Source organism: Nicotiana tomentosiformis, chromosome 2 (assembly GCF_000390325.3).
Source record: "Nicotiana tomentosiformis chromosome 2, ASM39032v3, whole genome shotgun sequence".
Lineage (NCBI taxonomy): Eukaryota > Viridiplantae > Streptophyta > Magnoliopsida > Solanales > Solanaceae > Nicotiana > Nicotiana tomentosiformis.
In genome coordinates, this window is record NC_090813.1 from 132,936,303 (window position 1) to 133,008,391 (window position 72,089).

The window sequence follows — 72,089 nt, forward strand, 5'->3', positions numbered from 1 at the left end:
TGAATCGGGTGTTTTTTTTTTTTTTTTTTATTATTATCTTTTTAGGAGTAGGATAGGGAGAAACTGAAGTGCTTTGAGGTACCTGTTGATATGTTTGCTGTGGGCACGTTAAGTTATGACATGCACTCTGTCTTCCTGAATATTTGATTTGAGTTGTAATGCCCAAGTAAATTAAGTAGCCTACTCTTTGATGCCTTTTTCTTAGTTGGTTGACTTGTATGCCACCTGGTGCATTAGTGCTTAAAAATTCTCAACTCGTTGTGCTTGCTTGACTTGAGAGTTGAACAGAACCGTCTTGATTGAGTCAAGTGCAATGTGTGTGTAAGGATTGGCGATATTCTGTTCTATCTTGTGCAGTCTAGAACTTGCCTCGTGTGTTAATCGAAGCAAAATTGTTAAGTTGTGCTAGTCTAAGATATGACGTAGGCGTTTCTTGCTTGACCATAGAAGTGCTTGTCACTCACAAATAAAGGTTTTCCGTTGCTAGCCCCTTTGAGCCTATAGACCTTTTCTTTGGCACCCGCACTACAAGTCGTATCCCTATTTTGTTCTTAATTTGAGCTTGTTGAACCTTTACCTCCTAAGGCACTTAGTCGCTGAGGTGAGAGATTGGGGAGTGGGTTTCGAGTGGAACCATGAAAGGGCCCTTAAGGTGCATTAAAATTGTGAAAGAAAAAAAGGTCACTAGCCGATGAACCTTAATGTATGGAGTGTGTGGAGAAAAGAAAAGAAAAAAAAGAAAAAAAAGGTAGTTCAACTAATGTAGAAAGACACACGCCTCCTAATCCTATGAATTCGCGCTAGTGGGAATATAGAGGTGCTTAATTGAAAATAGGGCTATGTTATATATGATGTATGATAAGTGAATTGGTTGAAAAGAAGATGTGCTCGATTTGCGAGTGTAGTGTATTAAAGTGCTTAGGAGGGTTAGTCACTAGTCCTAAATGTATCATACCCATCCCTTAGCCTGCATTACAACCTTAAAGTCCTAACTGATCCTAGATTTGGCTAGCTTAGATTAGTAGAGATATACACTACGGACAAGCTTATGGTATGACCACAGGATGCACATGAATTATTTGTGAGAGTGAGTGGATTTTGTTTAATTGTGTGATATCCTCAATTTATGTTCAATGGCATATTTGAACGTTTGGGATAGTTTTGTATTCACTCTTTTGCTTGTGGTAAGGGCACTTGGTCTCAAGATGGATTGGTGGTGTTGTACACTTCTTTTGTTGGGTGAGTGCATGATTTGAGGATGCTTAGTGGTAGCGAGTCGTATCTTGAGGTAGGGTGGTTGTGGAGAGGTTGCTTGAGTTGGTTGAATAGCATTGTATATACTTGGGCTAGTTTAAAAATGGGAAGAATGTGAAATTCATGTGTTCATGCTTAATTGCCGGTATCGACCATAGTCAAAAGATAGAGTGTTTGATTGAATTAATAGTGAATTGCTCTTTCATAGTGATAGGTACGTTTTGGGGTTTTAATGTAGTTCCATTGCTCGAGGACGAGCAAGAGTCTAAGTGTGAGGTGTTGATATTCGGCTTAATGTATGCATATTTTGATGTATATTGCCTCACATTATGCTCATGTCTCGTAGATTTCGGATGTATAATATGATGATTTGTGCTAATATATGGTACTTCTATATGTAGAAATCATTCAGTTGCGATTTGGGACGAAAATGTGCGAATTGGAGCGAAAATGGGAAGAAAAGGCAAAACTGCACATTTGAGGGCCACATGCAGCGTGGGGCGCTGCCTGTGGCGCACAAAATAGAAAGTTGGAAAGTTGAGCGCCAGGGTCAGCGCCCCACATTGCCCTGGACGTCCAAAATGGGAACGTGTCCTATTTCGACTAGGACTCGGTTATTTCGACCCCAAGACGCCTTCAACTCATATAAAAGCCAACCTAAACCTATTTTGAGGGGGAGGACGGGACTTGGAGAGAAGAACAAAAAAAGTACGAAACACTTGGGAGCACAGATTTGACCAATTCTTCCATTCTTCTTCTAGTATTCATTGATTTTATATTTGAGAACATTATTTTTGATGATTGTATGAATATGAGTGGCTAAGAACCCAATTATTCTAGGGTCATGGGTGCTATATGAATGTTGACGTTTGAAGTTTAAATTGACGAGTTTGATTTTATCATATTGGGTTGTTTATTTAATTCTGTCCTAAATTATTTTGCTGAGTAGCTAACAATGAAATACTATTTATGAATCTAGAGTTGAACTCGAAAGTGAGAATTCTAGATTGCACATAGAATTAAATAGAGCAAGTTCTTGAACCCGGGCATCGGGAAATGGATTCACAATTAGGATAGAGATATACCTAATTGCCTTGCTTTGTTGAAATATAGGAAGTGTAAATGCATTCTTGTTAATCTTAATTTCATAAACATATAGGCATTAAGTTAGCTTGAATAGGCGAGTAAGAACTCGACAGATTCTTATGAGTAATATCAACCTTGTCAATCAACAATCCAGATAAATCAATTAGTCATTTTAAGCCAAGAACGCAACATGATTGTTAGCTAGCCTATGTGTCACGACTCAGAATTCCTACCGTCGGGACCGTGATGGAGCCTAACATTTCACTTGCTAGGCAAGCCAACGTTAGAATAATTTTTTCTTTTTAACAATTTAAATTTAATTAATAAAGAAGAACTGATTTAACTGCAATAATCCAAATATAAATGCGGAAGTTAAAACCATAAAAACATCTGCTATAAATTCCTGAACCCGGTGTCACAAGTGAACGAGCTTCTAGAGTAATACATATAAGGGTCTGAAATAAATACAAAGTTGTCTGGATGAAAATACACAGCTAAATAAAAATAAAGACGGGGACTTCAGGAGCTGCGGGTGCTGAGCAACTGTACCTCAAGTCTCCGCAGGCTGTCCAATCCGAGCTCTCTAATAGCCGCCGCTGGAATCGACTCCAAAATCTACACAGTGTGCAGAGTGTAGTATCAGTACAACCGACCCCATATACTGGTAAGTGTCGAGCCTAACCTCGACGAAGTAGTGACGAGGCTAAGGCGGGTCACCTACACTACAACCTGAACGCAGTATATAATAATGACAAAAAATGGGAATACTAAACAGAATTAAACAGCCAACTAAAAATAATAACCACAGCCTCCAGAATAAACCAGTGTCGTCCAGAATTAACAATCTTTAATAATTCAGATACAAATACCGGAAAACCAACACAGCTCATGAAATGAAAATATATAAGTTATTGCGGCGCGCAACCCGATCACACCAGACAACACAAAATCCTCCCTTATTTCACCGTAACGATATCAACAATAGTAAATAATATATATATGTTGCGGCGCGCAATCCGATCCCACTATATCTCAATATCAGTATCATAATTCACCCTTATTTCACCATGTCAATCCACCCTTATTCCACCTATTACGGTATGCAATCTGATCCCACCGTATAGTACAAATTCACCCTTATTCCACCACATCAATCCACCCTTATTACACCTGTTGCGGCGTACAACCCGATCCCACCATATCAGTACCATGTACTCAATGCACGGTCAAATCAACAGTTCAGACCACAATAACCTTTACCATCAACAAATACCAAACTGAACCAACTGGAAACCTCGTACAATATAGAAAATCTACACGAGTAGTACTACACAGCGAGACCAATCCGGAAATTGACAATTAGAAGGTGCAAGTAAGTCAATTTAAGAAAATAGCAGGGAATCATGAAATTATGGAAGAACTAACATTGTGAACAGGAAAAGATATTGAATAACAAGTAGCAATTAAGCATGGAAAGCATTTAGAGCATATAACAATTAAGACACGAAAGGAAATAATTAAGGAAAAGCAGTAAATCAGGGGAAAACGGATAATTCGGTGGCGTATAAGCACTAGTCACCTCGCATATACGCCGCTCACATGGGAATCACATAGCACATAGTTCAAGGGTTCCTAATTTCCTCAAGTCAAGGTTAGACACAATACTTAGCTCGCTCCAAAGACCACTCAAAGCTCAACCACATCTTTGCCTTTCAAACAAGCCTCCAAACCAACAATATCTAACAAATTACCAACCAAACAATTCAAAATAAGCCTTAGGAATCACCCACGATTGCAAAAGATTCAATTTAGGTCATTATTGAAAAAGTCAACAAAAGTCAATACCGGGGCCCACTTGGTCCAAACCCGAAATTCTGACCAACACCCGATTACCCATTTACCCCAGAGCCTGGTTATTTAATTTGTTTTGGAATCCGACCTCAATTTGAGGTCTAAATCCTTATTTTTCAAAAATCTCTAATTCTACCAAAACCACCCAATTTCCATCATGAAAACTCTAGATTTTAGATTGAAATCTTAGGAAAAGTAGTGAAATATTGAAAGAAACTATTTTAGAATCACTTACCAATATTTTGAGGAAGAAAAGTTTTTTGAAAAATCGCCTCTAGGGTTCTTGAGTTTGAAAATTTGAAGAATGAACCAAAAATCTCGTCTAAGTCAAGTTTTGATCAGTTGCAGGTGTCGCATTTGCGACCTGGGTTCGCAAATGCGAGCCCCGCAAATGCGAAGAACCTATCACAAATGCAAAGGTCTCCTCATTCCTGCTTTCTTCGCAAATGCGAATTGGACTGATCGCAAATGCGACCCCATGATCGCAAATGCAGAGAATTTCCCCTCCCAATCCCCATCGCAAATGCGAACTTTGTATCGCAAATGTGAACATAAGGTGGCCCAGCTACTCTTTGCGTTTGCGATGAGTAGCTCGCAAATGCGAACCCCTCAGAGGTCGCAAATGCGATGCTTGGTATCGCAAATGCGATACAAGAGGCCTGCACCAGAACTGGAAATACCACTAATGTTCTAAGTCCTATTTTCACTTTGTAGCCTATCCGAAACTTACCCGAGCCCTCGGGGCTCTAAACCAAAAGTGCACACAAGTCTAAAAATATCCTACGAACTTGCTCGCCCGATCAAATTGCCAAAATAACGCCTAGAACTATGAATTGAATACCAAATCAAATGAAATTTTCGAGAAAACTTTGAAGCTTCTATTTTCACAACCGGACGTCCGAATCACGTCAAACCAACTCCGTTTCTCACCAAATTTGACAGACAAGTCATAAATATGGTATTGGACCTATACCGGGTTCCAAAACTAAAATACGGACCCGATATCCAAAAAGTCAACTATGGGTTAAACATTTCAAATTCATTATGCCTTTAGCTTTCAAATTTCAACAAATTCCGATATCTCTGGTTAGGGACTTCCGAATTCGATTCCGGACATACGCTCAAGTCCCAAATCACCATACGGACACACCGGGACCCTCAAAATACGAATCCGGGTCTGTTTGCTCAAAACGTCGACCAAAGTCAACTCAAATGGTTTTCAAAGTAAAATTTTATATTTTTCACAGTTTTTAACATAAAAACTTTCCGGAAACACGCTCGGACTGCGCACGCAAATCAAGAAAGGGTAAAAATTAGATTTTTAAGGCTTCAAAGTACAGAATTAGATTCTAAAACATGAGATGACCTATCGGGTCATCACACTATGGCCTTGGAATATCCTCTCCTATTGATTGTTAACCGAAATTGCTTAAGTGTTGTGGTTGATTTCTAGTTATTTCATTGCTTGATAGTTTCTTAGGTAGTAAATTAGACACTTACACACTTTGTGAGAAATCTCTTGAATCGATTAGTTGTTTGAGTTTGAATGAGTCAAAAACTAATCATAAGTCTTTGTGGGAACGATACTCTTTTCACTACTCTATTACTTGACGACCACGTATACTTGCTTGAGTGTATTTGGTCGCAACAACCATCATCTCATCATTTGTATAAAACTGCATGTGCTTATACTTCCACACACTCTGAACGAAATCCCTTGTTATATCCTATTTAACCCCCGTATGTAACACTACTCGTGTCGTGTGTCTACTAGAGGCTCACATGTACACAATCTTTCCACTGCCAACTTTCTGGCCTATAACGGGAAATCTGCCAATCTTATGATTGATCGTGGCTGCTGACGATAAGTTGATAAGAAAGTTGTTTTAACATCCATTTGATGGATTTCAAGACCATACACGGCCGCTAGTGCCACTAACACCCTAATAGATGTTATCCTCGTTACTGGCGAGTAAGCGTCAAAGTAATCAAGGCCTTCCTTTTGTCTATAACCTTTGACAACAAGTCTTGCCTTATATTTGTCAATAGTGCCATCAGCTTTCACTTTCCGTTTAAAGATCCATTTCGAACCTAAAGGCTTATTTCCCAGAGGAAGATCTACCAATTCCCATGTATGGTTATCCAAAATTGATTGAATCTCACTATTGACTGCCTCTTTCCAAAACGTTGAATCAGAAGATGACATAGCTGCTTTAAAAGTTTGAGGCTCATTTTCAAGCAAGAATGTCACAAAATCTGGTCCAAAGGAAGTAGATGTTCTTTGACGTTTGCTATGCCTTGGATCTTCTATACTTGGAGTATTTTACTTTGGTTCTTCCCGAGGTTGTTTAGGTCTTTCACTTAACGACTCACATTCAGTTTTATACGGATAGATGCTTTCAAAGAATTCAGCATTATCTGATTCCATTACCGTATTAACGTGAATTTCGGGATTATCGGATTTATGAACCAAAAACCAACATGCTTTACTGTTTGTAGCATATCCAATGAAAACGCAATCAATAATTTTTGGTCTGATTTTAACCCTTTTAGGTAAAGGAACTTGTACCTTTGCTAGACACCCCCACACTTTGAAATGTTTCAAGTTGGGTTTTCTTCATTTTTATTTTTCATATGGAATAGATTGTATTTTGCTGTGGGGTACTCTGTTGAGTATTCGGTTAGCTGTAAGGATAGCTTCGCCCCCACAAACTCTGCGGTAATCCGGAACTTATTAATAAAGAATTCATCATTTCCTTTAATGTCCGATTTTTCCTTTTCGCAATTCCATTGGATTGAGATGTGTAAGGTGTAGTAGTTTGATGGATAATTCCATATTCCGAACATATTTCTGCAAATGAAAATTCATATTCTCCACCCCTATCACTTCTAATCATTTTGATCTTTTTATTCAATTGATTCTCCACTTAATTCTTGTATTGCTTAAATGTTTCAATTGCTTCATCCTTACTATTAAGCAAATAAACATAACAATATCGAGTGCAGTCGTCAATAAAAGTAATAAAATACTTTTTCCCACCTCGAGATGGTATCGACTTTATATCACAAATGTCAGTATGAATTAAGTCTAAAGGATTTGAATTCCTTTCAATAGACTTATAAGGATGTTTTACAAACTTAGACTCAACACATATTTGACATTTTGATTTATTACACTCGAATTTAGGCAACACTTCTAAATTAATTAACTTCCGCAAGGTTTTGTAATTGACATGTCCTAAACGAATATGCCATAAATCATTTGACTCCAATAAATAAGAAGAAGCTGCAATTTTATTCATACTGTCAACAACCATTACATTTAGTTTGAAGAGGCCCTCTGTGAGGTAGCCCTTTCCAACATACATTTCATTCTTGCTTACAACAACTTTATCAGAAACAAATACACATTTGAATCCATTCTTAACAAGCAAAGAAGTAGAAACTAAATTCTTCCTAATAGTAGGAACATGAAGAACGTTGTTGAGCGTTAACACCTTGCCGGAAGTCATCTTCAGGAATATCTTCCCATAACCTTCAATCTTGGCTGTTGCAGTATTTTCCATGGAAAACTCTTCTTCGGGACCAGCAGTAGAGTAAGTCGCAAATGCTTCCTTGACAGCACAAACATGTCGAGTGACTCCAGAGTCAATCCACCACTCCTTCAGATTTCCAACTAGGTTGCATTCCGAAAGCATTGCACACAGATCATCAATGTCATCATTCTTCTCCACTATGTTGGCTTGTCCCTTCTTCTTATACCTTTTTGGGAGACGGCAATCAGGGGCTTTGTGACCGTTTTTTTCACAATTGTATCAGTTGCCCTTGAATTTCTTTTTGTTCTGCTCCTTAGTCTGTCCAGAAGACCACTTTCTCTTCTTACTTTTTGGAGCAGTCTCCTCAACGATATTAGCTCCCATAATCGTTGAATTTTCACGAGACTTCTTCTCGGCTGTTTTGTTGTCTTCCTCAATCTTGAGACGAATCACAAGATCTTCCAACTTTATTTCTTTGCGCTTGTGCTTAAGATAGTTCTTGAAATCTTTCCACGAAGGAGGCAATTTTTCAATCATTGCAGCCACTTGAAATGCTTCATTCACGACCATACCTTCAGCAATAAGATCATGAAAAATAAGTTGAAGCTCCTGAACTTGGGTTCCAACAGTTTTACTGTCTATCATTTTATAGTCTAGAAACTTGGCAACTACGAACTTCTTCAAGCATGCATCTTCAGTTTTGTACTTCTTCTCAAGTGCGTCCCATAATTCTTTCGAAGTATTCACTGTACACATTGTACAAGTCATCCTCTAAAGCGCTTAAGATATAGCCTTTGCAAAGAAAATCTGCCTGCTTCCACGCCTCAACAATCATGAATTTCTCGTTGTCCGGCATATCCGCAGCAGGCACTGGAGGTTCTTTACTAGTGAATTTCTGCATACCAAGTGTGGTAAGCCAGAAGAACACCCTTTGCTGCCATCCTTTAAAGTTGGCTCCGGAAAATTTTCCCGGTTTCTCTGCCGGTGGAACATCAGTCCGGCTTGACGAGGCTATCGCCGTTGCTGCAGTAGTCGCAGAAGAATTTCCGTTATCAATTGCCATTTCTCACTGTAAACAACATAAGAGTTCAATTAATGGCAAAATCAGAACAGTAAACAATACTGTTATTAACAAAAACAGTATGTATAATAAATAAAACCGAAGTTTTTATATACTGTTTCACAGAAAAACGATGAAGTTTTTATGTTCTTCAAATCGTTTTATGAATTTCAATACTCTGATGAAGTTTTTTTTTATATCTTCAAATTAAAATAGTAAATTTCAGAAGGAGTAGAAAACCACACAGGTTTTAATCTCCACAAACAAAATACAGAATATAATAAATTAATTTCCTTAAGAATGTTATAATTCTGTATTGCTGGAATAAACAATTAAACTTTCTGGAAAAACAATACAGAAAGTTAGTAATACTTGTTTAACGAAATAAATTCTGGAAAAAATAGTATAGGAATAAATCGAGCCCACTGAATATACAGTGTGTCCTTAAGAAAATTATTCTCCTCAAGTACCCGAGGTGCTGGAACTCTATTTATAGAGTTGCTGGCATTGTTTCTGAAAAGGTATGCAACCTTTCAGAAACAACCATGGCTGTTAGAACAGGGTTCAAAAGCCCGGGTCGCGGGTCATTCCAGATTGAATTTTTCGTTAATTATTTAATAAATTAATTAAATAATTGAAAGGAATTTTGTCCAAAAAGATTAATCAATCAATCTTTGACCAAATCCGATCCGATCCGAGCGACGATGACGACGGCGCGAGACTTGTCTTCTTCTTAACTTTTTAAGAGCTAGAAGAAGAGCAACTATATATATACCCATCAAAAGCCTTTTCTTCCTCCGATATGGAACAATATCCCTTTGCCAAGAAAAACTCAAATATTTTATTTTTACTCCATTTCTCATTCATCCTCTTTAAAGCTACATAAGCTTAAAACCCGACGAATATACTTCCACGCACTCTGAACGAAATCCCTTACTTTATCCTATTTAAACCCCGTATGTAACACTACTCGTGTCGTGTGTCTACTAGAGGCTCACTCGTACACAATCTTTCCACTGCCAACTTTCTGGCCTATAGCGGGAATTCCGCCAATCTTATGATTGATCGTGGCTGCTGACGATAAAGTTGATAATATATAATGCAGTTTACGGTCCAACACTGAGGCTGTACTTATTCCCCAACTGTTGATCACTTATTCTTTTGTGGGTTGAAAGAGAATTAATTAAAGAAGCTAGCAACGGAACCAAAAGAAGCAGGGGAAAGGACATAGTACATTCTAGTTTTTGCTTTATCAAGAATTATATAATAGGCCAATATGGTGGATCTTGGTTCAGAGGAGACTGCACAACCTTCAACTACTGTTAACATGTTCACTAAGAAAAAAGAGCTTCTTTCCAATGTTATGAAAAGGACCTCCGAATGGTACGTAGTCTATCTTCAGTTATTTTTCTCTCTCTTTTGTTGTTTCTCAGCGTCCTTTTCCACGTCTTTATGCAATGAGTGACCTTTTTAATATCTGCAGGATTTTATCCCAGGAGATCCCAAGTGATATAACTGTTCATGTTGCAGGAACTTCCTTTGCTCTGCACAAAGTACAACCTTTTTCCTTGTTCTAAGAAGTTCCTAATATAATTTCAACTAGAACACTAATCAAGATTGTTCTTTAACTAGTTACACTTATTATGGCAGTTACCTATAGTCATCTTAAATTAATTTGACACTGTCAGTGAGTACAAGTTAAACTCTTAACTAAAAGGTGCAATCTTTACTTTATGTTCCATGCAGTTCCCACTAGTCTCAAAGTGCGGATATATAAGGAAGTTGGTCGCAAAATCCAATGATGCTAATCTTTCTGAAATTGAAATCCCTGACATTCCTGGTGGAGCAGAGGCATTTGAATTTGCAGCAAAATTTTGTTATGGAATAAACTTTGAGATAAGCTCAGGAAACATCGCATTGCTTAGATGTGTAGCAGAATATCTTGATATGACAGATTACTATGCAGTTGGAAATTTGGTAGGATTATCAGAAGCCTACTTAAATGAAGTAGCACTTAAGAGCATTGCAGGTGCAGTTTCCGTTCTGCACTCTTCAGAAAAACTTCTTCCCATTGCAGAAAATATAAAATTGGTGAACAGAAGCATAGATACAATTGCATACATAGTTTGCAAGGATAGCCATTTTTGTAAGTCAGGTAGAATAGAGGTCGACGCTAATAGCTTGATGAATTCCTCTACATTATCAAATCCTAGGCCTATTGTTGTTGACTGCTGGGCTGAGGATTTAACTGTCCTTAGAATTGATTTTTTCCAAAGGGTTCTAATTGCTATGATGGCTAGGGGATACAAACAGTATGCTCTTGGACCAGTATTGATGCTCTATTCACAGAAATCTCTTCAAAATTTGGTGAGTCCTCATCCCATGAGTTTGGATTATTTGGTTAGAGAAAATAATAAAAAATAGTGATCTTTTATGTTAATCAAAATTGAACACTTATGTTATGGTCGCTGTTATATTTAACACACAAAATGTGCGCAGTTTTTATGAACATGAAGGACTAAAACTGCTCAGCTGTATAGTTAAAGGATTATTTTAGACAAACGCTCAAACATAAGAAACTATTTTGGTCATGTGCTCTATTTGTCCAAATGAAATATTTATGCATATGATTTTCTTGTCATTCCAGGAAATATCAGGAAAGGAAAGGAAATTGATTGAGCAAAGACAAGTACATGAAAAGAGGGTTGTTGTTGAAACCATTGTTAGTCTTTTGCCAAGGGAGAAAAATGCATTGGCATTTAGTTTTCTCTCAATGCTTCTTCGCTCTGCAATATATCTCGAAACCACAGTTGCTTGTAGAGTTGATCTGGAGAGGAGAATGGCGTTGCAACTTGGAGAGGCTGTATTAGATGATTTGTTAATTCCTTCATATTCTTCCTTCACAAAAGACACATTATTTGATGTTGAAATCGTGCAACGTATCACGACGAATTTCATTGAGTATGAAATGGTGGAAAATCGGTTGGGCTTCAACGATGAAGAGTCTGCGCCTCCATTAGCAAGTGAAATGGAGAAAGTAGGGGAACTCATGGAAGATTACCTTGCTAAAATAGCCTCTGACAATAATCTATCTGTTTCGCAGTTTATTAGTATTGCTGAAGTGATTCCAGAGCAATGTGAAGATAGGATGTACAAGGCCATTGACACTTATTTGAAGGTATGCACGTTGAATCATTCGCCCGGTGGAGCAATTTTTCTGTGCACTAGTACACCTACAAGGGCATGATCGTATATTTAGGTCATACTATATGTTTAATTTAATATGTATTATAAGCATTCATTAACTCCATAAACAAATCTTTGATGCCAACTGCGAAATAGTAATGGCTTAATCAACTGCTTTAGTACCTTGATTGAAATATCAACTTCTTTAATGACATAATTTGATAGGTTGCACCTGAACAGTGGAAATGTTGTGGCTTGGGATGTTAAGTGGTATTTGAACCATTATGATCTCTTGCATAAATCCATTAAAGGCTTAATTTAGTTAAGTGAAAATATGTTTCAATATACAAGTGAAACTAAGGGTTGAATTTTACTTTTCTGTTAGAGAAGCCATCTTATCTTAGAATTGCCCTGCATCTTAGGTTATGATATCACGTGTTTCTGCCTATGCATTTACAGGATTTTAAACATGTTCTATGTTGATGTTCTCTCAAGTGTGTCATCTTTAGATCAAATGTACAGTTTAACAAACAGTTACATTTGATAATAAGCAGGTTTATAGCTAAGCAGCTCATCATACTGTGGCAAGAAAGACTTTTGAATCTTCAGACCATGCTTAGTTGATCTTCAACATAAATAAAGGATTTTAAGTCATAAACACTCATAGCCTAAAAATCTTTCATACTCTCATATCAGCCTAAACTATTTTTTAGGTTACTATATCAGGCTTGCTACGAATAGCTACCTACTTCTGTATGTCATTTTGACTTGAAAATGCAAAAGAATTACGTACTATCAGTGTACAGAACTTACTCTTATCAGGTTACTCTTAATAGCTGGAGCAACCTTTCCCCTGTAAATGATTAAATTCCATTTCAAGATTTTATTAGCTCTCTGTCTTTGGCTTGATTGCCAACCTTAGGCTTCTGGTTAGCTCCCTGGTCAGAACTGTATTTTTGTGTAAATGGAGCTAACCAACCTCTTTTGTAATGTTTTGCATCTTCTTGATGCCAGTTATATAGCATCTTACTTCATCAAAAAAAGAACATACTCTTAAATAAACAACTCTACCAGAGATAGTTGTCTAATCTTCTAGCTTTTGCAAAATTTGAAGGCACATCCAGCTCTAAGTGATAATGAGAGAAAAAGAGTTTGCAGTGTTATGAACTGTCAAAAGCTAACTCGAGAAGCTTGTGCTCATGCTGCTCAGAATGAGAGGCTCCCTGTTCAGACTGTTGTGCAAGTGCTTTACCATGAACAACAACGCCTTCGCCAAGTTATGGATGGTAGTCTAGCCGATGCAGATCAGTCATCCGCCGACAATAACCCTGTTACAGATGAATTCTCAAGTCTAAAAAGAGAAAATCAAGATCTAAAATTCGAGCTAGTGAAAATGAAAACGAGATTGAAAGAAATAGAAAAATGTGGTGACAAATCAGATGCTAGCACCCCTTTGGAGATCACCACTCCAATATCTTCTGATAAACCTCGTTTGCGAAGAAAATCTTTCATAAGCTCAGTTTCCGAAAAGCTTGGGAAACTGTATCCAATATCATTTGGAGCTGATCATGTAGTCATGCCATCAGCCAGCAAAGGAAGATATAAACCAATTAGTAGATATAGGCGTTATTCTATATCATGATGCAGTAAAATTTGCCATTAAACTGTTGGTTTTGGCTGAAGTAGATTGCACTATTTGAACTTTTGGGAAAGCAGTAATGGATTTAGCTATATTTCTGTATTTTGTTCTCCTTTGTTTTTATGATTTTGCGAGTCATATTGTTATATGTGTTTAACTTCTGCGTTTAAGCATAGGCAAGAATCTTGGGCGTGGAGTGGTACTTATTATTAACCAGCACCTTAACAATAACCTTGTTTAGTTCAACACTTCAACTTAACATTATGGAAACAACACGGCCTTATTTAATTACTGGCAAACGACAACAGAAAGCTGGGGTTTTCCTGAAGAACTTGCGGAATTCGATATGCAATCAGCAATTTGGCCAAATGAGTTGAGAAGCACACTGGACAGTACTATTACCGAAAGCAGTGAGAAACCGTTTGTGTTAATGATCCTTCTACACGAGATCCACTTTAAAGCCATAATTTACAACAGCGGCACAACCATTTTCCCCCTTTTCTTCTCCCTTTATTTTGGGAAGGGTAGAAGAAGAGAATCCAAGAAAATAATTGTACAGATACTAACAAATTAAGCTTTATTAACAAACAACAGTCAGTTACATGAAAGACTATAGATAGTAGTTAAAGAAGCCTACTTAACTCTTTATCTGTAATGGCTAGAATCTTACAAGTATTAACATCTTGCTACTTCACGAGGTAATAACAACTCTCAATTTAGAAATAATCAGCTCTAAGATGTAGTATATACAACCTAACCTTCATCCAAAATTTTGTGTAGCTTTAAACCACGTCGAAGCTTTACCAATGCTTGTATTAAATTGTATTAGCATCACTGTTTGATCACCTTTCAAAAGCTCATCTCATTCAGATGGACTTGACGTCACAGCCATACCCATACGAATGCGCTAATCGATCAATGATTCTTCACACGCATGCAAGGAAACTTTCTCAAGCTGTATTGGCCAGTATTCCCCTAGTATCCTGGGATTCAACTCCATTGCAGAGCAAAAATCCAGCATTGAAACAGAAAAGAAATCACTTGGTTTCTGAATGTATCTTCTCGGCCTTGTTTTATTTGAAACTGATACAGCTTGGTCATGGATGCACTTGTCTTGTGACCTTGAGCCTGCTAATTCCAAACAAGGCTTTAATAATCGCTTCATAAATGCATCAAGCCCATTATGCAACACATTTACAGAATCTGTTGATATTTGTAGGCCTTCTGCCTCCGACTTCTGTTCCAACCATTTCTTTAGGGAGTTGGAGTCAGGCAAATCACCAGTGCTATTACAAGTTTCTATGCTTTGCAAAAGAGCTGACCTGCGACATGCTACTTTCCTTGTTCCCCGATTACTCGGAGAGATGCCAAGGGGAGCAGTTAATTGACTTCTACTCCAAATGCTACCCAATGATATCAACTCAGTAGCAGTTTGATGCTCTTGGGCTTTTGGTGCAGTATCTTCACAAGAAGCAGCAGAATGTGTTTTCCCATGAGGCCCCCGATGACTTGGCCGGTCCTTGAATCTTCGATCACGAAGTGTAGGAGTTCTCCCCTTTTTCGGAGATTGAGGAAATGAGTCCCGGCACAGTGACTGGAGAGTGTCTCTTTGATATCCATTTGGGACTTTGACATGCAATGAAGCCTGCATTTTGCAATCTTTTGTCGGAGGTGTCTTAGCAGCACAAGCATTTTTTACAATTGCTCGGGTAAGTGCATTATGAAGACAGATATTCTCTCTCCCTAACAAGTCAATGCAGAACTTCTCAAACTCTGATTTGCTAAGCTTTAGATTCAAGTATCTGCTTAACACAGTAAAATACTTCTCTGCCCTCTGTTGACCAATCTTCCTTTCAATCCGAAGTTTCAACTCGTAAGTGTCAATTCGTGGGCAATGCCGATTCATGGGCATTCTCACTCTCGAGTGCACTTTGAACATTGACCAGGAACAGTTAAACAATCAGGAAAAGCACCACGAATTCCATAGGATAAAGAGAACCTCTGCTCAACCCATTAACAAAGCTGATCTCAGCAGCAAAATCCACTGTATATGCTCCCTAAATCTGCAATCAAATTCTGCAAGAAGAAGAAAAATTAAACTCAATATGTGTTTCCTGTTGCACAATGATTTATACACTTCTCAATTCCACAACTTCAATTAAAACAAAAAAAGAGTTCATTAAGTGGTAAAGAAAAAAAAAAGTTCAGTAAGACCTAAGAAGGGGCTACTACAGTCTCAATTCAATGAAGAAGCAGGCATAAGCAAGACCGGTCTCTTTCTCTTTCTATACGCAATTTGGGAAGACTCTATGTGATTGGATTCAATCTACTAAGAATTCACAAGTATAACTGTCTTTGAATTTTGAATTTAAAGAAGACACCTCCAACTACTCAGTGGAACTCTATCGTTAGAAGTTCAAGTGTATGCATGTGTCATCACCTCATTGGCCGGAGGTCCAAGACGTCTATAGGATACAAACTTGCTTCTTTTTCTTTCTATTATTTGTAGTATTAGAAATCAACAGCACTGGATCGATGATTCATTGTCCACTACTTGAGGCAAGAAAGGCGGAATCTTTTTACTTCTTTGCGCAAAAGGAGACTGAGATAAACAAGTCAGTATGGCCATTTCCCCCCTCCAACTGCTTAGTCTCACCCTTGCCCTCAAACCAGTAAGCCTTCACACTATATTACTAGCATGTGTGCTAAACATTTCGACACATTTCAGTTGACTATACATAAGAAAGCTAACTTTAAGTTCTAGTAAGGACCAGATGAACTCGGCATTCACAAGACTGCTTTGACTCTCATCATGATACATTCTAGAAGTAAGCAGGTGGATGCAAAGGAACCCGTCCAAAATCCAGCTTACAACAACAGTAACCAAACAATTCAAGCATAGGCATATTCTGAAAATTGACACTGAATTCTTCAAGAAACAGTAGAAATAAGAAATAAAAAATTCAAAGAAACAAACTTTACTACACCCCAAGTAAAATTATAAACTTCAACATCAAACCCACAAGTGTAATCGCAATCAAAAGAAGATAAACATCATAAACCTCAATAAAAGTCCAAAGCAGCAAAAATAAACAAGAAAAAGAAAAAAGAGAAACTCACCTGAGCTAATGAAGTAATGAATTCAAGAAAAGCGTAGTTGAATTTTGGCAGAGTATGAGAGTAGGATCAGCAAGTGATGGAGCTTCGGGCTTCGGGTCAAAGGGTGACAAGATTAGGGCATTCTAAGTGCTGAATTTTCGAAGCTTCTAATGGGAGTCAAAGGGAAGTCAAAGGCACGTGCGGCTTTTACAGGCGTGTTGTAGTGAGTAGTGACTGAAGTCTGAGATTGTTGTTATTTGGGTTTTAAGGATTAGTCATTTAGTGGGTAGTGTTTGGGTTCCAATGATAGTTGGAACTCGGCATATTATTCACAAGAAGAAGTTGAGTTTGATAAAGTACAAGTCAGCTGGTCGGTTCTTAAAACCAAACACTACTAAAGAGTAGTAGGATTTAGTACTTTTATCCAATGTACCAAAAAAGAAAGGCAAAATACATTAGTACCGACCTATGACTCAAATCCCCCTTATATATTTTCTGTGTACGATAATAATATTACACACATAATTTTTCTAAAGTATATCTAGTACACACTATTTTTGACTCGCGTGTTTACACATAAAAGAAGCACGTGAAATTTAATTTTTTGCTATAGATTATTTATTAAAGTGCCACATGTTCAAATTTTATTTAATTTTTATTAATTGGGTCACAACCCCTTCTTCTCCATCTTCATCCGAACTCACTCCCCCAATTTGTGGTGTAGATAAAGGACATGACATTGAAAACATCAGGAGCATATAAGCAAGGTACTCCATGTTCAACTCTGCCGCCGACGACTCTATGGAAGAACGGAAGCCAAAACGACACGTTGGACTCGACGTCGTCGGATAAATTCCTGTGGTCGCACAAGAGAACAGGTAGTTCGAGTTCCAGCTCGACAGCAGGGAGGAAAGAACTGGATGCGAGGGAAATGGATATCGAGCGGGAAAATTACGCCGGCATCAGCGTTGCGAGTGACCGGCGAGTTGAACCGATGGTGTTCTTTGAAGAAAGCGAGCCTAAAGAGTGGGTGGGTCAGGTTGAGCCAGTCGTGTTGACTTCATTGGAGAAACCTAACTAGTCACACAATTCCGTCAACTTTTTATTGAATTTCCTCCTCGATTTGGTTTTGCATTTGTAATTTTAACTCGAATGGGAGCAAAAAGTTGTCTTATAGCTTAATGACCATATTTGATGGTAAAGAATATTTTGGAAATTTTGGTAGAATATTCTTGGTTGTCTCCCGTTTTAAAACCTGCTATATAATGGTGTTGCAGGTATGAGTTGGAGAGGATGATGGCATATTTGTAATTTTATATTTTATATTTTTATTTTTAAGTTTATAAACTAAAGTCAAACGCGTGAAATACACAGATGAACTTTTTATGGGACCTGATCAAAAAAGGTGTGTACTAGATACACTTTAGAAAGATTGCGTGTGTAATATTATTATCGTCCACAGAAAGTGCGTAAGGGGGATTTGGGTCATAGGTCAGTGACAACTTATGTATTTTTCCAAAAAGAAAGGCTAATCTGTATAGTACTGTAGTGCTACTCATAGACATCTATGTATCAAGAATATGCCAATCTCTAACTATATTTTCATATTTACACCAAGCTAATTAGCAAAGATAATCGCATGATTATTGATGTAGACAATAAATTGCGTCGAGAAAGTAAAATCAAGATCGAAAATATCGCAATAATCGTAGTATTTTATTTTAAATATTTAAGTGTTACAATCTCTATGAATCTTCTGATTCTTCTTTTCAATAGTAAATAAAAGAGCCTCCGAGCTTAATCTTGAATTTTATTTTATTTTAATCCAAGTGCTTGAAGCTTGATCTTGATCTTGACGTATTTTTAATCCAATGACTTGCAGCTTGTTCTTGAATTTTCGTCTTTATCTTTTAATCCTTAGAACACTTGAATGCTTGTAGCCTTTAGAGAAATCTGTATCGTTTGATCCACGAGCTCCCTCTTGCTTCTTGTTATAACTTCTGGTGTCTTTTTGGGTTATGAAGACCCATATTTATTATTGTGGAAGGGAGGAGTTGTGATAAGAACGAACTCTTTCCGACCAATCAAATTGAAGTGTGACATGGCCGCATTTGATTGGCCAGAATATGTCACTTGCACACATAACGCGATTTCATTAGCATTTTAACGTGACTTGGCATGCCTTGCTATTTTGATACGTGGCATGTTCCTATTGGCTCTTCCATTTGACTTGGCGTGCCACGTCATTTGACACGTGGCACTGAGCCTCTAGAAAGATGACATCTTGGGCCCAATAAATATTGACTGGGCTAGCCCATTTAATTGGGCTACCCCAGTCAATATTTATTGGACTTAAATAATTAATTCAATTATATTAGCCCATAATATTTATTTGGACTAATATATTTAAAATGATCCAAATAATTTTATTGAATTTATATTCAATAAAATTTGCATGCCTAGGCTTTTAAGACTTGTCAAGGTGTAAACTTTAAAAACTAGGCTTGAAGTAACTGTAAAAAAAAAATGTACTTCTTCCGTTTACTAGAACTTTAAGGTTTACTCCCGATGATCATGAAAATATTTGTCATTGGCTTTAAAAAAAAATTATCAGGATAAGATAATAACACTTGTACTACACGTTAACGTGTAAAGGACTTCCCAGCACTTTTTTTTATTTTTTTATTAAAAGACCATCATTTTGGTGGGGGGTTAGGCAGATCCCTACTTGTAGATTAATAAACCAAAATGAGAAACATACAACAAAAGGAACCAAATGCCTATGTTTCTCTGTGAATTAGAAAGGACTGGACATGCCCAATCCAATATAAGTTAACACCAAAAAAGGTAGTACTACTATGATTGCAGGAAGTGAGTCTTCCATATACATGTGCTGCTATGAAAATACAATATATATACAATTATCATCTTACTCCATCTAGCCGCAGGTTCTTCATTTTTGATCTCCTGAAACTAAATGAAGGCATTTGCCTCCTATCCATTTGATATACCCCAACAGTCTCCCTAGGTAGATCTTGGACATTGAGGAAGATGGTAGCAATAGGTAGAATATCCAATATAGCACCATATTTTGATAGTGTGTCTGCCACTGAATTTTCTTCTCTATAGCAATGTTGGACTTCAATTTGATGACTCTGAATAATCTTTTTCATCTTTAAAATATCATCATGAATATCTCAAAAAGTTGAAGAAGATCCATTAAGCATATTAACAATCAATAAAGAGTCAATTTCTATAATTACATTGTGAATCCTATTGAAGGCAATTCACTCAATTCCAAGAAGTACAGCTTGTGTTTCAGCCGTATTGTTAGTGCAGAAGTGAAGAGCCTTGGCATATGCCATGACAAGCTTTCCACTGCTATCCCTAACAATACCTCAAATACCGGCCACTCTTTTCATAACTTTACTACTCCCATCCGTGTTAAGCTTCAGTCTACCTGAAGGAGGAAGTGACCACATCACCTTGAGAGCTTTCATTGGAGGTTTAAAACCTTTCAGGAACCTGTAAATTCCAGCCCAGTCGTCTTGCCATTTGATTCCCTTATAGTGAACTTTAAGAAGTATGATTATCAGTGATTGCACTCGATCTAGCAAGCTTTGTACAGAAGCATATGAACCTTCATATTTAGCTGCACACCTTTGTTTTCATAACTCCCAACAGATAATTGAAGGAACACATAGGAGAACAAAATTGTGCGCCTCATTCAATGGCTTAATGAACCACCATTTCATCAATGTCTGTTTTAAGTTGCTTGAGATAGTGATACCTACGCTTTGACTGAAATGTTTCCATACATATTGAGCTTTACAACTTGATAAAAAGATGTGAGCAATATAGTCTTCTTGTGCATCTCTACAACAATAGCATTTAGAAGGTCCTTGAATGCCGAACCTTCTTATCACTTCATCAGTTGGTAATCTCCCTCTCAGAAGCCTCATCATGAAGAAGGATAACTTAAAGGGGAGTTTTTTATGCCATATTCTTTGTGAGGACATGGAAGAGATTCCAGTTTGTCTCAATGCAAGAAAAACAGTTTTACAAGAGAATTTACCATCATTGGATGGGTTCCAAATAGGCCTATCTAGTTTGTTATCTCCACCAATTGGGTCTTTCTTGATCTGCTCCAAAATGTGATTTGGTAGAACTTGTCGAACCTCCTGAAAGTTATATGTCTCACCATCATAGACCTGTTTTAACTGCATTTTGCCTGGCTTGGGTCCTTGAACCACAAAATTAGCTAGTGATCCCAGTCTAGACCAATCATCCCACCAAAAAGAGCATTCTGCTTCATTGGACTTCCCAGCACTTTAAAATAGAAATTCTCCTTAGCGTTCTTACTTGATTTCCTCACCAAAGTACACGTAGAGAATTGGAGACATTTTTGTTGTTCCTTATTACATTGGATTCTTTATGTTTTGTACAGACTAGGAGACATTCCTTGTTGTATTTTGTACGGACTAGAATTGGAAAATCTTATTTGAATCCTTTTTGCAGTCTACCAGTCATCCGAGTCCATGTTGGAGACAAATCTTTGCCGCCGCCTTTTCAACTGATCCCACATCGGGACTTAGTTCTCAATAACCTACTCTAATCATCTATATAAGGATGTGTGCTCTCCAATTTACGAGCATTAATTAGCTGCACAATGCCATTTTAGGTTTGCTTTTGGCAATTGGCAAAATACTAGAAGGTAATTTCTTCTTCTCCATATTTCCCTTTGCTTTTATTTTTCCTTTTTTTTAAGTAACTTCATCAAACTATAAAGTAAAAAGTTCGAGACGAAAACCTTTAAAAGTTCGCGATGAATACCTTTAAAATTTACGGGGAAGATCCATAAAATTTGCAGCTTGAACATGGTTTACTTTAGAGACTCAACATCCTCTTCCTCCACGTCCAAGTATCTTGTAATTTCAGAGCACAAGGATAGTAAAATGGAGACCAGATTACTAGTTGATACACCACTAACCAGCTTATATGCAACTTCGTGGCCATCCTTGCAAAATCCATTTCGTTTGGTAGATTGGACCTTTGAAAACACCAAACGTAAATTCAAGACATGGACTTTTCGTTCCCATAATCACAAAGTTAAAAATGTGACAAGTTCCCTCCCATGCTTAGGACGACGAATCCTCAAATGAGAAGTATACTGGAGTGATTCCTTAACTTTTGGTGGCGAATTTCATTATATCCCCGGCTATTGGGAGTGGACCGAAGATATTCTTAGTAGGAACTATCGAGCATTGAGGGCCATCAATATTTACGATGTTGTCCATGCCTCATTGTTTACTTATGATACCTCTACAAGTATCATGCAAGACTTTTGTGAGGCTTGGTGTCCTCTTACAAATACGTTGCTTACCTCAGTTGGAGAGTTATCCATATCCCTTTGGGATTTGTGCACTATTGGGGGTCTGCCTTTAATGGGGTCTCCTTATGAGAAAGTTATTCCAAATACTCTAGAACTTACAAGTGCTTACGACAAGGATAAAATGTTCCTTCCACAAGCCTGTCAGTAATTGTTTGATGCATATCACCAACTCCGAGAGGGAAACGCTAAAAATCATAACGTCCCTATAAGAAGATGGATCGAGTTTTGGAGCAAAAAGGTTTAAAGTATGAACAACCTCCAGCAAGAAAAGAAAATAAGTCAGCTCGTCCCAAATCAACACACAATCCTACTGGAGCCATAGGTAAAACGGTCAATTGGTCGGAAGTTGAAGATGCACTATTTGTTAAACTTGGCGTTGGAAGTGACAAGAAAGACGAAGTATACTTGGCTGTTTTTTTATCATGCTGGTTATGTGTCTTTATGCTCCCTACAAAAGAAGGTGACTTTATTTGGCCCGAGACTTTCAAGATTGCAGGCCTTCTAGCGTGTGGGCAAAGAATTAACCTCGCCGTTCCAGTTTTAGCTAGCATTTACAGGGGATTAAACACAATTTCAAATGGCTCACCACTCGATTCTTCTAGAGTTTACTTCCCAATTCATTATATGTATGGTTGGTTGGACTGCTATTTCAAGACTCATTTTGCTCAAACAAATAGGCCGGCTACTCCTCTGATGGCCATATACTCAGGTGAGGGAACAATGAGATACTTTGGGAATGATGACGCGAGAAAACGTATTCATGGAGGAGAAAGTGTCGTATGGACTTCCACAGTGCCAAGCAATATCCTCAACCATATTATTATTGTGATGATGGCAACGAGGAAGAGTATGAGTCAAATTATTTTATGAGTATTCGCTCGAATTACCTTCCTTTGAGGAATGGATCGAACTTCATCATGGAGCCTTATAACCCTCATCGCTTTAGTCATTAATTCGGTTTTTATCAAGACATCCCGATTGCTTGGATTAAGATTTTCGTGATTGCTCTTTAGACAAAGGATTGGAACTTTTATGAATTTGTGTTTTGTCTAAAAGTAGGTCAAAGGCCACATTTCCCCCTATTATGCCCAAGATGAAGATGTGTCTCGTCCGATTATAAGTCTTGGTAGGAAAGAGTGCATGGACGCTTCCTTGAAAACCACTTGCAATCTTTGGTGAATACCGATGGGCCAGTTACTGCTACGCCTTCAGAGATCACGCCTCAAGAGCATAACAGGGAGGGTCAGCCTCCTACTTTAAAATCCAAAGTGGTTGTACCATGCGACGTCAAAGGACCTCCATATAAAGAAGTTCAAAAGAAGGGACCTGTTCAGGTTCATCAAGCCAATGAGGGTTCCTTTTCATTAGGTACTATTGTTCCTACCTCCAACAAACGTCCGTCCCAAAACAAGAGTGATAGTAGTCATGGAGATCAAAACTTCAAGTGGGTGAAGACATATTCAAACAAACAAGGAGATGCTAATTTGGGTGTAGTCGAGATTACTGACAGCATCGGTAGTGCTTCAAGGACTTTGACGGCCATCAAAGAGTTAACAATTAAAACTTTCATTTTATTTATAATATCCAAGTAATTTAACTAACAGTATATCTTTTTCTATGCAGGCAAATGGTGTTCACATTTCAATGGCGTCCTACCAAAGCAAGCCCCAAGGTAGTAGCGAATCTGTGGCGGAGCCAGACTCGAGGAAATTACTTCCAATCCCTAAGTCAGACCTAGAGGCGACTTCCATTCCTAGTCTTGGAGCGAAATCGGGGCCTAATTTTCACCAACGATCAGCACCAAGCATGTATATCTTTGATGGAAGAAAGGTTGTCTTGACTCTTCGCAAGGATTTCATTCTAAATGCCTGGGCTAAAATTCATGCCAAACTCAAGGACCTTACCGCAGACAATGCTTATTCTCTTCAATTTGAGAACGAAGTGATTCTCGAGGAGATGGACGGAAATGGTGTAGATATTTCCCCTCTAAAAGGCCTATTGATATCTTTCTTTGAGCTTGCTACTTCATATTACTAGGCACGATCAACTCTTTCTGACAAGGTTGTGGATGTTGAAAAATCAGAGTCATTTTTAAACGCCAAGGAACAACTTGATCTTGTCTTGATTGAGAAAGGGGAGAAGGCCGAGAGATTGTCTGCTGCCAGTCGATCTCTCAAAGAGGCTAAGGAGAAGGTGAAACAGTTAAGAGCTCTTCGAGTTATTGCCAAGAAATAGGTTGAAGAGATTGAATCTAGAAGAGGAGTACCGTAGATGTTCTGATGTTTCCTTGGCAACTGTTGATGACTTGGCCAACGTGGAGATGAAAAAACAACACCTAGATGCAACCCTTAAAGACTTGGTCAATTACAATTTGTGTTTAGATTAGTCAATATAGAGTATTTTATTCGCCTTTTTTTCCCGCATTTGATTAACTAGCGGCTATTCTTAGGAATGAAAACTCTATCCGTTTTACTTTATATCACGCATTTTCATCAATGCCCCTTCTTCCTTTGCGGTTCAATATCAAAAGTTCTTTGCTTATTATGACTTATTGATATCCCCATGATGGAACTTGGCTTTCTTTTAAATATCGTTGGCGTTCATGTCTCGAAGTTCTCTGTATTTGGAAATACATCCTCCCTTTTCTTTGAGGATAATATTGTTCATCATCTTTGCACCTTTTGTGGTAGGAGATATATATCTCAATGTGAGAACGTTAAAAATATGAGCCATTTGATTATTTTTTTTAGAAACTAAACTTTAAAATCCAAGACATATCCAAAATTCGGAATCAAACACCTTGAGAATCATCCCAAATATTATTTTGAACCTAACTTTAGATTTCGACACGTTGATAGTTTCATATTTGCGCAGTTTCACCAAACAAATTATATCTTGGTGTACAAATGCCGAAATTATGAACCGCTTGATTTTATGGAAAATAGACTTCGAGATCTAGGACATATCCAAAATTCGGAATCAAAAAATTTGAGAATCGTCCTAGATATTATTTTGAATCTAACTTTAGATTCCGACATGTTGACAGTTTCAGATTTGCGCGACTTCGCCAAAGAATATGTATCTTGATGTAGGAAGGTCGAAATCACAAATTGTTTGATTTTTATGAAAATAAGACTTAAAAATATAAAACATATCCAAAATTTAGGATTTAATACCTTAAGGATAGTTTCAGATAATATTTCAAAGTCAACATCAGATTTTGATATACCGACAGTTTTGAATTGGCGCGACTTTGCCAAAACGTTTATGTTTTGGTAAGGAAGCCTCGAAGTCACAAGACGTTTTTCTTTCTATCAATCAAAATTCAATATCTCCATTTTCACCCAACATCTTGGATTCAAGTCTCACTGAATTTGAAATATTGTGCCAAGGAATCTTTCTTCTTATATTTGTGTTCCCTTTTGACGCCTCTCTTTCTCCTCCCTCTTTGATTTTTAGGGCAGTGAGAAGATATGAAGACCAACAAACTTGAAGGTTATGCGAACATGAAGACATAGCGAATCCCCAGAATTCAATGCAAATACTTTGTAGCCTCATAATAGACTGTCACCATTTCATTAAAGACACCAATTTACCATAGCGGCTTGCCCCCTTTAAATCAAATGGGATCCAAAGTTTAACAGAAGAACGGTATCTCAGCTCGATTTTCAAGTGGTGATTGAATGGATTACATTTTATCGTACTTCATTCGAACAACGATTGGGGCACTATGTATCTTTTGAACTCATGCGACTGAACTCAGAATGAAACTCTAAGCTGCCTACGTACCTCGGTGAAGAGGATCAAGTCATACCGTAATTCAGAATGGGTGATTTTTTTTTTTTTTTTATATCCTAACTTTTTCCTAGGCCGCCTATTTCAAGGTTTTCAACCTAGCGGACGTTTTTTTTTATATGTCCTAACTTTTGCCTAGGCCGCCTCTTTCGAGGTTTTCAACCTAGCAGATTCTTTTTTTTTGGTAGGCCATACATAGTTTAGGCTCATGCGGGCCAGGAGTGTAGGAACATGCAGTTTAGGCTCATGCGTCAAGAAGCGTAGTAACTTGCAATTTAAACTCGTATTTTGAGAAGCTTTATAACTTGAAGATTTTGCTCAAATTTGAAGAGCTTCATGACATGCAGTTTAGGCTCGTGTGTCCAGGAGCGTAGTAATTTGAAGATTTAGCTCAAATTTTAGGATTTTCATGACATGTAGTTTAGGCTCGTGAGTCCAAGAGTGTAGTGATTTGAAGATTTAGCTTATGTTTCCAAATGCTTCACAACTTGAAGACTTGCTCAATTTGAAAATCTTTGCAACTTGAAGTTCGGCTCAAATTTGAAGAGCTTCGTGACTTGAAGATTTAGCTCAAATTTGAAGAGTTTTGCAATTTAAAATTTGTCTCTAATTTGAAAAGCTTTACGACTTGAAGTCTTTGCTTGAATTTGAAGATCTTTTTACTTGAGTCTTTGCTCGAATTTAAAGAGTTTTGCGACTTGAACACTTTGCTCGAATTTGAAGAGCTTTACAATTTGAAAACTTTGTTCGATTTTGAAGAGCTTTACGTCTTAAATATTTAGTTCAAATTTAGGTAGATTCATGACATACAGTGTAGGCTCATGTGCCAAGAAGTATTATAACTTGCAGTTTAGGCTCGTGCGTTGATGAGCGTTATAACTTGCAGTTTAGGCTCGTGCATTGAGGAGCATTACGGCGTGCAATTTAGGCTCATGCATTAAGGAGCATTTTAACATGCATGGAATTTTCAGTTTCATCTTCGGATGAAAACTTACCCCCATAATTGCCTTCTTCTTCTTCTTCGTCGTCGTAAGGCTCAAAGACAGGTAGCCCTTGTTCGGCACTTATGGCTATATTTAGTTCAATATCATGAGCACGAGTTACAAGTTCTTCAAATGTTTTGGGCTTTATGCCTTGTAAGATATAGCGAACACCCCAGTACATGCCTTGAATGCACATTTCGATGCCAGAAGTTTTGCTAAGGCGATCTTTGTAGTTGAGGCTTAAGCTCCTCCAACGGTTGATGGAGTCAATAACTGGCTCATCCTTTCCTTGATGAGTGTTTGTAAGTCCGATCATGCTTACGATGCATCTTGTGCTATAGAAACGGTTGAGAAACTCTTGCTCCAACTGCTCCCAACTATCGATAGAATCAGGTTCTAGACCTGTGTACCAATCGAATGCAATACCTTTGAGAGAAAGAACAAACTGTTTGATAAGATAATCACTGTACGTTCCAGCATTGTTGCAAGTTTCAACAAAGTGCGCTACATGTGATTTTGGATTTCCCTTACCATTGAATTATTGTAATTTTGGAGGTTGATAACCAACATGCATCTTCAAGTTATCAATTCTTTGCGTATATGGCTTTGCATATGTGACATATAATTTGGACGACGACTCAGTCTTATCTTTGATAGCCTCTATGATGAAGTCGTTTATTTTCTCAACGGGAATCAGACCTTCGACGGAGACTTGAATCTCCTTGGCTGTCGTTGCTTGCTTTTTTGAAAAGTCTCATTTTTCTTGTGACCTTTGAAAATTTAAAGGTGTTTGCGTGAATTCTCCTTCTACCATGCTATCCAATTTGTTTGTTGACTTGGAAACTTTAGCATTTTGATCATGCATGCGCTTTGATAAGCCTTCAACTGCTTTCGTCAAATTTGCAAATTGTTCTTCTATGGTAGAAGCTTCAATAACCATTGCTTGCATGATTGACGTAGAGGATGAAGAATGATATAGGTCATTATTGGGATAGAGTTTAGAGGTCACATTAATGAAGGCTATAGTAGATCCAGTGCTCAAGTCATCATCATCGGCTTGCATGAAGGGTTTCTTGGACTTAGATAAACTAAGTTGGGCAAGAACCTTTTCAATCACTTCGGCGCCGTCATTCCCTTTTTGGTTCGTGCTTACAGAAGATCTTACTCCTTTTGAGGATGAAGATCCCAAAATAGGGGTTGATACAGATGGTACTTAGAGTGCTTGTTGTCCTGAAGAGCTTGCTTTGCTCCTTGTAACTGTCTTAAAGCTTTCAAAGGTAACATCGAGTATACTTTTCACATTAGCATAGAACTTGAAATTAGCAGCCTTAATGGAAGTTGATCTGGAGTTGATTTTCTGTGAAGCCATTTCGATGTTCTTGAACTTTGGTGATTGAAAAGTTGAGATGAGAGGCAGAGATTGTCCCACTTGGCGTGCCAGAATTTTAGACAATAAATTGCGTAGAAAAAATAAAATCAAGACCGAAAATATCGCAACAATCGTAGTATTTTATTTTAAATATTTGAGTGTTACAATCTCTATGAATCCTCTGATTTTTCTTTTCAATAGTAAATAAAAGAGCCTCCGAGCTTAATCTTGAATTTTATTTTATTTTAATCCAAGTGCTTGAAGCTTGATCTTGAACTTGACGTATTTTTAATCCAAGGGCTTGCAGCTTGTTCTTGAATCTTCGTCTTGATCTTTTAATCCTTAGAATACTTGAATGCTTGTAACTTTTAGAGAAATTCGCAGCGTTTGATCCACGAACTCCCTCTTGCTTCTTGTTATAATTTCTGGTATCTTTTCTGGGTTATGAAGACCTCCATTTATAGTTGTGGAAGGGAGGAGTTGTGATAAGAACGAACTCTTTCAGACCAATCAAATTGAAGTGTGACATGGCCGCATTTGGTTGGCCAGAACATGTCACTTGCACACGTGGCGCGATTTCATTAGCCTTTTAATGTAACTTGGCATGCCTTGTCATTTTGACATGTGACATGATCCTATTGGCTCTTCCATTTGACTTGGCGTGCCACGTCATTTGACACGTGGCACTGGGCCTCTAGGAAGATGTCATCTTGGGCCTAATGAGGTGGGCTAATCATTTGTAGCCCAGTTAAATGGGCTAGCCCAGTCAATATTTATTGGACTTAAATAATTAATTCAATTATATTAGTCCATAATATTTATTTGGAATAATATATTTAAAATGGTCCAAATAATTTTATTGAATTTATATTCAATAAAATTTGCATGCTTACAACTGAATTTTATCTGTTGTGTTAAAAAAGTTACAACACTATTTTTGTATTAAAGTCACTGAACTATTTTTTTCAGATCCTATGAAAACGAGGAAGTAAATAAGAAAGAAATTAGCTCTGATGAAGAAAATTATTTTAGTTATCATTCTTTTAGCTTTCAGGAATCAACAAACAAAATAGTATTAATTAGAAACGATTAGATTGAATTTGAAACTATGTAAATCCATTAAAAACTCCATTGACAACCATTAAAAACCTTCAAAGCTTTGAATTCGAAAATAGAATTTCATGAAATTATTTTTTGTTTGGATTGGGTATTGTTGAAAATGATTGGGAATATCCTTTGGAGTTTATATCTCAAATTTGAGATAATTTGGTGAAGATTCGAGATGGTTTTGGCTGAAATTTCAGATTAAAACTCAAAAAAGAAGATATGAACAAATTGTATATATTTTATATGTCGAATGTAGAAACGATATACAAAATACCTACCACTTACATAGTATATAAGTTATATATAAATTATATATAAATTGTAATTTTTGACCGGATTCTGTACAAAAAATGTGTATTTATGTTGTAGATAAATTGTAGATTTTGATCGGATTTGTATATATTTTGTAAAAATCTTTTGTTACTTCTCATAAATATAAAAACTTAGACAAAACCGGATAAATAAGTTTAAAATCTTGTATATATATGAAAAGCAATTTGTACCTTTTAGATACGGGAAGTAGACATGGTATAATAAGTATTTAGATTCAAAATCTTAATCCGGTGTTATCAAACAGATGCGTAATGGGCTGTCAATCTGCTATAGGACAGGCCCGTGAAAAATTCCCTATGTAGAGGAATTAACCTAAATAGCCCATTATCACATTTTTCAATTGTTAAGCCTGTGTGTTTATGTGCTTTTTCTTTCTCTTTTTCCGTTATATCGTTAGTAGGGAATAACACAAGCTTTTGAGTTTTCTTTTCACTTTTTTTTTTCCAAGTTGCAGTTCGCTAAATATTGGTTTATATATTCTTGTAGATCTTACTAACTAGCAAAAATAAAAAATAAAAAATCAACTGTTTTTGGTTTAAAACTTCCAGATCACAACTATGTCCCAATTCCATAGCGTCTCATCATTTTTATTATTGACTTATGGTTTAGAAAAATAAGTAGAATTCTTGTCAGTTTGAATTAATTAGGAAGGAAGATGGCAAAAGGCACAAAGAAAGTGGCGCTAAAGGAGTCGTGTAATTTTTTTTTTTTATAGGAGGAATGGGAGGAGACTACAAGGTGGGGGAATCGAACCGACAAAGTAAAAATTAACTTTATAATTCAAAATTTTCTCTCTGTCATGTATTTTGAAGTACAAGGATGAAAAGAAAAAAAAATCCTACGACACAGGCGGTGTCCTAAGCTCTAGCATGGCTTTCCACAGTCCTCACAAATATGGTTGTTATTCAGAAAAAGTTATTACACTATTTAGTCGTCTAAAAAATAAATATTATTTCCTGAATTTCATTTTATATGAAGGTGGTAAATATATTTTGGAAGTCAAATATTTTTTTATCTGACTATGATTTTTTAAATTTCTTAAAAATATTTTGAATTACTAACTATGTTGACTTAGAGCATTTTCACCTAATATTCATATTTATAAATTTTATTTTAAAATCTTGACGAGCCCATGTCAGAATTTACACAAAAAAATTAGGTATTTTGATTATATTACTTCAAATCCTTTCACATAAAACGGGACAAAAGGAGTACCGATAGCAAGTATAATTAGTAACATAAAAAAAATGAGACAAACACATTTTTTTAAGAGCGTGTAAGGAGAAAAAAGCTCTTGCATCATTAGCTGCTTTTCAACATTTTCTGTCTGAGTTGTTGAGCATCACCTGATTTCACACGGGAGGTCCCGTACCGAGTGATTCTCCTCCAAAAAATTATATATGTGATGTTTCGAAAGCACATAATGATTTAGTAAATTAGAACCCATTACTTAAATAATCGCTCAACTATATGAAATTATCTAAGAAAGTCATCATTCTTTCGTTTGTAACAGAAAAATCACTTAATTATTCTTATAGCTTTCAGAAGGTTACTCAACCAGATTTTTCAAACTTTTGATTGTCAAATATCTATTTTACCCTTTAAATTATTAACTTTTATCTTCTTTCTTTTTTATTTTTTTTCCTTTTTAAATATTATAATTTTTTTAATCTACATTATGGACTTACCTATGGAATAAATAAATTTTAATTATATAATAAAAATAAAAAAAATTAAATTTTCTAGTATATATAATGTCGGAATAATAATATAATTGAGCATAATATTCAAGAATATATAATGTATTATTATAAATACCTTTATTTTAAATAGTTAGTTTTTATATTACGTGCATGAAATATCTATTTTAAAATTTTTATTTTCTTTCATTCTGAATTATGTAAATAAATTTTTTAGATTTTGTTGTTAATATCAAAATTATTAATATGATAATTTAGAGGGTAAAATTGGTATTTGGCAATCATAAGTTTGAGAAATCTAGTTGAGTGACTTTCTGAGTGCTATAGGCATAATTAAGTGACTTTGATGTTACAAACGAAAGAAAGATGACTTTAGTAGATAATTTTGGATAATTGAGTGACTATTTGAATAATGAACTCGTGCAACCAGTTAATCTTCTATAACAAATACATATTAACATATTAACCGTATAAAAGATATTTACGTTTTAATTTTAGCCCTAATGAGATTTGGTCGTATACTTATACATTATGCGGAAACAATGATCTCTCCATCCATCTAAGGATCTATCATCTAAGTCAAAACTCCTTGTTTTGCATGTTCTGTTCTACTCGTGGATGACATAAGCCCAAAGTAAGGAATCCAACAGGCAACAACGACAAAAAATAAAGAAAAAGAGACTGCATTAAATAGTATATCTGTATGTATAGATTATTTGGAAAAGTTACGATAATCGTATAATGACCTTAAAACACTTGAAGGGGCATATGTTTCTCTTGGCAAAAGCCAAGGATCATAAGTTCGTTCGTTTAACGGTTAGTTTACAACCATTTTATCACTTGGAAAGCTGCCGATGAAGTTTGTTGTTCCCTACTACAAAACTATCAAAATTCGTCCGGAGCATACCGATCAAAATTGGTCGATAAAAAAATCTAACTAAAACCGGTCGAAAACAAAGTAAATTGGTTGAAAAATTCAAATAACAAATTGTACATAAATATACTGATCACAATTGGTCCGAAAACGTGATCCCACAAAAAAGAAAGTTTGCTTTATCTGACACAGTTGAAAATTCCGACCGACTGCGATCGAAAAATGGTCAATATTTGACCAAAGTCTGGTTAGACTTGCATACTATCTACCAAAGAAAAGATTAAATAAAAAATTTATAAAATACCGACCGATGTCAGTCGGAAATTCTAATTTATTTTTTCCCGCATGTGTCAATTATCTTTTTCGATAATAAATTATTTTTAATATAATTACAAAGTTACCGACCGAAATTGGTCGGTATTAGTGGTCAAAATGGTCAAACACTTATAAATTATTGTTATTTACAATCTACATATATATAACATCCTATATTGTATAAATATTTATAAACATACTATAACGACCCGGTCGATCATTTTGCGTATTTTAGGTCCGATCCCCTAAATTATGCTTTCTCTATGCTATATTGTGGTTACGTGACTTGTCGGGGTGTTTGGTGTCGGGTTCAGGAGAGTTTCAGAATGATATGGGACACAAAGTCCGTAAGTTGGAAGTTTAAGTCGTAGGAGTTGACCGTAGTTTGACTTATGTGAGGATGACTCCGAAATAGAGTTTTGGCGGTTCCAATAGCTCTGTAGGGTGATTTTGGTTTTAGGAGCGTGTCCGGATGTTGGTTTGGAGGTCCGTAGGTCGTTTCAACATAAATTGGTGAAAATTGGAAAGTTAAAATTTTTTTGAAGAGTTTGACCGGGAGTGAACTTTTTGATATCGGGGTCAGATCCCGATTCTGGAAGTTGGACTAGGTCTGTCATGTCAATTATGACTTGTGCGCAAAATTTGGTGCCAATCGGAGTTGCTTTGGTATTGAATCGACGTTGGTTTCGGAATTTGAAAGTTCATAGTTCATAGGCTTGAATTTGGGTTGCGATCCGTAGAGATTATGTTGTTTGATGTGATTTGTGGCCTCGAGTAGGTCCGTTATGTGTTTTGAAACTTGTTGGTATATTCGGACGGGGTCCCAGAGGCTCCGGGTATGGTTCAGATCGAATTCAGACCAATTTTGGACTTAGTTTCATTGTTGGAGTCCCACGCTTGCTGGTGTCATCGCACCTGCGGAAGGTTTGACCGCAGGTGCGGAATCACGGGTGCGTATGGTGAAGCGCAGAAGTGAAAGGAGATCCTAGGGCTGGGCTCGCAGGTGCGGACACCTGGGCGCAGGTGCACCTCCGCAAGCGCAATCATTTTCTTCGCAGAAGCGGAATCGGAGGAGGGCTTTGGGCACGACCGCAGGTGCGGTCTCTTTCTCCGCTGAAACGGGCTCGCAGGTACGAGCCATGGTCCGCAGAAGAGGAATCTGAGGACATAAGTGGAATCCGCACCTGCGATGAATTTTTCGCAGGTGCGACATCGCAGAAGCGAAAGTTGCTCGGCAGAAAAGGGGATTTTCGAGGGTTTTGCTTCATAATTCATTTTGGGACTTTGAGTACTCGGTTTGAGGCGCAATTTCAAGGGTTTTTCAAAGGAATTGTTGAGATAAGGATTCTTCACTCGTTTTGGATTAATTCACGTAAATCTACTGTTTATTAGATCTTCTAATTAGTGTTTTGGAGTTTAAAATTTGGGGAAAGTGGTAGAAACTCCTTAGGCTAAATTTTTGGGTTTTGAAAGGCGAAATGAGATCGGATTTGGATAATTCTTATATGGTTAGACTCGATATCGAATGGGTGTTCGAATTTTATAATATTGGTCGATTTCAAGACGCGGGCCCGAGTCGACTTTTTGGGACAATTTTTCAATTCTTTGCTAAGATCATAATTTTATTATTTAAATTAGTTTTCTATAATTATATTTATAGTATGAAATTATTTTGGCTAGATTCGAGCCATTCGGAGTCGAAAAATTGAGGGAAAGACCTTCTAGTTGATTGATTTAGCGTGGTTTGAGGTAAGTGACTTGTTTAACCTTGTGTGGGAGAAATTTCCCTTAGGATTTGGTATTATTATGATAATTGTGATATGTGGAGTCCGTGTATGCAAGGTGACGAGTTCGTACACGGGCTAAATATTGAAATTCCAGTTTTAGCTACGTAGTTTCCTTGTCATGCCTTATTTGAGTTACTTTAGTAGGTTATAATCATCATGTTTAGCCTAACGTCACATGTCTACTTGTCTTATCTCTTATTTGTAATTTGTACTACATGTTTAGTTGAGTTACTTGCTTTCTTAATTCCGTATTCTTTTTTAACTATGGAATTCTTTTCTTGGAATTGCTATCCTTGAAATATCTTGTTGTTGAGTTTGGTGTTGAGTTGCATATGCTGTGGTTTCTATTGAGGCAAGGTATAAGTTGTGAAATGTCATTTTACTTAGTTGTTATGTTTGGCATTCGTGTTATTGTTGAGATGATTGTTTGGTTGTTTGCACGAGGTTTATGCCGTGTTGTTATTATTATTTGCACGAGGTTTCTGTCGTGTTGTTGTTGTTATTTGCACGAGGTTTTTGTCGTATCGTTGTTGTTATTCATATGCATGCGGCAGTATAAGGTTTTGGTGTTGAAATGCATGCAGTGAGATAAGGTGGGCTTGATACGCGTGGCTAGTAGGGGAACTACTAGAAGCCATGCAGTGTGATAAGGTGGGTTAAAATGTGGGGTGCTATTTCGGAAAAAATAATTTTTAAAACTAAATGTAAAGTCCCCCACGATAATATAAGAAAAGATTGTGAGTTACTTTTATGATTTGGGACTACGAGGTGGTACCTCGGGAGTGTCCATGTTGATCTTTTCTCTATTTGTTGTATTTGTTTGGTTGTTGTTTCCTTAACATGTAAAATCCTTGTCTTCCTTTCGTGTTGTATTGATTGCCTTGATTTCGTGTTATCAACTTTACGTAAATTCTTTATTGTTTTACTTCCTTTGCCATTATCATTATATCATTATGTCTTCTGTCTTATTTCTTATTATCTCCAATAGGGCCTTGACCTGACCTCATTACTACTCTACCGAGGTTGGGCTTGACACTTATTGGGTACCGTTGTGGTGTACTCATACTACGCTTCTGCAGATATTTTTGTGCAGATCCAGGTACATCTTATCAACCCCGGTATTAGCGCGCTGAGTTGCTTGCTATTGGAGACTTCAAGGAACACCTGCCCACGTCCGCAGGCCTCGAAGTCCCCTTCTACTATGTCCTTCCTTATTTCTTTACATTTTTATAGACAGTGATGTATATGATTGTTCGGTACTGTATCTAGAGCTTGTGACTTATATCTCACCAGGTTTTGTTATTGGACATATTGAGTTTTGGTAAATTCTATTTATGAAATTGTTAGGATGTTCAAGTTTTAATCTCTTATTTAATGTTTTTGTATTTTGTTAGGCTTACTTAGTCTGAGAGACTAGATGTCATCACGATATCCTACGGAGGAAATTTGGGATCGTGACAAGTTGGTATGCTCTAGATTCATAGGTGTTATGAGTCACAAGCAGGTTTAATAGAGTCTCGCGGATCGGTACAGAGACGTTTGTACTTATCTTCGGGGGGCTATGGAACTGTTAGGAAAATTTTCACTTCTTTGATTCTTTATCGTGCGAAATTGTTGACTTCGGAATTCTAAATATATGTCTTTTTATTCTCTTATAGATGGTGAGGACACGTACAGTCCGATCAGATGACCAAACACCCGCGCCCCTACTAGATCCACGAGAGGCCGGGGCTGGGGTAGAGGCCGAGGACGTCCACTTGGTGCAGCCAGAGCACATGCACGAGCTTCTACAGAGGAGCCACCAGTAGCTCCAGTTGGAGAGCATGCACATGAGACGCCTGTTACTGCACCACCACTCCAGGAGACTCTCGCCCAGGTTTTGAGCATGTTCGGCACTTTAGCTCAGGCAAGGTTGAACCCACTTGCTCTTGCCACATCTCAGGCCGGGGGAGGAGCACAGACTCCTGCCGCCCGTACCCCAGAGCAGCGGGTCCCGGTTGACTAGGTTCCATAGGTCATACCAGTGCAGCCGATCGCCTCAGTTCAGCCCGAAGTTAGGACAACAATTTTTGAGGGGAGAGCAGCTCAGGCTCGAGAGGTACAAGAAGTAACACCCCCTACTTTCAGCGGGTTGGCGTCAGAGGATGTCTAGAGTTTTCTTGAGGAGTGCCATTGTATCCTCCGTACTATGGGTATTATGGAGTCTAGTGGGGTTGTTTTCACTGTGTTCCAGCTTAAGTGAGCGACTTATCAGTGGTGGCGAGCATATGAGTTGGTAGTCCGGCCGAGGTAGCTTCACTTACTTGGACTCAGTTTTCAGATATGTTCTTGAGGGAGTTTGTTCCCCAGAGTCTAAGAGGTGTATGGCGCGCAGAGTTTGAGCAGTTGCGCCAAGGTTCTATGACCGTGTCATACTATGCAGTCCGGTTAAGTGATTTGGCTAGGCATGCACCAGCCTTGGTTGCTACCGTTAGAGAGCGAGTTCGTCGATTTATCGAGGGGCTCAACCATGGTATCAGATTTAGCATGGACCGAGAGTTGGAGATAGATATCGCATACCAGCAGATAGTAGGGATCGCAAGGATATTGGAGGGCATGTTGATCTGGGAGAGAGAGTAGAGGGAGGCCAAGAGGTCTCGAGATTCTAGAACATATAGTGGTACCCGTGCCCCAATTGCAGTTCGTCATGGTAGGGGTTATGTGAGTCGCCATATAGTGGTAGCATATATGTGAGTCGCCATATTCATTCAGCACTTCCAGCTTCCAGCGGTATTCCGGCCACTCCTAGGCCTCAGGCTCCCTATTATGCACTGCCATCGTCTAGTGAACCTCCTGCATGGGGTGCTTTCAGCGGTCAGTCCAGCCGATCAGGTCCGAGCCAGCCACAACAGCCACGTCCTCCGAGAGCTTGTTTTGAGTGTGTTGACACTTGTCATATAGTGAGGGATTGCCCCAGACTCAGGAGGGGTGCACCTCCATAGACTACTCAAGCTCCACATGCTCCACCAGGTTCTCAAGCCATGGTTATCTCACCAGTTGCCACTCCACCTGCACAGCCAGCTCAAAGTGGAGGTCGAGCAGGTAGAGGTCTCCCTAGAGGGGGAGGCCAGGCTAGATATTATGCTCTTCCTTCTAGGACAGAGGCAGTCGCATCTGACTCAGTCATCATAAGTATTGTTCTGGTCTGTTATAGAGATGCATCAGTCTTATTTGATCCAGGATCCATACACACACATACATACACACACACACACACACATATATATATATATATATATATATATATACCAATTTGTTACACCCTATATTTTCGTACGTAAAAGTGCATCCTAAGTAAACTAATGTAGGACCAAAAATGAGATCATCTTTGAGAGTATATAAAGTAAGTTAATCATGTTACCTCGGAGGTTACAAATATTGAAGATCATGAACAACAAGTACAAAGAGGGTTGGAAGGTTCAGAACCTAAATGAATTGAAGAAAATAATGTTTCGTCGAAAGTCGACAAGTTGGGAATGTTATAACATGTACTTTTGGGGTGAGACTGATATTTAACCTAAAGTAGATATATTTATATGTATATCGCCTCATATTTTACTCGTGTTTCGTGGATTTCACATGTAAAATGTATTGATTTATATTAATTCGAGGTATTTTTATGTGTAGGAATCACGCAGAAGCAATTGGGGGTGAAAATATGCGAGATTAGAGCCAAAACAGATGAAAAAAGGAAAGTTGAATTTCCAGCGCCATAGGCAGCGTGGAGCGCCACCTGTGGCGCCAGAGGCAGAATGATCAAGAAGCCCAGCGTCAGGGCCAGCGTGGGGCGCTGGGCCGGACGCTGGCAACGGAAGTTTGTCCAACTTTGCCTGGGACAAGGTTATTTCGACCCTAGACCTACCCAATGCATATAAAAGCAAGACTAAGCTTATATTTAGAGGGGAGATGCCACTTTTAAGAGAGAATACACACTAGAAACATTCGGGAGCGAAGAGATCGTAATTTTCTTCATCTTTTCTTAGTATTTTTAATTATCCAACACTTATGAAATTGTTTGATACTATCATGAGTGGCTAAAACCCATAGTTCTGGGGTTGTGATTTAGCCATGAATATTGTTGTTTAACGTTAACTTACCCTTGATCATAATTCACTAATTTATGGTTGTTTCGTCAATTCTGTGATTAATTGCTTAATTGTCTGGCCAACAGTTAGGTTCTATTTACTATCTATGCTATGCTTGAAAAGGCCATGTTTAGATTAGAGAAGAATTAAAGAGAGCACGATCTTAACTCTGAGAGGGGGGAGGGGGGGCGGATTTGTGGTTAGGATATGAATATACCTAGTCACCATGCTTAATTAAATATCGTAATATTAATGAGTTCTTAATAGATTGATTTCATAGGAATATAGGCGTTAATCTATTTTGAATAGGCGAGTCGTAGTTTGGGAGAAGGCTACGAGAGCAATTGTTTGATTAATTAGCAACCGTGAGTAAATTGTATGAAAGGGAGAGTTTACTAGAACACAATAGGATTGGTGAATCGATCACAACCCTGGAATATTCGTCTCTACTGAATGCACAACAATCATTTTGCTGCTTGATAATTTAGTTATTACTTAGAATTATAATTTAGTATAATTAAACTCTTGAACTTGAATTGGCTCGACTGAGTAACAATCTTGGTGAATTTAGTAGATAGTTGATACAAGTCTCTGTGGGTTCGACACTTGACTTATTATTTTATTACTTGTATGACCACGTATACTTGCGTGTACGTTTAGGAGCAACAAGTTTTTGGCGCCGTTGCCGGGGACTTGAATATTGACTACTTTCTAGTTCTTGCTTTAATTGTTTATTTCGTCAAGTCTAACATTACTTGATTGTTACTCTGCTCTCAGGAACTTTGATTGAATGCGAAGGGTCAGAAGCCAGGACAGACTTCAAAGCTTTGACCCCGAACATGAAAGGACATTTCATAGGAGGTTGAGGAAAGCAAGGGATATAAATAATCTTTAGGCACTTGTTCAATTTTCTGTGAACATGGCAGAGGAACAACATATGGTTGTTCAGGAGGTGGCGATGCCCAACATTGCTAATGTCACCTCCAGCATTGTGAAGCCCAGAATCACTGGGCATTTTGAGCTGAAACAGAGCACGATCTAGCTACTTCATGCGAACAGGCAGTTTATGGGTCTTCCACACGAGGATCCACAACAAGATATCCTGAATTTCTTGGAGATTAGTGATACTTACATCACTAAGGGGGTCACTCCAGACTATGTGAGGCTCACACTTTTCGTTCTCTCTGTTGGGCGAAGCAAAGCGATGGCTGAAGGCAGAACCATCTAATTCTATTACATCATGGAATGATCTGGCGAGGAAATTTCTGGCAAGGTTCTTCCCTTCAGGAAAACCTGCAAAGATCAGAAGTGAGATAGTCGCCTTCAAACAGAAAGCAGGGGAGTCTTTATACTTAGCTTGGGAGAGGTTTAAGGGGTTGCTCAGAGACTGTCCTCATCACAATCAGACAAACGAAGTGTTAGCTCACACTTTCATAGAAGGGCTACATCCTAAGACAAAGATTGTGGTAGATGCTACAGCTAGAGGTCAAGTGTTGGAGAAAAGCATTGATGAGATATATGTGTTATTGAACAAATTCTCCAAAAGCAATCCTGATTGGCAATGAGAGATGGGCAGACACACAGTGCAACAATCTATAGGGGTTCTCGAGTTAGATGCCATCTCTGCATTATCAGCATAGATTTCCACATTGACCAACCAAGTCAATCAGATGACCTTGGTTATTAACAAGCAACAAGCTCAGCCAGTGCAACAGGTCCAGATATTTTGTGAAGTCTGCAGAGGAAACATGAGCAATCTATGCCCATGAAATCTAGAGTCTATATATTTTGTGGGTAATGAAAATTGAGGCCAGGCAAATCAGTATGTGGATACTTACAATCCTAATTGGAGGAACCACCCAAACTTCTCTTGGGGTGGAAACCAAGGTGCTCAAAATTAGTACAGGCCACAAACCCCTCAACAACAATATAGACCACCTCAGGCTGAACAACATGCAAACTCGACAAGTCACCTTGAGGAAATGATGAAGAAATTAATGGCTGAACAGCAAGCCCAAACAATAGAAATGATGAAGAAAGTGATGGCTAACCAGCAGGCCCAAGCAGCAGCGAAGAGAAATTTGGAGCAACAAATGGGACAACTTGCCAGTGCCCAAAATACTCGACCAGTTGGGGCTCTTCCTAGTGAAACTGAGCCTAATCCTAAAGCTCAAGTCAATGCAGTTACCTTGAGAAATGGAAGAGCACTAGAAGAGGAGAATGAGGAAGAGAGCAAAGGATCATAGCCAGTAATTGTGACAAGGCCACCACCTCCGTTTCCACAAAGGCTGCAGAAGCAAAAATATGATGCTAAGTAGAAGAAATTCTTAGAAATTTTGAGCCAAGTGTATGTGAATTTGCCTTTGGTGGAAATTTTGCAGGAAATACCTAAATATGCAAGGTATCCCAGAGATATTGTGGCCAACAAGTGAAGACATATAGAGTTTGAAACAGTTGCACTTACTGAAGAGTGCAGTGCTAGAGTTCAGAGTAAACTTCCTCCTAAGTTGAAGGATCCTGGGAGTTTCATAATTCCTCTGTCTCTTGGAAAACAAGAATTTGGTAGAGCCCTATGTGATTTAGGGGCTAGTATAAATTTGATGCCATCCTCTTTGTTCAAGCAACTCAGATTGGGGGTGCTTAGACCTACTACAATTACTTTACAGTTAGCATATAGATCACTAGTTATGCTAGAAGGAATTATTGAGGATGTGTTAGTTCGAGTGGGAAAGTTTATTCTTCCTGCTGATTTTATTATTCTTGATTACAAGTCATATGAGGAAGTGCCCATTATTTTGGGGTGACCATTCTTAGCTACTAGTGGAGCGATTATTGATGTGAGGGAAGGGAAGTTGAAGATGAGAGTTGATGATCAGGAAGTCACTTTTAATGTGTACGAGGCACTTAAGCTCCCTAAGCATTATGAGGACTTGTGCATGATTACCGTGGTCGAATTAAAGGGGATAAAAAGTAGAGTTCTTATGTGAATTGTAGTAATCTAGATGGGGAAACTAAGTTAGAGGAGGTGGTGTTACAAGCTGAGTGTGTGAAGATGATTGAGAAAAGAGCCATAGATGAAAGAGGAGACCTTCCGAGAGGTGCAAAAAGGCTAGACTTCATGGGAGAAAGAAGAAGAAGAGAAAGTGCCCAGCCTGAGCGAGGCCCTGCTTCGTGCCGCGACTATAAATAAGGCGCTTGTTGGGAGGCAACCCAACCTGTATATATTTGTTTTTATTATTTTCTTTAGTGTCATGTTTTGTGTTGTTTTTATTTTGCAGAGTAGGGGAAGTCTGAGTACCCGAAGTTGAAGCTGAGGAGCATGTTTGAGCTTAAGTCTGGGGGTCATTCCGACCCTTAATATTGAGGATCCTGTCCGAGCTAGGCCCGGGAGGGTCTCAGGGAGTATTTCTCACCATTGTTTTAATATTTTTCTTTGTGATCATGCATCTAGGACTATGCATAATATAAGTGTGGGGTGGAGAAACTACTTTTTGAAGTGTAATTGTATAAAACTATTTTTTATTAGTTCTTGTTTTAAAACTTATAGTAGACATAGTCTAGGTTCTCAAAAAAAAAAAAAAAAAAAACATATCAGGAAAAACTCGAATTTTTCCCGACGATGGATCTGTTGGACAATTTTCTTGAGGGATAAAGTTCGATTAAAAACAACAAAAAGTTTTTTTTTCAAGGATATTTAGGTAGTATCCCTTGGTTTTTCTTTGGGAGCCGATTCTTTTCCAAGGGTGTAGCTCGAACCGAGTACTTTATTTTTTTAGGAATAGGTTAGGAAGAAACTGAGTTGCTCTGAGACACTCGTTGACGTGTTTAAAGCTTGCACATTAGGCTATGTCATACATTCTATCTTCCCGTGCATTTGGTTTGAATTGTGACATCTAAGTAAAGTAAATAGCCTATTTTGTGACGCTTTTTCTCAGTTGTTTTACTTGTATGCCACATAGTGCAATATTGCTTAAATTTTCTCAATTATAGGTACTTGCTTGACTTGAGAGTTGAACATAATCGTCTTGATTGAGTCATGTGCAATGTGTGTGTGAGGAATTATAATTCTCTGTGCTATCCTCTGTAGTCTAGAACTTTTTCCGTGTGTTAATCGACGCGAAATTATTAAGTTGTGCTAATATCGGAGATGACATAGGTGTTTCTTGCTAGAGAATTGATATACTTGTAACTTGAAGATAAAATTTTTAGTTTCTAGCCCTTCTGAGCCTTAGACCTTTCTTTTGGTACCCATATTACAAGCCATATCCTTATTTTGTTCTTAATTTGAGATTGTTGAACCTTTACCTCCTAAGGCACTTAGTCGCTAAAAGAAGTAAGGTGAGAGATTAGGGAGTCACGCTTGAGTGGAACCATGGAAGGGTCCTTTGATGCACTAAAGTTGAAATCAAAAGTCACTAGCCGATGAACATTAATATATGGAGTGTGTGTAGAAAATAAAATGATAGTCAAAATATGTAGAAAAACACACACCTCCTAATTTTACTATTTTGTGCTAGTGGGAGTATAGAAGTGCTTAATGAAATATGGGACTATGTTGTATGTGGTTTGTGGCAAGTGAATTGGTTGAGAAGAATATGTGCTCGATTTGTGAGTGTAGTGTATTAAAGTGTCTAGGAGGGTTAGTAACTATTCCTAAATGTAGTATACCCGCCCCTTAGCCTAGATTAGAATCTTAAAGTCCTAATTGATCCTAGATTTGGCTAGCTTAGATTAGTAGAGATGTACACTACGGGCATGCTTATGGTACGACTACGGGATGCATATGAATTCTTTGTGAGAGTGAGCAAATTTTGTTCAATTGTGTGATGTCCTTAATTTATATTCAAAAGCATACTTGAATGTGTGGACTAGTGTATATTCACTCTTTTGTTTGTTGGTGAGGGCACATGGTCTCATGAATGATTGGTAATGTTGTAAACTTCTCTTGTTGGGTGAGTACGCGAGTTGAGGGTGCTTAGTGGTTACAAGTCATCTTTTGAGGTTGGGTGGTTACAATTAGGTTGTTTGAATTGATTGAACTGAAATTTCTATACTTGGGCATGTTTAAAACGGGGAGAATGTGAGTTTTGCATGTTCATGCTTGATTGTCAGTATCGATCATAGTCAATGGTAGAGTGTATGGTTAGAAAATAAAGTGCTTCTCTATAGTTTAGATTTGTCTGTAGTTGGGATAGAGTTGTTGGACCCATTGCTCGAGGACGAGCAAGAGTCTAAGTGTGGGGGTGTTGATATTTAACCTAAAGTATATACATTTATATGTATATCGCCTCATGTTTTATTCCTGTTTCGTGGATTTTGGATGTAAAATGTGTTGATTTATATTAATTCGGGGTGTGTTTTTGGGTAGGAATCATCCGGAAGCAATTGGGGGCTAAAAGGTGCGAGATTATAGCCAAAACAGACGAAAAAAGGAAAGTTGAATTTCCAGCACCACAGGCAGCATGGAGCGCCACCTGTGGCGCCAGAGGCAGAATGATCAAGAAGCCTAGCTCTAGGGATAGTGTGGGGCGCTGGGTTGGATGCTGGCGACGGAAGTTTGTCCAACTTTGCCTGGGACAAGGTTATTTCTGCCTTAGACCTACCCAACGCATATAAAAGCAAGACTAAGCTTATCTTTAGTGGGGAGACGCCACTTTTAAGAGAGAATACACACGAGAAACATTCGGGAGCGAAGAGATCTCAGTTTTCTTCATCTTTTCTTAGTATTTTCAATTATCCAACATTTATGAAATTGTCTGATACTATCATGAGTGGATAAAACCCATAGTTCTGGGGTTGTGATTTTGCCATGAATATTGTTGTTTAACGTTAACTTACCCTTGATTACAATTCACTAATTTATGGTTGTTTCGTCAATTTTGTGATTAATTGCTTAATTATCTGGCCAACAGTTAGGTTATATTTACTATCTATGCTATACTTGGGAAAGCCATGTTTAGATTAGAGAAGAATTGAAGAGAGCGCGATCTTAACTCTGACCGGGGGGGGGGGATTTGTGGCTAAGATATGAATATACCTAGTCACCATGCTTAATTTATTATCGTAATCTTAATGAGTTCTTAATAGATTGATTTCATAGGAATATAGGCGTTAATCTATTTTGAATAGGCGAGTAGTACTTTGGGAGAAGGCTACGAGAGCAATTGTTTGATTAATTAGCAACCATGAGTGAATTGTATGAAGGGAGAGTTTACTAGAACGCAATAGGATTGGTGAATCGATCACAACCCTGGAATATTCGTCTCTACTGAATGCACAACAATCATTTAGCTGCTTGATAATTTAGTATAATTAAACTCTTGAACTTGAATTGGCTCGACAGAGTAACAATCTTGGTGAATTTAGTAGGTAGTTGATACAAGTCTCTGTGGGTTCGACACTCGACTTATTATTTTATTACTTGTATGACCACGTATACTTGCGTGTACGTTTAGGAGCAACAAGTTTTTGGCGCCGTTGCCGGGGACTTAAATATTGACTACTTTTTAGTTCTTGCTTTAATTGTTTATTTCATCAAGTCCAACATTACTTGATTGTTACTCTGCTCTCAGGAACTTTGATTGAATGCGAAGGGTCAGAAGCTAGGACAGACTTCAAAGCTTTGACCCCGAACATGAAAGGACATTTCATAGGAGGTTGAGGAAAGCAAGGGATATAAATAATCTTTAGGCACTTGTTCAATTTTCTGTGAACATGGCAGAGGAACAACATATGGTTGTTCAGGAGGTGGCGATGCCCAACATTGCTAATGTCACCTCCAGCATTGTGAAGCCCAGAATCACTGGGCATTTTGAGCTGAAACAGAGCATGATCCAGCTACTTCATGCGAACGGGCAGTTTATGGGTCTTCCACATGAGGATCCACAACAAGATATCCTGAATTTCTTGGAGATTAGTGATACTTACATCACTAAGGGGGTCACTCCAGACTATGTGAGGCTCACACTTTTTCCGTTCTCTCTGTTGGGCGAAGCAAAGCGATGGCTGAAGGCAGAACCATCTAATTCTATTACATCATGGAATGATCTGGCGAGAAAATTTCTGGCAAGGTTTTTCCCTTCAGGAAAACCTGCAAAGATCAGAAGTGAGATAGTCTCCTTCAAACAGAAAGCGTGGGAGTCTTTATACTTAGCTTGGGAGAGGTTCAAGGGGCTGCTCAGAGTCTTTATACTTAGCTTAGGAATATACCTAGTCGCCGTGATTAATTAAGTATCATAATTATAATGCGTTCTTAATAGATTGATTTCATAGGAATATAGGCGTTAATTTATTTTGAATAGGCAAATAGTACTATGGGAGAAGGCTACGAGAGAAATTATTTGATTAATTAGTAACCATGAGTGAATTGTTTGAAGGAGAGAGTTAACTAGAACGCAATAGGATTGGTGAATCGATCACAACCCTGAAATATTTGTCTCTACTGAACACACAACAATCATTTTGTTGCTTGATAATTTAGTTATTACTTAGAATTATAATTTAGTATAATTAAACTCTTGAACTCGAATTGGCTCGACCGAGTAACAATCTTGGTGATTTAGTAGGTCGTTGATACAAGTCTCTGTGGGTTCGACACTCGACTTATCATTTTATTACTTGTACGACCACGTATACTTGCATGTGCATTTGGAAGCAACAGAGACTAGGGTGCTTAACATGATAAGGAGATTATGTTATGAGTTATGATAGTCGTGTGTTATGTTTTGAAGTCAAGCGAGTATTGAAACAAAAGTCGATGAAAGTCATCACAAGTTACGTTCATAAGTTTTACTGAAATTTGGGTTAAATGTAACTACTATTTTCTCCCAATATACTTAGAGTTACGGGGTGTTCCACCTATAAAATTGAAGATCTATGAGTCTATTTTCTAACACATTAAACCGTTTGTCAATACGACATTGGAGTAGAGATATATATGCATTTTTGCGAGATTGCGCAAGCTGTTAGGTGACAAGTAGGTGTGTCACCTACTTGCTTAAACGAGAGTCCAAAAATGTGCCAGTTCAGGTCGTCCAAAGAGACATTTTAAAGGCCTATTTCGTTAAAATAATACACTGATAAGAATGCACAATAACCATACCTAAACCCCTGCAAACATCTTCCCAAAATTTACACGCAAACCCTAATTGAATTTCTCTCCTTTTCAAGTTCTAGTTTGATGTAAAACCTAGAGTTTGAAGAACCAAGATAGGAGCTCAGTTATTCAACAAATAAGGTAAGTTTACTTCTCTCATTTATCCATTTTTTCTACTGGAGATGTATGGAAAGTCGTTCTATAAGTGTAAGAACTCACGGGACGGTGATAGGATGCCGTGAGTTTGAGTTATTCACTTGTAGCGGACTGTTTTGTATTGCTGTTGGATTGCATGTTTTACTACTGTTTTATGAGGTTTTGGAGGAGGAAAGGAGTGGAGAAACTCCACATAAATGCAGGGTGGTGGGATGATCGTTCGTCATAATATTTTCGGGTTGTTTGACACTACTACGGTGGTCGTTTTGTGTATGAAGAGATTGGAGTGTGTTGGGCTGTTTTGTAGTATTTTGTGGTGTATATAACATTGAAAAATAATGTACATATGTTGATATTGTTGTGTTCTTGTGTTGCTGGTGTTATATTGAATTTGGATGAAGTAAGGATTATAGGGAGATGCTGCCTGTTTTAATACAAAATAAGCTTGTCGTTCGTAGTGCGATAGTTGTACCTTTAGTAACTTAATGATAGTATTATTATCGTTGTTGTAAATTAAGTTGCGAAGAGGTGAGTTCAAATTGGTTATTGGAAATATTTTGATAAAGTATGTTAAGGCTAAACCTTTCTTCATTTTGGCATGATCTCGTAACTACCTGAGTTTGATAACGAGGTAAAAAGAGAAGTTCGTATTCCTGAAGTGATGTACATTATCCTAGTCTCATAAGTTAAAATATTCTCCCTTATCGGGACTTTATGTTCTGTTAAGTATTGTCTTCTTCCAGTTAAGAGAGCAGAAGGTCTCTCTCTCTCTCTCTCTCTATATATATATATATATATATATATATATATATACAGTATTACAGTATTTTTACCGCCATCAAGCTATAATCGATGGACAGGCCCCTATTGGGCAACCTCTGATCAGATGGTAATTTATTTACCGAGCCTACTTTGGCCGAGCGCCTGTGAGCGAGGCCAGAATGGCTGAGATAGCTAGCCTAGTATGGCCGAGCGCCTATGAGCGAGCCTAATATGGCCGAGCAGTTACACGTACCGAGCCTTATAGGGCCGGACATTTATTTTACTTACTATATTGAGAGAGTTGAGTCAATATCTGCAGGTAGGTATATCTCCAGATTATCTTTGACTCCCGGTTACTTTCAGTTATTATATTATCAGTTCAATTTCAGCTTTAAGTTATTTTATTGTCTTACATACTCGGTACATTATTTCGTATTGACGTCCCTTTTCTGGGGACACTGTATTTCATGCATGCAGGTTCAGATAGATAGATGGGTAGACCTCCTCAGTAGGTGTTGCCCGAGTTCAGCTTGATCGGTAAGCTCCCCGTCCTTCGGAGATGCAAGATCTAGGGTTTTGTGTACATATTGTGTATATATGTATATATGTTATGGGTAGGTAGGGACCTTATTTCGATCACAATACATCCATCAGTAGAGGCTTGTATACATATCCTGTCAGTTAGTGCAGCATGTTGGGCTTGTAGGCTTTGCATGTATATTTTGTTGGTTTGTCAGCTATAGTAGTTATGAAGGCCTTGTCGGCCCAGCTTTATATTGATGTTTAGTTAAAGCTAGTTTCCGTTTTGTTTTATATTTTGCTTCGCAAATTGTCTTGAAATGTGGCCCCATGGCCAAAGTATGATATTGTATGTTCAGAGTCCCTCAGTCGCAAGTTGGTATGCTAGGTTAAGTGTGGCACTGGGTGTGAGTCTTGCCCCGAGGTTCGGGGCTAACAAAGTACCCCGGTAGATGGGGCCCAGTCTGCGGCCCAGGACAAGACCCCTACTCAGCCATTACCGGCTCCTCCACCACCTGAGGAGATTCCTAGGGATACCGCACCTCCAGATCCCCCTCCACTTCCATCAGATCAGGACTTGAGGAGTGCCGTGAGTTTGTTGACACAATTGGTAGCTACCCAACAACAGGCTAGGGCATCAGCTAGTGCAGGATCTTCTGAGGGGTCTGGGAGTTCAAGGGTCTAAGAGTTTATTGCTTTGAGTCCCCCAGAGTTCACGGGGACAAATCAGAGGGAGGACCCAGGATTTCATAGATCAGCTTCACAGGATCTTTAGGGTTATGCATGCCACAGAGAAAGAGGCAGTTGAGCTGGCAGCTTTTCGACTCCGAGATATAGTTGTACTTTGGTACGAGGGATGGGAGAGGTCCAGGGGATGTGATGCACCTCCAGCTATTTAAGAGAATTTTTCAGATGCCTTCCTTGAGCAGTACTTACCGTGGGAGATCCGACAGGCTCGAGTCAATCAGTTTCTAGCCCTCAAGCAGGGCAATATGAATGTTTGAGAGTATAGTCTCCATTTTGACTCGTTGGCTAGATATGCTCCATCCATAGTTGCTACTATGCGGGACATGATCCACATGCTTATAGAAGGTTTGGACCTAGAGTTGACCAAGGCATGTTCCACTGCTACATTGCAGGATAGTATGAATATCTCCTGGATTCAGGAATTTGTCCAGAATATAGAAAGGGGTAGGCGACGACAGCAGGATACAGAGATGACTGAGCATGGGCAGCGTAAGATGATGAGATTTGCCAGGTCTCAAGAGCAATCTTAGGGTAGTTATAGGTCCCATTACTTCGGACGGCCACCTAGGCCTCCACCGCCTCAGTTATAGGGTTACAGGTATGACCGCTATACTCAGTCAGGACCAAGTGAGAGCTCACTAGCATCAGGTTTGCAGCGACAGCGAGGTGCATGGCATACATGGTCATTTCCTCCACGGTGTGACATCTGTGGTAGAGGACACTTGGGCCAATGCCGAGCAGGTTCCGATGCTTGTTATACATGTGGACGTCCGTGGCATATGATGCGAGATTGCCCAAATAAAGATTCTAGGGGTATGGCACAACCAACAAGTTCAATAGCAGGATCATTTATGTCCGTGCATCCTTCAGGACGTGAGTCTCATCCTTCGACTAGTAGAGGTCGGGGCAGAGGTAAAGGTTCCATTTCAGGTGGTAATCAGAACTGTATCTATGCTTTAGCGGGTCGACAGATTGAGGAGTCTTCACCAGACGTTGTGACAGGTATATTAACCATTTGCTCTCACGATACTTATGCCTTGATAGATCCAGGATCTACTTTATCGTATATTACCCCACTTGTCGCGGGGAAGTTTGGTATAGTGCCTGAAATACTAAGTGATCCTTTTGCGGTATCTACACCGGTCGGAGAATCGATTATTGCTAGACTGGTTTACCGAGGTTGTACGGTGATAGTTTGTAGTCGTTAGACCTTAACCGACCTAGTGGAGGTAGAGATGATGGATTTTGATGTTATCATGGGCATGGACTGGTTGGCAGCTTGCTATGCCACAGTTGATTGCCGAGCAAAGGTGGCCAGATTTTATTTTTTGGGTGAGCCAGTCCTTGAATGGGTAGGTAATATAGAGACACCCAGAGGTAGGTTTATTTACTATCTGAAGGCGAGGAAAATGTTTGCAAAAGGGTGTATTTATCATATTGTGCGAGTTAGAGATGCAGATGCTGAAATACCTACACTTCAGTCTATTCCAGTAGTCAAAGAGTACGCGGATGTGTTTCTAGATGAGCTTCTAGGTATTTCTCCAGAGCAAGAGATTGATTTTAGCATCGATTTGCTTCTGGGAACTCAACCAATATCTATCCCTCCGTATAGAATGGAACCTGCCAAATTGAAGGAGTTGAAGGAGTAGTTAAAAGATTTGTTGGGGAAAGGTTTCATCAGACCCAGTACCTCACCTCGGTGTGCACCAGTACTGTTTGTGCGGAAGAAAAATGGCTCGTTGAGGATGTGTATCGATTATAGGCAGCTGAACAAGGTAACCATTAAGAATAAGTATCTACTTCCAAGGATCGATGACTTGTTTGATTAGTTGCAGGGGGCTGGATGCTTTTCAAAGATAGATTTGAGGTCGGGGTACCACCAGGTCAGAGTTCGGGAGAAAGATATTCTGAAAACAGCCTTCAGGACCCGATATGACCACTTCGAGTTCCTTGTCATGTCCTCCGGGTTGACGAATGCACCCGCCATATTTATGGATTTGATGAATAGCGTATTTCGGCCATTTTTAGATCTATTCGTGATAATATTTATTGATGATATTTTGGTTTATTCACGTTCAGAGAAGGAACATGCGGACCACCTGCGAGCGATACTCCAAACCCTCCGTGATCGTAAGTTGTATGCTTCTAAATGTGAGTTCTGGTTGAAGTCTGTAGCATTCTTGGGGACATATTGTATCCGATGAAGGTATAAAGGTAGACACTCAGAAGATTGAGGCCGTGAAATCCTGGCCTAGACCTACCACTCCGACAGAGATTCGTAGCTTTCTAGGCTTAATAGGATACTATCGGAGGTTCGTAGAGGGTTTTTCTTCTCTTTCGGCACCGTTAACAAAGCTGACTCAGAAAGCAACTAAGTTTCAGTGGACAGAGGCTTGCAAGCAAAGTTTCCAAGAGCTTAAGAACAGGTTGATCTCAACGCCAGTTCTAATACTTCCAGAAGGTCCAGAAGGTTATACCGTTTATTGTGATGCCTCTGGTGTCGGGTTAGGATGTGTCCTAATGCAACATGGGAACGTAATTGCGTATGCTTCAAGGTAGTTGAGCAAGCGCGAGAGGAATTATCCGACACACAACCTCGAGTTAGCTGTGGTTGTCCATGCACTTAAGATATGACGGCATTATTTATATGGTGTTCATCTTGATGTATTTATAGATCATAAAATCCTGCAATATATCTTCAAGAAAAAAGAGTTGAATTTGCGACATAGGCAATAACTAGAGTTATTGAAAGATTACGACATTAACATTCTCTACCATCCAGGGAAAGCTAGTGTTGTAGCAGATGCCTTAAGTCGCCGATCTATGGGTAGCTTAGCACATGTAGAGGCTAAGAAAATAGAATTAGCTAGAGAGATTCATCAATTGGCTTGTTTGGGGGTTCGGTTAATAGATTCTGACGATAGTGGAGTTGTACTCCAAAACACTGCAAAATCATCTCTCATAGCTGAAGTCAAGGAAAGGTAGTACAAGGACCCAGAGTTGGTCGAGTTGAGAGAGCGAGCTCCGCAACAGAAGAAGTCGTTGTTAGATCTCAAGGAAGATGGGTTCTTAGATACAGGGGTCGTTTGTGTGTCCCAGATATAGCAGGGCTACGAGACTGGATTATGTCAGAGGCACATTATTCGTGGTACTCCATTCATCCTGGGTCGACAAAGATGTATCATGATATTAAGGATGTGTATTGGAGGAACGATATGAAGAAGAATATTGTTGCATTTGTCACCCAGTGTCCTAGTTGCCAGCAGGTGAAGGTAGAGCACCAGAAGCCCGGAGGGCTAATGCATATTGTAGAGATCCCAATGGGGAAATGGGAGGCGATAAACACGGACTTTGTCACGGGATTGCCTCATTCTCATCCTAAGTTCAATTCTATATGGGTGATAGTCGATAGGCTCACAAAAGCATCCCATTTCCTACCAGTCAGATCAACATATACAACAAGATTATGCGAAGTTATATATTAAGGAGAGTGCGACTACACGGAGTACTGGTATCTATTATATCAGACCGTGAGGCCCAGTTTACAACACATTTCTCGAGGTCATTTTAGAGAGGTCTAGGGACTCGGGTGAATCTCAGCATAACTTTTCATTCACAGACTGATGGACAAGCAGAGCGTACAATTCAGACGCTCGAGGATATGTTACGAGCATGTGTATTGGATTTTAAAAGAAGTTGGGATGAACATCTACCTTTTATCGAGTTTGCATATAATAACAGTTACCACTCCAGTATTCAGATGGCTTTGTACGAGGCTTTGTATGGGTGTAAGTGCAAATCTCCTATAGGGTGGTTTGATATTGGAGAATCTACGTTACATGGGCCAGACTTGATTCAGCAGGCCGTGGAGAAGGTAAAGCTTATCCATGAGTGATTGTTGATAGCCCAGAGTCGTCAGAAGTCATATTCTGATGTGCAGTGACGAGATTTAAAGTTTGGGGTTGATGACTGGGTGTTCTTAAAGGTGTCGCCTATGAAGGCCGTGATGGGGTTTGGCAATAAAGGCAAGCTTAGCCCACGGTATATTGGGCCTTATAGGATTATTCGGAGAGTGGGACAAGTAGCTTATGAGTTAGAATTTCCCTCGGAATTGGAGTCTGTCCATCTGGTTTTTCATGTATCTATGCTATGGAAGTGCATTGACGATCCTACCCGAGTGGTGACCACTTATGATGTACAAATTACGGATGACTTGTCATATGAGGAAGATCCAGTTGCCATCCTAGACCAACAAATTCGCAAGCTACGAAATATGGAGGTAGCCACCGTGAAGGTTTTATGGAGAAGCAAGAATGTGGAAGAGATGACGTGGGAAGCAGAGGAAGAAATGAAGTCTAAATACCCCTATCTATTTCAAATTGAATATATGGCTCGAGATGGGAAACTTCAGCACAGCTCTATTCAGGCCAGCATGTCATTATGTAAGCTCTTATTTTTGACTTTGAGTATTTATGATTGACGGCCGTGTGAGGCCAAGTGTTGCTATTTATAGACATTGGCCATGTGTGGCATGTATAGTATGTTTTCTGGCTACATGCAGGTTGGTTTTAGTCTATTGCACGGAGGAGACTCTGGAAAATTTTTCCAAAGTCTCTAAGAGTAAACATTCGAGGACAAATGTTCCCAAGGGGGGAATGATGTTACACCCTATATTTTCGTATGAAAATGTGCATCGTAAGCAAACTAATATAGGACCAAAAATGAGATCATAATTGAAAGTATATAAAGTAAGTTAATCATGTTACCTCGGAGGTTAAAAATATTGAAGATCATGAACAACAAGTACAAAGTGGGTTGGAAGGTTCAGAAGCTAAAGAAATTGAAGAAAATAATGTTTCGTCGAAAGTCGACAAGTTGGGAGTGTTATAACATGTACTTTTGGGGTGAGACTAGGGTGTTTAACATGATAAGGAGGTTCTTTTATGAGTTATGATAGTTGTTTGTTATGTTTTGAAGTCAAGCGAGTTGTGAAATAAAAGTCGATGAAAGTCATCACAAGTAACGTTCATAAGTTTTACTGAATTTTGGGTCAAATGTAACTGCTATTTTCTTCCAATATACTTAGAGTTACGGGGTGTTCTACCCATAAAATTGAATATCTATGAGTCTATTTTCTAACGCATTAAACCGTTTATCTATACAACATTAGAGTAGAGATATATATGCATTTTTGCTAGACTGCGCAAGCTGCTAGGTGACAAGTAGGTGTGTCACCTACTTGCTTAAATGAGAGTTCGAAAATGGGCCAGTTCAGGTCATCCAAAGAGACATTTTAAAGGACTATTTCATTCATATAATACACTGATAATAGGGCACAATAACCAGACCTAAACCCCTGCAAAAATCCTCCCAAATATTACACACAAGCCCTAATTGAATTTCTCTCCTTTTCAAGTTCTAGTTGAAGGTTAAACCTAGAGTTTGAAGAACCAAGATAGGATCTGAATTATTCAACAAATAAGGTAAGTTTTCTGCTCTCTTTCATCCATTTTTTCTGTTGGATATGTATGGAAAGTCGTTCTATAAGTGTAAGAACTCACGGGACGGTGATAGGAAGCCGTGAGTTCGAGTTATTCACTTGTAGCGGACTGTTTTGTGGATTGTTTTGGGTTGCTATTGGATTGCGTGTTTTACTATTATTTTATGGAGTTTTGGAGTCGGAAGTGTGTGGACAAATACCACATAAATTCATGGTGGTGGGCTGGTCGTTCGTCATAAAATTTTCGTGTTGTTTGACACTACTAGGATGGTCGTTTTGTGTATGAAGAGATTGGGATGTGTTAGGATATTTTGTAGTATTTTATGGTGTATATAAGGTTGGAAAATAATGTATATATGTTTATATTGATGTGTTCTTGTGTTGTTGGTGTTATCTTGAATTTGGATGAAGTAAGGATTATAGGGGAGGTGTTGCCCGTTTTAATACAAAATAAGCTTGTCATTCGTTATGCGATAGTTGTACCTTTCGTAACTTAATGATAGTATTATTATCGTTATTGTAGATTAAGGTGAGAAGAGGTGAGTTCAACTTGGTGATTAGAAAGATTGTGATAAGGTATGTTAAGGCTAAACCTTTTTTCATTTTGGCATGATCCCGTAACTACATGAGTTTGATAACGAGACATATAGAGAAGTTTGTATTCCTGAACTTATGTACATTACCCTAGTCTCATAAGTTACTGTATTCTCCCTTATCGGGACTTTATATTCTGTTAAGTATTGTCTTCTTCCAGTTAAGAGAGCAGAGGGTATATATATATATATATATATATATATATATATATAGTATTATAATATTTTCACCATCATCGAGCTATAATCGATGGGCAGGCCCCTATTGGGAAACCTCTGATCAGATGGTAATTTATTTTCCGAGCCTACTGTGGCCAAGGGTCTATGAGCGAGCCTAGAATGGCCGAGATACCTAGCCTAGTATGGCCGAGCACCTATGAGCGAGCCTACTATGGCCGAGCAGTTACACGTATCGAGCCTTATTGGGCCGGACATTTATTTTACTTACTATATTGAGAGAGTTGAGTCAGTATCAGCAGGTAAGTATATCTCCAGATCATCTTTGACTCCCAGTTACTTTCAGTTATTATATTATCAGTTCAGTTTCAGCTTTAAGTTATTTTATTATCTTACATACTCGATACATTATTTTGTACTGACGTCCCTTTTCTGGGGACGTTGCATTTCAGGCATGCAGGTTCTGATAGACAGACGGGTAGACCTCCTCAGTAGGTGTTGTCCGAGTTCAGCTTTATCAGTAGGCTCCACGTCCTTCGGAGTTGCTGGATCTAGGGTTTTGTGTACATATTGTGTATATAAATATGTTATGGATATGTCGGGGGCCTGTTCCGATCACAGTACATCCATCAGTAGAGGCTTGTAGACATATCATGTCAGTTAGTGCAACATGTTGGGCTTGTAGGCTTTGTATGTATATTTGTTTGGTTTGTCATCTGTAGTAGTTATGACGGCCTTGTCGGCCCAGCTTTATGTTGATGTTTAGTTAAAGCTACTTTTCGTTTTGTTTTATATTTTGCTTTGCAAATTGTCTTGCAATGTGGCCCCATGGCAAAAGTCTGACATCGTATGTTCAGAGTCCCTCAGTCGCAAGTTGGTACGCTAGGTTAAGTGAGGCACTGGGTGCCGGTCTCGCCTCCAGGTTCGGGGCGTGACACAATTAAATATTAAATATTACTTATTTAAAAGCTATTTATTCAAATTGACTAAAATCGACCGACTTCGGTCGATATTTTACTTAAATTATTTTTTTATAAAATTTAAAATTTAAATACCGACTGATTTTGATCGAAAATGTATGGTCAAACGGTCAATTAAAAACTTAATGTACCGACCGCAATTTTCGACCGAAGTCGGTCGGAAACTTTGAATATAGGCCTGCCACAGACGGGTTTCTTCCCCATTTCTCTCTTTTCTCTTTCTTTCATTTTCTCTTTTGTCGTTAGTCCCACCACTGCCGCGCCACCACTTGTCGTCCGCCACCACTACCGCACCATCCAATGCCATTTTCTCCCAAAATCATACCCCCTCGCATCTCTTTGAAGGTTAGTTATCTATATTTGTTAATTTTAGTTATTTATTCATTCAATTGTATAAACTAGGATTTACAATAGGGGATTTTGGGATTCTTTCAATTTATTTATAATTCTTTAGATTTAGAATTTACTCTTATTGATTTTGTTTATGATATCATGTAATGTACTTGGCTTAGCTAATTTAGAAGATATTATGTTAGAAAGTTATGATTATGCTTTGCTTAGCTAATTTTTATTTTTTCAATTTTATTGATCATGATTATGATAGAGTTTATCAAATTTTGATTTAGGGCTTATTAAATTATGATTAATAGTAAGTGAGTTAGTCTAATTGAATGGCTAAACTAATTCATTATTCTAGCGAGTCTAATTATGTTTAATACTAGGGTTAGAACAATATTATATTCAAATTAGATAACTAACCTTTGTAACTAAAGTTTATTATGTAACTTAATTCTATAAATTAATTTGAAAAGTCAATTAATATAACATGTAATTGATTTGTTCTTTGAGTAGATGAAATATCGTAGTTGGATGTTTAATAGGAATTATCCGAATCGTCGATTTTTAAGGGAGGAATTTATAGAAGGGGTTAAGGAATTTCTCAATTCTAACATTTTTTTTAATTTATGCAGATGACCGGCAGGGGTCGAGGTAGGTCTAGGAAGGATAAGAGGCCTATTGATCATGAGGATAGTGCTACACCCTTGCTTCCTTCCACTCCACACTTGCATCCCTCCGCTACTGATGGCCGGCAACAATCTTCTATGCTCACATCTTTTCCACCACATCTATCTACTCATAAGGCCACCTACCATTCACCCTCCCAGCAGTATTGTTACCATTATCCACCATAGGGCTATACCCCACTTCCTCCACATAATCTTGCATATAGTTACATGGGTACACAGAGTCAACAGCCACAGGGACGTGTGGTGATACGCCTGTCATCTACTCCATTTGTTTCACCACCAGCTGGATCGCATCCATCTAGATTATAGCCACCCGGATCGCAGTAAGGGTCTGGATCACAGCAGTGGTTTGGATCGCATGAGGGGTTTAGATCACATCCATTTTCATCAGTGACGCCGTCTCCCTCTCTATGGATTTCATCTCCTAGCATTTTTAGACCTTGCCTTAGGGATAGTAGCGCTGAGCTAGGTGCCTCCCTTTTTACGCATGCTTTAGATACACTGGAAGATGATGATCCAGATGAAGTGCGGTATGATCATTATCATAGGATGATCATCGGGACTGAGGGAAATGAGTAAGATATACTTATTACTTCTTTGTTTTTGCTGAATTATAATAGCTAGTCTTATTTATTTAATGTAATTTCTATGTTGCACGTTCATACCTAGTCATCAGACTACAAAGATAATCACTGAAGCTCTTGGCCGGTTGTATGATGCACCCTATGCGACTTGGAGTGATTTTCCACTGGAGCTTATGGAGCAAATTTTCAACCAATTTAAGATTTTTATACAACTCTTATCTATTTAAGCATTATATTAAAAATATTTTCATCTAACGTTACACACTTCATTTGCAGACTAAGGGTGCCTGGGAGGACCGACATAACAATGCCATTCTTGCAAATTTTGAGTTCAAATGTCGTAAGAGACTATCTGATTCCTTCTGTCTACTCGGAAAAAGAACAAGAAGCCTTCATGGGTTCTACCACATTTAGGGAGGATCTGCTGAGGGAGTGGGCCACTGAGACATTTGAGAAGAGGAGTGAACAAGGAAAGAAGGCCCGAGCATCTGAGAAGGGTGGCTCTTTGCACTGTGTGAGTGCAAAGAGCATGGGGACTACGAGGAGACTACTAGTAATTCCTTAAAATATTTAAATTTATTTTTATCGAACTATATTTATATATTTTACATATTTTATTATATTTGTAGGAAATAAAATATGGGAGGAAGATGACTCATGATGAGTTCTTCATGGATACTCATATCCGAAAGAAGAAGGCACCGACAGATCCAACTAGATGGGTAGAGGACTGGGCGGAGACTATATATGTAAGTTTCATAACTACTACAACTTGAAATTAATATTTATAATATTATATATTTATTAATTTTCTATCTTCTAAATAAAGGTTCGCTACAAGACTACTGTGGAGGAGTACAGTTAGTGCTTGCCACCGAATGAGCAAGGCGAGCTACCTTCCATTTCTGATGAAGAAGCGCAGAAGATATGGTTGGATCTTGTCGGTGGTCCTAAAAAGGGGATATGATACAACCTTCCAAAGAGATCATTTCGGCACTACAGGGTTGGATTGCAAGGTATAGAGACTTCTGCCCAGGGAGAGGCACTTGATAGGTCGACTCTCTCAGCTACAGAGAAGAAGATCACAAAGCTATCAACAGAGCTTGAAGAGGAAAAGGCTAGAGAAGAAAAGAGAGATAAAAAATTTAATAGCCTTCAAGATCAGCTAGAAAAGAGGGACCAACAATTTTATGTCCTTCAAGGTCAGCTGGCCAATATTCTTGCTAGTGGTGCTTTCCCGATTCCTCGGTCTCGTGAGTCTTCCCCAGATGCTAATCCTTCTCGTCGTGATCCTTCTAACCATGCCGACGATAAAGCTTCTAGTTGTGAAGATGGAGATGATGCAGTACAAATCACTCCTTGAATGGTGTGTATTCTAAATAAAGTCTTGAACTTGTGAATATTTAGTTGGGATAGTTTTGAATGATGATTGTATTGTTGATATTCTATTGTTATTGAACATTTGTATTGTTGTTGTTGTGGTTGGCGTTGTTGTTGTGGTTGGCGTTGGTTAATTATTACTGTTGTTGGTTAATTGTGGTTGCTGTTGGTTAATTCCGGTGGTTGTTGGTTAATTGCGGTTGAATGGCAGCAATGTAATGGTGCCGTTATAAGATGGTTATTTGTCGTAATTGGAAGGTGGTGTAGCTTAAAAGTAGCCATATTCTGTCAGGTTTTTAGCTAGAAAACCGACCGACTTCCGATCGAATTTGGTCGGAATGCTCATATTAAAAGCCTGGAAATTCATAATTTCCGACCGACTTTCGTCGATAATTTTAATGTGCAATCTGCAGAAATTTGAAATTACCGATATAAGTCGGTCGGAAATAACCTTTTTTAATGATTCCGACCGACTTCAGTCGGTTTTCATGGACGTTTTTGGCAGTTTTCTAGTAGTGGTTGGTTTATTCTTTTAGGTACTCGCTTTAGTTAAACATATGTTGAAGCAAAAAAATTAGGTATAGTGCGATTGTCACCTACCTGGGTAGGTAAGGGACTGCTTGGTATTTCAAATTATTTACATAAAATACAATGTTTTAAATTTGACACACGCATGTGTATATTATCAGCTCATTATTAAGGTAATTATACGATAAATATCTTTACGAGTATCAATTGATAACTGTATACGGGTGAAATCGGGCCCATGGGACGTTGCAGTTTCTAATAAGAAAAATCGGGCAAGAAATATGATAATGAGGAATCGGAATTGAGGCAAGGGTTTCATCGAGCCAATGTCCGGGGGCGCAACGCCCACCCTCGGGAATATCGGGGCCATGACCCCGGGATCCGACAAAAATCCTAAAAGACTTCGGTGAACATTGTCGGGCAATCGAGCACGATTAACAGAAGGTCGTGATATCCATGACCAATCGGGTATCTCGCCGTGGATCTCGGCACGTGCCAGCGAAAATCCGATGATTAATTAAACGAGAGATTTTTATTTTTTATGGAATTGTACCTAGGGTAGGACTCGCCTACTATATAAAGGGGGGCTTGATTATTCATTAACGACATTGTAACACGCATATCAAAGCAATATACTATTATTTTCTCTGTTATTCAAAGTTCTTATTCTTGTTCATCAGTGCTTGGTCATTGTGAGTCCGGATCGAGGGCGGATATTTTATTAAAGCTGTTGTTAAGTCCGGAATCACCCTCCTCAAGTGGTTTGATAATTTATTACCTAATTTATCCGTTTAATCTAATACAATTTATCGTTTGTATAAGATTAATCCACGTATCCTTAAAACCATAAATAAATTTAATTGTTATCCATTTTTAGGGTAAACAATTTGGCGCCCATAGTGGGGTTAAGGATAATAGTGGCACTTTGATATGAATTTCCATAACACACCCTATTCTTTACTTGTTCTTCGAAGTCTTTAATTTCAGGTCAAGCTTAAAATGTCGAACTCCCAATCTGTCCCTTTGAATGTGGATGCTGAGTCCTAATGGCGAGAACAATAATGTGGTACCCAGTAACGAGGTGCCCCCTTTCGACCCCAACGAAGTTCCGGCAGCGAACCCGATCGACGCTAACTCACATGTGGCCATCAATGTATACTTGCATACCGATCCTAAGAACAACATCCCTGGGGGAGTCCGATCGATAGCCCAAAATACATACAACGGTGTAGGTTATGGGATCAACTTGCGAGTAATCTTGGAAATATTGCAGGCTCAACAAGGAGTGATAACTCAGTTGTAGAACCAGAGCCACGCCCTCAGCAGAGTCGAGCCCGAACCATCCCGAGAAAACGCTCACAGAAATGAACCAATCGTAAAAGGCCGAGTGAAGATGAAGCTGGGACCAACCCCGAGATTATAAAGATGCTTGAGAAACTGACAAAATGGGTGGAATCGGGAGAAAAGAAAATCGAAGCCAGTGACAAAAAAGTAGAAACCTATAATTCGATGGTCGACCAAATCCCAGGAGCACCACCGATATTGAAGGGCTTGGATTCCAAGAAGTTTGTTCAAAAACCTTTCCCTCCGAGCGCAGCTTCGAAGCCGATCTCCAAAAAGTTCCACATGCCCGAAATTCCCAAGTACAATGGAACAACTGACCCAAATAAACATGTGACTTCCTACACGTGCACCATCAAGGGGAACGACTTGGAAGATGATGATATCAAGTCCGTCCTGCTGAAAAGGTTCGGATAAACCTTGTCAAAAGGACTATGATGTGGTATCACAACATACCCCCCAATTCTATTGACTCGTTTGCTATGATTGCATATGCCTTCATGAAAGCACACGCCGGGACGACCAAGGTCGAGAGCAGGAAGTGAGACATTTTCAAAGTGAAGCGAAATGATAATGAGATGCTCAGGGAATTCGTGTCCCAATTTCAAATGGAATAAATGGACCTACCTCTGGTCGCGAACGATTGGGCCATTCAAGCCTTCACCGAAGGACTCAATGCTCGAAGCTCATTGGCTTCACACCAGTTGAAGCAAAATCTGATAGAATATTCGGTGTTAACTTGGGCTGACATCCATAGCCGGTACCAATCAAAAATCAGAGTCAAAGATGATCTGCTTGGGCCCCCTTCTGGGTCCGTTTATCCCGTTAGAGCTAGTGATAGATCCAAAAGAGACATTGATCGTGAACCAAGATCGAATAGAGACCGCTATCAACCATATAATGGAGATCGAAGAGGTAATGGACTTGGACAAAACCTTGTGATAAGTGAAAGGAGAAGCGACCGAGGTCAAAATAACCGGGGATTAATGAAAAAAACGGCTTTGACAGGCCCATCGGGCCTAAGGAAGCGCATAGGTTATCGGAATACAATTTCAACGTCGATGCTGCTCCTATCGTATCTGCCATCAGATACATCAAAGACACCAAGTGGCCTCGACCTTTACAGTCTGATCCTGCCCAAAGGGACCCCAACCTAATGTGTAAATATCATGGCACTCACGGCCACATAACTGAAAACTGCTGACAACTGAGAGAGGAAGTAGCCCTATTATTCAACAACGAACACCTCCGAGAATTCCTGAGCGATCGAGCCAAAAGTAATTCCAGGAATAGGGACTCCAATAAGCAGATCGAGCAGGAGAAAACTCAGTACGTCAATAAAATGATCATCAGTGGGGTCGACATACCCCAGGGGCCGATGTTAAAGTGCACCAAAGTGTTCATCACAATGGAAAAACGAAATCGAGATTACGTTCCAGAAGGAACTATATCTTTCAACGACGAGGATGTTGAGGGTGTCGTGCAACCGCACAATGATGCACTAGTAATATATGTACTCATAAATAAATCTCGAGTCAAACGTGTGTTAATTGATCCAGGTAGCTCGGTCAATATCATAAGATCGAGGGTCGTAGTACAGCTGGGTCTACGAGACCAAATTGTTCCTGCAGTCAACATGGCATGTGAGACTACAAAAGGGAAGATAACCATATTGGTGAACACCACCAGAACCGTTTAGGAAACAAAGTTCTACGTGATCGAAGGAGATATAAGATACAATGCTCTGTTCGGGAGGCCATGGATTCACAACATGAGGGCGGTGCCCTCGACACTACACCAGGTGTTGAAATTCCCAACACCAGGAGGAATTAAAACAATTAATGGAGAACAACCGACCGCAAAGGAGATGTTCGCGGTCGACGAGGTGGTCCCTATATCCGCACTCTCGGCGTTGAAGAACCCAAGTTCAATCACCAAGGAAGAAACCAAATAGCAATCACCGATACCGGCCCCGACCGAGCCGGAAAAGCAAGGTGCGAGCAAGGATGACGACTACGGAGTTCCCAGGTTGTTCATAGCCCCCGACGTTACCGATGCTGCCAAATCAACGGTCGATGAGCTAGAGCAAGTCATATTGATCGAGTACCTGCCTGATCGGAAGGTATACCTGGTCACGCGGTTAAGTACTGAGCTCAGGAAAAAACTCATTGAATTCCTTATAACTAACATAGATTGTTTCTCCTAGTCCAACCTTGACATGACAGGGATGCCGCCGAAAATAACTACTCACAAGCTAAATCTGGATCCGAAGTTCCACCTGGTCAAATAGAAGAGGAGGCCTCATTCCGAAGTCAAGCATGCATTCATCAAAGACAAGTTATCTAAATTCCTTAAAATAGGATCCATTCAGGAAGTTAAGTACCCGGATTGGTTAGCAAATGTAGTAGTAGTCCCGAAAAAGGGGAACAAATTAAGAATGTGTGTAAACTATAAAGACTTGAACAAGGCATGCCCCAAGGACTCTTTTCCTTTGCCCAACATCGATCGCACGATCGATGCGACGGCCGACCATGAGATCCTCAGCTTTCTCGATGCTTATTTCGGGTATAACCAAATTCGGATGGACCCAGGCGACCAGGAAAAACATCCTTCATCACTAAATACGGCACCTACTGTTATAACGTAATGCCATTCAGACTAATAAATGCCGGTGCCACTTACCAACGCCTAGTAAATCGGATGTTCGAAGAGCAAATAGGAAAATCAATGGAGGTTATACTGATGACATGTTAGTTAAGTCCCTGCGAGCAAAGGACCATTTGAAATATTTGCAGGAAACCTTCAACATATTGAAGAAATTTAATATGAAGCTGAACCTGGAGAAATGAGCATTCAGATTCGGGTCTGGGAAATTCCTCGGATTCATGGTGTCTAATCGGGGAATCGAGATCAATCCTGATAAGATCAAGGCCATGTAGGATATTACTGTGGTGGACAATGTCAAGGCTGTTCAAAGGTTAACCGAGCGCATAGCCGCCTTGAGTCGATTCATTTCAAGGTCCTCCGACAAAAGGCATTGGTTCTTCTTGTTATTGAAGAAGAAGAATAACTTCTCATGGACCCCGAAGTGCCAACAAGCCTTGGAAGAACGAAAGTGGTACCTTTTGAGGTCGCCTCTGCTTCATACTCCGAAGGCAGACGAGCAGTTATACCTGTACTTAGCGGTATCCGAGATAGTGGTAAGTGGAGTCCTAGTTCAGGAAGAGGAAGGTATGTAATTCCCTATCTATTATGTTAGCAGGACTCTAGGCGAGGCCGAAACTAGGTATCCTCGCCTGGAAAAATTGGCGCTCGCTTTGCTAAGCGCCTCTAGGAAGTTAAAACTATATTTTCAATGGCATCCCATATGTGTCGTGACTACTTACCCATTGAGAAACATAATTCAAAAACCCGAGCTCTCGGGATGATTGGCCAAATGGGCCGTGGAAATCAGCTGACACGATATCGAATATCGACCCTGAACAGCCATCAAATCTCAAATTTTGGCGAACTTTGTGGCTGACTTCACGCCGGCCCTAATACCCGAGGTCGAAAGGGAATTGTTGTTGAACTCGGGGACTTCCTCGAGGATCTAGACCCTCTTTACGAATGGTTCCTAGAACGCACAGGGGTCCGGACTTGGCATCGTGTTGAAGCCACCGATGGGTAATATAGTTAGAAAATCTATTAGAATTGTAAAATTGACTAACAACAAGGCCGAGTATGAGACCATGATTGCAGGTATCGAACTGGCTAAAAGCCTGGGGGGCGAGGTGATCGAAGCTTAGTGCGATTCCCTCCTTGTCAATGGGACGTTCGAAGTCAAAGAGGAACAAATGCAAAGGTACCTGGATAAACTAAAGGTAACGCTACATCGATTCAAGGAGTGGACCCTGCAACATGTACCTCGGGATCAAAATAGTGAAGTCGATGCTCTTGCTAACTTGGGATCGTCGGTTGATGACGATGAGTTCAGCTTTGGAATGGTCGTACAACTCATGAAATCAGTAGTGGAAGAAGGCCATGCCGAGATAAACTCGACAATCTTAACTTGGGACTGGAGAAACAAGTATATAGATTACTTGAAGACCGGGAAGCTGCCCTCGGATCCCAAAGAATCAAGAGCTCTGCGCACAAAGGTGGCTAGGTTTAGCCTGTCCGAAGACAACACCATATTCAGGAGAACATTCGATGGCCCACTCGCCATATGTCTGAGACCGAGAGATACCGAATGCCTTGAGGGAAGTTCATGAAGGCACCTGGGGGAACCATTCGGGTGCCGAATCGTTGGTTCATAAGATAATCAGAGATGGCTACTACTGGATCGACATGGAGAAAGATGCGAAAGATTTCGTGCAAAAATGCGACGGATGTCAAAGGCACACACCGATGATTCATTAGCCCGAGGAGCTACTACATTTGGTCTTGTCACCCTGGTCATTAATGAAATGGGGAATGGACATCGTCGGTGTCCTGCCATGGGAACCCGGTAAGGCACAATTTATATTATTTTTGACCGACTATTTTTCTAAATGGGTGGAAGCCCATACATTTGAGAAAGTCAGGGAGAAATAAGTTATTGATTATATTTGGGAACACATAATATGCTGGTTCAGAATGCTGGCCGAGATCGTTTGCGACAATGGGAAAAAGTTCATAGGCAGGCGGAGTCTATAAACAAGACCATACTCCAAAACCTTAAGATAAGATTGACCAACGCTAAAGGAAAATGGAAGGAAATTTTGCCCGAAGTCCTGTGGGTATATCGTATGACCTCAAAATCTAGTACCAGAGCCACCCTGTTCTCGCTGGTCTATGGTGATGAAGTGGTAATACCGGTTAAAGTAGGAGAACCAAGTTTTTGGTTCTGATATGCGATGGAAGAGTCAAATGATGAAGCCATGAGCACGAGCCTGGAACTATTGGATGAGAGGTGTAAGGCCGCCATCGTCCGGTTGGCCGCCCAAAAACAACGAATCAAAAGGTATTACAATCGGAGAGCCAACCTCCGACACTTCAATATCGGGGACTTGGTGTTTAAAAAGGTGATACTGAACACCCCGGAACCCAAATAAAGGGAAGTTGGGACCGAATTGGGAAGGTCCATATCGAATTGTCGAGATTACCGGCAAAGGATCATACAAACTCGAAGCATGGAACGATGGATGACTACCGAACAACTGGAACATAACCCACTTAAAATGATACTACTGCTAAAGTACGACCCTATCCATTCTTTTCTTTACATATATTACAAATTGGACTAACACTTGCAAGATAGCCAAAGAATTATGCAGTTATTAGGCCCGAAAGCACGCGTTGCACTCTTTTTTCCTTGAACCGAGTTTATCTCAAATGGGTTTTCCAGCAAGGTTTTTAATGAGTCAACAGTACATCGTGCTAACTTAGAATTGAAGATCGGTTACGAACTGGAGTCGAGGGTTGCATCAACAGTATCCGAGCCCTCTTAATGATCGACCTCTAATACTGGGGTCCATTACCCTCGGATAATGATTTTAGCAAGGAAGGAAAATTTGTGCTTGAACAATTGATCTTTCCCAAATCACACCTCAGTTTGGGGTTGTGAAGCAGTCGATTGCAATAATAATACCCAACTAGGAGTCGGGATCGAATCCACAGGGAGCATAGATGAGATTAGGCATATATTCGGATTAAGCACATATAGTGTCTAAGATGCACTTCCACAAACTGTGTTTTGATTCTACTTCTAAATTATGCTACGGTTTGCAAATGTAAAGCTAGAGAATAATATTTTTAGTGTTATTTTTCAAGTATGTAAAAGATCTAGGGCTGTGACTTCCACCTAGGTGTTTGCCTAACGGGTTGTGGGCTTTAGAGCGGGTTTTGTTGGTCGGGGTGTATTATAGCAATCAACACACAATTACCCACTCAATACCTCTCGGAAATAGAGTGATTTTTCCCAATTTGGCTTTCTCATGTCTAAATGGTTAATGCACAAAATAGTTGATAGATGCTTAAGTCGGGTTTTACTATATCTAGATTCAACCCTTTAATTGAGACTCTCAATTTCTTGAGTTCATCCCAATTTCTTGTTAGCCAAGTTTTTCTAGACTAAGTTTCTCTTTCTCAAGTAGAAATTAAGTCAAATAGGCTTGAATCAATGTTTGCAACCATTAATTCTACAATTATAGCAAGAACTAGGCTAAATATTACACACCCAACCATAAACAATCCCTAAATCAAACACCCATTAAGTACCCACACTAGGGTTGGGTCACAACTCTAGCTAGATATTTAGCTACTCAGAGTGGGTGATGAGGAAAATAAAGAAGAAAAGATGATTAAACTCATATTTAATGATAAATACATGAAAAGCCAATGTAAAATTGACAAGTTGTGATAAAGGTTCCTAAAACAGTAAAGAAAAACGGTTACCAACTTTCAGATATTCAAAACTTGCCCTAATTTCGTGAAAGTAGTCTATTTATACAAAGCTGGAATTTTCGGATAAAATTGCCCTTTAGGAGTGGTTTCTGCGGTCGCACAATTCTGAACTGCGGCCGCATTTCTTAAGTTCTGCGGACCGCACAATTCTGGGTGTGGCCGCACATTTGATTTCTGTGGCCGCACAATTATAGTGCGGTCCGCAGATCTTGATTATCTTGAATTCCCAACTCTCTCAATCTTGACTTCTGCGGCCGCACAATTATTGTGCGGTCCGCACTTTGCATTGCAGCACTTGTCAAATTTTCTTCTTGTTCTGCGGCCGCAGATAGAATTCTGCAGTCCGCATTTTTGCCTTTTTGCTTGATTTTTGTCCTTGTTCAAAATCACTCATTCTTGAGTTGAATTTCATCACTTTGGCTTATTTTCCAATACTCCTGCAAGTAATCATATTTCATCAGTTTTCGGGAACACCTTTAAGCATTTTTGAACTAAAACGAAAGTCAAAAGGCGCAAATAAGTAGTCAAAATCTCCACTTATCAACATTCTAGGCTTGATGGATAGGATGTATTATAAAGGCCAAATGGTCAAATGAACCGTGCCCACATAGACCACTTAAGCCATAACACAAAGCTTGTACACATTTGCAATCTTGTATGTTGCGCACAGAAATAAAAGAAAGTTTCTACCTTGCAGATACATATTTTGTCCTTTAAGACTACTACATTTTGTTCCTTAAGGATAGATATTGAGCCCAAGGGCTGCCTCTATCTGGATCCAAGAAGGCAAACTCGGACGGCTCGAGCTATCGAAGCCCGGGGGCACAAAAACCTATTAGGCAGTGCCAAAACTTAAAAGGCTAAGACCACCCCCACTCGGGGACTGTCGTCCTAGGCAAGCCCGGACGGCTCGGGTATCGAAGCTCGGGGGTGAAAAGCCTATTAGGCAATTCCTGAACTTAAAAGGCTACAACCATCCTAGAAAACGGCTCAGAGATGTCCGAAGCCCGTAATCTAAACATAAGGCCTTCAAAAAATTCCAAACCGGTTCAGAGGATAGCCTTGGAAAAACTATAATCTAAAAAAATTTAAGTAAGCATTTTGGGGAAAGCTTTCGGTCATACCAAGCCTCTACAAGTTTCAAACAAAATTACATCGAGAACGAACCTTGTTCGAACCTCCGAACAAGACCCTATCACTATGTTTTATTTCATGCTAAGGCATTTGAAATCTTTGTAATCATAAACAAGAAACCAAAAGAAACAAACTCGAAAATTTCCAAAAGGAAAAAAAGCCGTATATATATTCCAATAAAGATTTTTACAAAGGCCAAACAGCCTCAAAACAATGAATAAAAATACAAAACAAAAGAAAAATCTCTAAGGCACCTAAGCCTGATCTCTACTGAAGCCAGCCTTATCACCGGAGCAATCGTGGGTCTTCTCTGTCCTCGGGTTCCCCGAAACTCTCAGATCCTTCCTCGTCCTCGGGTTCAGCCAGCTTCTTGGCCTCGGCCTCAAGCCTTTTAGCATCTTCGATCTCCGCCGACAGATTGAAACCTCGAGCATGGACCTCCTCGCGATCCTCTATTGGGGATTGCCACTTCACGTACTCAAGAGTGACTATCACGGGGTCCTTGACTGCCTCAACATCAGCTCTGTATTGGGCCACTATCTCTTCAGCATCGGCCCTGGTTAGTTCCGTCACTGACTTAGCTATTTTAAGCTCTTTGCCAAGGGCATTCCGTTCAGTAATGGTCGAGCCCAGTTGAGACTGGAGGTCTTCGATATTTTGGGACCGGGCCTCGGCATTCTCCCTCGCCGCTCGAAGTTAGACCTCTACTGAGGCCAACTACTCCCAGGTAGTCTCCTTCTCCGAAGCCAATCAGTCCATTTTTCCCTTCCACTCTTCGGCCATGGCCTTGACCTCGTTCATCTCGGTTCGAAGTTGGTCGATCTGGTCAACCTTGTGCTGAACCTGCGGGTTTTGACCGTTAGTCGCCATGTCTAACTCGTCATTACTAACTTCAAAGATCTTGTGCTGGTCAATCTGGTCGATCTGGTCAACCTTGTGCTGAACCACCAGGTCGGCATGTTCTTTCTAAGCCGCATCCAACTCAGCCCGGAGATTCTTGACTTCTTCTTTGCGTTGATCGCTGAGAAGCTTATACATGTCCCTCTTCTTAGCAAGCTCCTTGACCTCAGCCTCGAGCTGGTTAAGCTCAGCCCGGTACCGAAGAAAGGCTTCATGGTGGAGTACCGAGGCCTGCAAAAATATGAAAAGAAAAGGCATGAGAGTTATCAAAAACTAAATTCGAAGATAAAAGAGTGTAATGACACCTTACCCGGTTCAGCGCCTATTGTGCTTCGTTGAACTATCACGGCGCATCCACCTCATTCATTTTTGCCTGGTCTTCTTTGGTTACCAGGCACCGGAGGTAGCTAGATACTCCGATAGGGGTGGAAAGAACCCGGGCATCCTCCGGGATGGTGATGATAATTGATCGCTTGCGGACGGGATCCATACTCTGGGCGGGGAACCGGTTGATCAACCTTGGGCTCACGTTTGGCCCACCGACCTCCGAGGATGGGCTTTTCCTCGGTACCTCTAAGTCACCTAACCCGGAGAAGTCTTCGAGAGAGGTTGAGTCCACACCATCAAAAAGGCAACTGAGGGGATCTTCCACACCATGAACCCCTTCGTTAGACTGCTCCTTCATCGCTCGGGCTTCATCGAACATAGACTTTGTAAATAAAGGAGACCCCAAAATTTCTATAACACCAGGCGGAGCGGAGCCAATGTCACATGAGGTCTCGGCTCTCACCTCTGCACCAGCCTCCTAAACCTGAAGGGGATATCCTCCATTGTTTTCCTATCGGCTGACACCCGCTCCTCGGGGACGGATAACTCGCAGGCCACAAAACTTTTGTCTTCCTCGGGCTCGTCCCTGAGCCGGTAAATCAAGTCCGAGTCAGGAACTCGGGAGCTGGAGCTTTCCTTTGGCTTACGTGCTAACATTTTCCTTGGCTTCTTTTTCTCCGAGCTCGGGAAACTCGAAGCCCTCCTTCTTTTCTTCTCTCCTGCTGCGGCTCCGAGCTGCCCCGAAGCAGAGGGATCAACGAGCAGGTCTTCACCCCCTACTAAGGGCCTATGCTCGATGGTCTTAGGCAAGCCTGCAAAAAAGAGAAAAGAAGGAATGAGAACATAGTGTTGAAAAAGAAAGCTTGATGCTACATATTAAGGAAATACCGATGAGGAAAAGGGAGGTAAAACGTAAAATCGACATCTAAAAGAAAGGGACACTTACGTGCTACATTCCACTTCTCGGGGAATGACCTAAATTCGACGAGTATCAGGTCGGCGGTCCTCACCCGGACAAAGCATCCCTGCCAACCCCGATCCTGGTCCTTGTCAATGCGTGAAAATGGGGCTTTGCTAGCCCAGTGTACGAGCTTTATCAGTCCCTTCCTGAAGAGCCAGGGACTCTAATGGCGGAGTATATGATCGACGGTGAACAAACAAGAGTCGACTTTGTTCACAAAGAATCGAAGGAGGATTACCATCCTTCAAAGTGACGGATGGATCTGACAGAGACACACGTCATACCTCTTGCAGAAATCCAGAATGACCGAATCTACCAGGCCTAGTGTGAAGGGGTAAGTGTTTTATTCCTTAAAGTCGTCCGCGACCGAACACCCCTCGGGGATGAACATTTTCAAGGGGGCTCGGCTACCGATTCATTGGTATCCATGCCCAGAGTGGACCTCTCGAGGACAACCACATCAGGGGCGGTCTCCTCGACCTCGGTGGTCGGCTGCGAGGAACAAGAAACACCTTTCTGGGGAACAGTCTTGGAAGTCTTCGCCATTTTTATCTAGAAAAAGGTTTGAAAGTGTGAAGGAAGATTAGGAGATGAAGGGTAACAACTTGTAGAGAAAATCAAGCACACTGGCTTAAGTAGATTATAAAGAAAAGATTGCAATTTGAAGAACGAAGGTAAGAATGTTGGAGTATGAAGGAAGACAGTGATATCTTGAAGGATCGAAGGTTGGTCAAAAGTAAAAAATGAACGAAAGAAGGAGTATTTATAGAGGCTTTGCACCGTTTCGCATCTAGGAACGACCTGCCGATGGCTGACAAGCATTTGGAGTCATTATGACGTGACTGACGGGACGTTTTGGTTTCTTTATCGTTTGCGTCACGATGTGTTGAAGAAGGAATCAAAGGGTTCATGTCGTTCCTCGTCGTTTCCGTAAACTTACTCTCCGAGAAACGATGGAACTATCTATATACTGGTAAAACCGGGCCCCTGGGATGCCCCGATTTCCAATAAGGAAAATCGAGCAAGAAACGTGATGATAAAGAACCGGAATCGAGGCAAGGGTCTCATCGAGCCAGGGTCCGTGGCGCAACACCCACCCTCGGGAATATCGGGGCCATGACCCCGGTATCCGTCCAAAATCCCAAAAGACTTCGGTGAATGTTGTCGGACAACCGAGCACGATTAACAGAAGGCCGTGATATTCATGACCAGCCGGGTATCTCGGCACGTGCCAGCGGAAATTCGGTGATTAGTTAAACGAGAGATTTTTACCTTTTATGGAATTATAGCTAGGGTAGGACTCCCCTACTATATAAAGGGCCTCCTGATTATTCATTAACGACACTGTAACACGCATATCAAAGCAATATACTATTATTTTCTCTGTTATTCAAAGTTCTTATTCTTGTTCATCAGTGCTTGGTCATTGTGAGTCCGGGATCAAGGGCGGAGATTTCATTA

General features: G+C 39.5%; 2 protein-coding genes and 1 non-coding gene across 3 annotated transcripts; 1 reads left to right on the forward strand and 2 right to left on the reverse strand.

Annotated features, from left to right (window-relative positions):
* The first annotated feature begins 9,924 nt into the window (after positions 1-9,924).
* LOC104120203 (BTB/POZ domain-containing protein SR1IP1-like) lies at positions 9,925-13,714 on the forward strand. The gene is made up of 5 exons (XM_009631934.4): positions 9,925-10,170; positions 10,271-10,340; positions 10,534-11,154; positions 11,435-11,965; positions 13,088-13,714. Exons 1-5 carry the CDS (start codon positions 10,064-10,066, stop codon positions 13,613-13,615), a joined length of 1,857 nt encoding a protein of 618 aa, XP_009630229.1. The 5' UTR covers positions 9,925-10,063; the 3' UTR covers positions 13,616-13,714.
* Positions 13,715-14,170: 456 nt separating this feature from the next.
* LOC104120202 (uncharacterized) lies at positions 14,171-16,892 on the reverse strand. The gene is made up of 2 exons (XM_009631933.4): positions 16,733-16,892; positions 14,171-15,688 (listed from the first exon to the last, which is right to left on the reverse strand). Exon 2 carries the CDS (start codon positions 15,549-15,551, stop codon positions 14,520-14,522), a length of 1,032 nt encoding a protein of 343 aa, XP_009630228.1. The 5' UTR covers positions 15,552-15,688; positions 16,733-16,892; the 3' UTR covers positions 14,171-14,519.
* A 22,896-nt stretch (positions 16,893-39,788) lies between these two features.
* On the reverse strand, positions 39,789-39,893 carry LOC117273394 (small nucleolar RNA R71). Its single transcript, XR_004503402.1, has one exon. It is a non-coding gene; the product is annotated as a small nucleolar RNA R71 (small nucleolar RNA).
* Positions 39,894-72,089: the final 32,196 nt, after the last annotated feature.

Bases quoted from the DNA above. Each gene is read 5' to 3' on its own strand.
- LOC104120203 (XM_009631934.4), top strand. From the start codon at position 10,064: ATGGTGGATCTTGGTTCAGAGGAGACTGCACAACCTTCAACTACTGTT. The intron at 11,155-11,434 runs GTGAGTCCTCAT...TTGTCATTCCAG, and splicing joins AGAAATCTCTTCAAAATTTG to GAAATATCAGGAAAGGAAAG. The intron at 11,966-13,087 runs GTATGCACGTTG...CAAAATTTGAAG, and splicing joins CCATTGACACTTATTTGAAG to GCACATCCAGCTCTAAGTGA.
- LOC104120202 (XM_009631933.4), bottom strand. From the start codon at position 15,551: ATGTTCAAAGTGCACTCGAGAGTGAGAATGCCCATGAATCGGCATTGC.